The sequence below is a fragment of the Manacus vitellinus genome, unplaced genomic scaffold (assembly GCF_001715985.3).
Source record: "Manacus vitellinus isolate BGI_N305 unplaced genomic scaffold, ASM171598v3 scaffold_6_pilon, whole genome shotgun sequence".
NCBI classification, from domain to species: Eukaryota; Metazoa; Chordata; class Aves; order Passeriformes; family Pipridae; genus Manacus; species Manacus vitellinus.
Window position 1 is genome coordinate 35,496,499 of NW_021940750.1, and position 72,089 is coordinate 35,568,587.

Genomic DNA, 72,089 nt, shown 5'->3' on the forward strand with positions numbered 1-72,089 from the left:
AAAGCAACAAAAGAATTTTTTTTCATGCACATTGCAGAGAATCCAGAATGATTCAGCTGACTTCCATGGTGTGGAAGCAGGAAATGGGGGTTGGCACTTGGCCCTTGGCTAAAGCATGAAATATAGGGAAGGCCCAGGGGCATGGAGGAAGAAAATTATGTGTCCCAATCAGATAAATACGTTGGAACATTTCTGTCAGCACCCCAGTTCATGCTCATCGGAAAATCCATCTTGGTCTCTGAAAACTTCAATTTCATAAAAATTCAGTAGGTGGAAGGCAAAATATCAAAATGGACAGGACAGGTTTAGTTGAAAGAAATGACTGATGAAATCTAAAGCTATAGGTTTCAAATCTTGGGTGTGCTCCCTTTGAAGCTTGCTGGAGCAGTTCATCTGTATGGTGAGGAAGTTTGTCTTCTCATCCTGGGCTTACCCTGAGTTTCCGAAGTTTACACTGGAATTTGGCTCAGAAGCTCTCACATGTTTCATTCATGGAAAGGTGAAGTGAAAAAAGTGCACATAAACACAAGAAAATTTTTATAGTAAGAGTTTTGCAATCTCAACAAAACTTTCCTTGAAAGACTAAAGCCATCCTCCCATGGGTAAATCTGATCTGATTGATTTGATATTCTGAAAAACATATATGTAGACATCAGGTGATAAGTTTGCAATGAATTAACAAAATGAATGAAGAATAAACAGAATAGAAAGAAAATGACAGGAAAGTCGTAAAAACAATAACCTTGAGAAACAATTTAACAAATCCAATTTTTCTCCACTTAGCTGACCTGCAACAATTAAGGCTAAAAGGTCACATAAACCCCAGCAGGAGGGTGCAGTGGTTCTGTTTGGAACAGTCCCCTGAGGATGGAGGGACCTCAGGGAAGCATCCCATGGGCAGAGATCCTACTGTTGCCCCACTGCCTGGGGCACTTCCAGTGGCCATGACACTGGGATACAAAGTGACATCAGGACATGACCTTATCCCCTTCATACCGCTGGGGCTGTGCGTTGGAAAGCCTCATTGAGAGAGTGGCTCTGAAGAGATTCAGAGCTGCCAAAAATCCCAGACTGAAACTTTCTATTTTGATCAAATCCAGCATGACCACAAAGCTTTTTTTCCTGCCTGATCCCAAATGGATTTGCAGGCAGGAAAATTTATGAGAAGTAAACAGCTAGAGTAAAATAAACACTTGCAGGCCTTTGGCTATCCTGGCAGGGGAAAAAAAATAAAGTAGAAACTTGACAGCAAATATTAGCAACAGATTTTTAACAGGTGGAGGAATTATCGTATGTATCTAGGAAAGAAAACAAAACAGGCACTCCTAAATCACCAGTGCTGATTTAAACATGAGCTTTTAAATATAGTGTGTGAGCAGCAAATGAGTTCTAATTGAGGAAGGCTTGTAAACAAACAACAGCTTTCATCTGCAGCATCACGCGTGATACAGGCTCTGTGCTGGGGGTTGGACTGTGCCACCACAGCCTGGGCCTGCCAGGGGAGATGGGAACAGGTTCTGATCTCCTCAGTGAATTTCAAGGCATCCTGGAGCAAGGAGGAGCAACAAACCTGGACTCTCACTTCCCAAGGTCTGGATGGGCAAAGGGAACAGCGCCTGGATCGGTGAACCAGGGACACACCAGGATCATGAGTTTTCTCCTCATCCAGGTGCTGCAGAAAACCAGAGCAGTGTCTGGAGGCAGGCTCAGAGCAGTCAGACTGCAATGAGGGTCACCTTTTAAAACCACCTTTGAGAGATGTCATTTGCCTTGAAGTAAGAGAGGTGAGGACCCTTCCAGCACCCGTGTGGGCATCTGATCCGTGCCATGTTCACTCATCTGCCTCAGCATCCAAGGGCTAGTGAGCACCATAAAGTGTCTGAGGAGCAATCTGGGAGTCAGACAAAGAAGGGAACGTGGCTGGAAGCAAGCCTCTGAAAGATAGCTGGGGCTGTGGTCAGAAAGGAAAGGTCTGCTGCAGCAAAGCATGCACAGTTATTGCTCAGCCTGTGATGCAAGAGCAGGGGAGATACAGCACGTCAGGAAATGTCTATGCAGTGCAGATACAATCAGGCTGAAAACACGCAGAGCATGCCAAGGAAGTAACCTTGAATGTCTGCTGGTATTTTTCTCTGGAAAGCAACAACAGGATATTACAAAGGGACAGAAGCATGGACATGGTTGCCAGTGCTTACCAAGATACATAAATTACCTGCCCTGGAAATGAGTATGAAAGGGGAGAGTGTTTATGCCCAGTTCCAGACCAGGGCTCCTTAAAAGGCCAGTACTGGCTTTGCTTGTAGGAGTGCCCTGCTGAGCTGTCACAGTCAGCTGGATGTTTTGACAGCAGGGTGGTCATATTCAGCATTAGAGTTCAGCCTTTCCACTGGCTCTGCAGGGGACAGGCCATGGAAAACGCTCCGGTTGGAAGAGGGATGTCCCGCAGCGGCCACACTACATGTGCAGCAGGCATCTGCTGCTGGGAAGAAGCAGTCAGCCTATGTTCAGTTTTTATTTCTACAAGTTTTAATCTCTCTCTCCTCTGATAAATGATTAATCGCTCAGATGAGCCGAACCAGAAACTGGCAAATCAAAGCCACCCTTTGTTTTGAAAACACTTTGCCCACAAACCCCAGTTTAGCACCATACCCCACAGCAGGAGAAACACAAACCCCAGCAGAATATAGCACCCGCAGCTCCCAACCCAAGTACCCAAATTTAGGCATGGAGATAGAGCAGCTTAACCCCGAGGATTGCTGGGACCCATATAGACCACCAGAGTCAATGGAAGCAGCAGGTGCTTGGAAACACTGCGAATCAAAGCACTCATTTAGGGCACTAAATATAGAGCAAAATTTAAACACCCAGGCTGGAAAATGTCGGCCATGTACTCCCTCCACTGCCTGGCGCTGCGGGTCCTGCACACCCAGGCTGCTGCTGCACAATGCCCCTAGAAGGTGCTGGGTCTCTGCTCCCACCACCACTGCTCATTAACAGGCTTTTATCCATGGTGACACAGTGCAAAGAGGGTTCTCCTCCTCACTTTTCTAGAGGATATTGCTGCACTTGAGATAACCTCACTGGTTTATCTGTACTGAAAGCGATGTCAGCAGACTGTCAGAACACCTCCCTGCAGACCCGCCACGTCCGTGGAGCCTCAGGAACCTGCATGAGGGTTGTCCCTGTGCCACCATGTTGGGGACCCTCACCAGGCCCAGGTTTGCATCAGGCACCCCTGGCAGCCCACCAGGGTCCCAGAGCCAAAGTAGCTTCAAGAATATCTCAAGAGAGCAGAGCTCTCTGCTGCCAATTTTTTTCTTTTTTTCAGGGAGGGAGCTATAATTTTATTTTAAAAAGAAGAAAGAGGGGGAAGAGAAATAGAAAGAACAGCCTGCTGATCCACACTCACCTTTTAACTTGCCTAAAAAGTTCAACTCCAGCAATTTTCCTTCCCGTTGAGAAGCTGCTGCACTCACTATTCCTATTTTCTTCTCAGAAGCAGAGATAAGAAAATGCTGCAGCAGTTTGAGCCTTCGGCGCCCTGTGGAGATGCTAGCCCTGCCTGGGGGAATTTTAGCACCATGGAAGGCAGTCCATGTCAAGGATATCACCTTGGGCAGAGCAAGGGCTGGTTGGCACATCTCCTGTGTAGGCTGCCTTGGGGATTCTGCACTGAACAGCCCTTTCTCCCTCCCCTTTACACCTCCTTGTAAGTAACACATGGAGGATTTTGGAGTGTAGCCCAGTCATGTAGACATACATCAGTGAAGGGACCACCAAAGAGGGAAGCACTAGATAAGCCACGTAGCAAAAGGAGAAGCAGATACAAACTGTCCCTGAATTTCTAATCCATAGAGCAGTCAGGTCCTGGGACTACATCTAACAGGGGTACAAAAAGAGGGACAACCCTTTGTTCCCCGATAGCTACCATACACTATTTTGAAATGATACCACAAAGGTTTATATGAAACTATGACTCCTGGATATGCAAAATTAATTTTGAGCTATTTCTGAATGGAGTTATGTTGCTGCTTTTCCTGGCACTGGCAGGTACCAGGACCTAAAAAAACCCTGTCAGAGCATTTCCTTTGCTCCTAAAACAACAAACTGTCCGAAGCAGATCTTGGACACAGGTAAGCTTTTCATAAGTGGCATCCCCATGATGAACCAGAGCTGATGCTCTCTGATAGGTAATGGTGGGAAGAAGCCTCTTGGGCTGCTCCCCTCAAACTTGAGCAACTGCACGTCTGCCCAGGGCTGGGCACAGGACAACAGTCACCAGGCACCCACCCCTTCTGTCTTCTTCCTTTTGTGTCTCCAACAGCAAACCACAAATGCTGGTGCTGCAGCATGAATGTGGCCATTCTGGCCTCACCTTGGAGAGTGCAGGGCTGTGGATGCACCACTTTTGAGAAAGACTGTGCCAGCTGTGACTTGTTGCACAGCTCTTCAGCAGCAGGGAAATCTAGAAGGGATGAACAGATCCAACGTGGTACCTACCTAACCGTCACCTCAAGATCTTGCTGATGTAGTGCTCCCCAAAACACAGCCCTCTTCCACACTCACTGATGCCCACATCCTTTTCAGACTCCTCCCTGCTGGGAAGGCTGCAGGGTTAGTTCCTCTACTACCTTGTGTGCACAAGTCCTGGGCATTGGCATATCCCCCCCATTCCCACTCCGCCCCAAACAGAATCACAACACTCACCCACAGTGCGGACCCCCACACCTCAGCGCTGCTCCTTGCAGACAGTCAGGGCAGAGTGAGCTTCTCCAGGGACTCCAGCACTCAAACCAGCAAGGTTCAGACAGTTTTGCACCCTTGCTCTAACAAGAACCAGGCACACGCAGAGTCAAGGCTTGAAATAACCATCTTTGCTTCCTCACAAACCTTGTAGTCAGCACGGGCTAAAAAGCAACTACCCCACCAGAAAGGATCTGAAGAAAATATAGAACAGTGCTGGACTGTGGAACTCATTGTCACATGATGTTGTGAAGGCCTAAAGCATAAAAAGGATGATATGATGCCATGGAGGAGAGATACCTATCAAATATATCTGGCTCAGGAACCCCATAAACCACTGAGCAACAGAAGCTGGATGGGTGCGAGAAGGGCTTATGCTGCAATTTACTGCTCTCTTGCACTTTCTGTAAGCATCTTCCTCTGGCCACTGCAGGACAGAGGATACCAGACTGTGTGGACCTTTGATCTGCACCAGTACAGCTGTTGGCTGAACCAACTTCCACCCACAGGTAGGGCTTCGTTAATTAATAGGTGGGGTTATGCCCAGAGTTATGCCTCCAGGCAGATGGCCAAGCCTTCAAAGGGCCTTCTGTATGCTGCTGCCACAGCAGTTTCCAAACCTGCTCCACAGCTCCCTGCTCAACCTTCTTCCATCCATAGTCTATCAGCACAGCAAATCTGCCAAAGAAGTCCCCTCCAACCCAAGCCTCCTTCAGATGGGTGGGAGAGAAAATAGGATAGCAGCTGAGAAAGATCTACAAGTTAACAAGACTCTCCCTACCAAACAGAGCTGAAGGATTTGCATTTCATTGTTTTGGGTTTTTTGGTTTGTTTTTTTTTGGGTTTTTTTTTTTTTTTTTTTTTTTTTTTTTTTTTTTTTTGCAGAACACTGGAAAGTGTTCTTGGGAACCCAAGGGTCAGAAAACATCGTGCCTCCCTAGTCACATTTACACCTGGAAAGTGGTCCCTCTGTGTTATCCACCACTGGGAAAAAAAAAATAAATCTTAGTTTGGGTTTCAGAAAAGCACACGTTCCTTGTGTCTCTTAAGAGTAATACAGATGGAGTATATTACTCTGAGCAAAACCATAGCATCTCCTAAATGCTGCTTAAGGTTTCTGTGATTTTTTTTGTTTGTTTTTGCCCATCCAGAAAAAACTGAAGCAGCTTTGGTGCTAGGGAAAAAAATTAACTAAAGTTCCTCCCTTGAGCTTCTAAAGACTGGGTCATTTGTCCCTCAAGCTGGTTGATTTCCACACTCCTTTCATAAAGGTATTGCAAAGTACCCTTTGAGAAGGATGTCCCACACAGTTGTAGGAATGGGTTACAGGTATGAACTATGGGACTTGTTACTGGCTGCAAAAATCATGAAGATGACAGTATTCAGTCTGTGGAAAATTACGTGCCTGATGAATGGAGATCTTATAGCACCTTCCAGTTCCTAAAGGCATGTACTGGCAGGACAAAGGGGAAAGGCCTTAAACTGAAGATTTAGATTAGATATTAGGGAGAAATTCTTCACTTTGAGGGTGGTGAGGCATTGGAAGAGGTTGTCAGGAGAACTTATGGATGCCCAATCCCTAGAAGTGTTCAAGGCCAAGTTGGATGGGGGTTTGAGCAACCTTTTCTAGTGGAAGGTTTTCCTTCTCACGGTAGGGACGTTGGAACTAGATCATTCTTAAGGTCCCTTCCAAGGCAAACCATTCCATGACTCTATGAAATCATGCTGATTGTCTGCAAAAAACTGGATTGTTAACTTTGAAGCAGGACAGGTGGGTCTCTGTTCAGCTCATTTGTAATGTACACTGCCCTGTACAGTGTCTGTTTCTTCTTGCTCTAGAATTAGTACATACAATGTAAAAAGGAGATTCATATAAACAATCCAGAAACTTAATGATTCTTGTAGGAAAAGAAAAGACTTCCTTCTTCAGAATATTACATATGACATTCACTTATAAACATTTGATTGCAAGCACATGTTTACAATCAAATGGTCGAAGAAGAGATATTTTTGCACTTAGCATAAGTCCCCATCACACTAACAAAATATACAGAGCATAATGTATACAGAGCAAAAGCAAAAAGTTCCACATATTTGCACAGAAACACTTTCACAAGAATGGGTGCCGTAACAAGGATGATCTTGGGAAGGATTCAGTCATCTCTCATTCTCAAGAGGACCTTTTGTTCCTTTACTGTTTCATAAGCCCATTCTTTATTCCACCACCTTGGATGAAATAATGACACAAGGCTAGTTAGGGACTGCTTTGTAGCACTGAACACAGCAAGTCTGAGCATCGTTCAGTTTTTCCAAAGCAAGAGCAAGATTCCAACTGAAAGTGACTCAAACACTCACTTTACCCTTGAGGAAGAGTAAAGCCAACCTCTACCACCCCCCTTCACACAAAATAAACCCCCCAAAGTTCACAGCTAGACTGTCCAACAGAAGAGATGCAACCTCCCCAGGACAGCTCACAAGCTATTTGAGCTCTTCTTCAGGCTCATTCTTTCTCTGGTGTATCCAAAGGAGTAAAATAGCCCACCAACACACAAGAATAACAAGAGAGTTCAATTCTGTCACACATATCATAACTCTAATAGAAATTCCTCTGCAAGTTAATTTCATGTCCCCCCAATCCCTGTTGTCCAAGCTACCTCACAATTAGCTTGGCAACGAGTGTCCTCTGCAGCTTTCGAGGCAGTGACTGAAATGCCTTTCAACCCTTAGGTTATTCTGGAAAAGGTATGAGCAAGTTATTTTGCTGTATGAACTAACTTTATAGCTGAGCACAGTCTGATCTCAAGAGGAGTAATTACATGGCCTGCTGCAGAACAAACCAGACCACAGCAAATGGCCAGAAGAATCAGGCTCACCAGGTGATTCAGGGTAACATCAGATCTTGAAAATAGCATTGGAGAAGAAAAATTAGCACAAAACTACTCATTATGTAGAAAAATCTTGAGGAAGAGTCCATTTATTAGTTTTCCTCATTATATAGCTCTTGCAACATATGATTCTGGTAGTACCCTCATGCTTAGTCAAGATGTAAGGGTTCAGCACTTGTAAAAATCAAAAGGAAACAAAACTACTGAATAAGGTGATTTCGGGTATGTGGAGAAAACATACAAGTAATTTAAGAGCAGCATAAAAATAAAATCTGCATAAAGTAGATTAAGGTTAATTTGTGCAAGTTAAAAAGCTCACTTTTTGTTCAACCTCCTACTTTATTCACCTTGTTCCATGTATCTCAGCATACGTAACTTGCCCATCACATGAAGGAGGCACGAAATAATTCTTGGTTTTGGAAGGCAAAGAGCACTACAAAGCTAAACACTTATCTGTGGTGGTTTAGTGAATCCACAGTCCTGAACACAGTATCAGACACTTTGTTTAGAATAGCAGGTGATGACCATTCTTATGCCCCCATTACTTTATATGCTATTTCAGTACTGTGAAGAAGCAGAATCAGCACCTTTGGGAGCAGTGAGCCAGCTGACAGATGCACGACAGAACAGCAAGAGTCTTAACTCTGTATGTATATAAATCTATTTCTCCTTTTGAGAAAGGTAACAGAACTTGATTTTGAGAACTGACTTAGAAACAAACTCTCGCTTATCATGACAAAGACAAGCAAATACTTCAAGGAAAGCAGTAACAAAGTAGCTGTATGATGACAAGTAAAAGCTCTGCTAGGATCTACAATTCTTCTTTGTAGAAGAATTGTACAAGGTTGATAGCTATTAGGTTGATAGCTATTAGGAAAAAATCCAACTTTTATATTCCATATTACCTTACACAAGAATTCACCTTTTACTGCAAAAAATATTCCATACAAAGCCACTGTAAGAAACAGGCATAGACCTAGTGAACTGAAATTGGAGCATGACACTAACAGCTGCAGAATAGAGGAGGAAGGTATTACTTTAAAATACAACTCAATTTGGCAAGGATATCACCTCAGGCCCCTGCACGCTCTTCTCACCTGAGGAACCAAAACACTGCTGCTCAGACAAGCCTTCACTCAGCAGCCAGGAGAAGAACCACTGCAAAAGAGGCAGATCGTACACACAACCACAGAATATCCCGAGCTGGATGGGACCCACAAGGATCATCCAAGTCCAACTCCTGGCAGCTAAAACACAGCCCTTGTGCTTTGCAGAGGGGCAGCACAGGGAGAGCCTCAGTTTAGGAACTGGAGGCGTCCCTGTCTCTAAAGCACACATGGGACACCCCCTCCTCCACAGACTGTCAGCAGCGTGGGCACAGGACAAGGCTGCCAAGAGGGCTCAGGAAGTGTCGGCGCTCGGTGCAGGCTGAACGCTCGGGTTACGGGAAGTACCGGGAATTAAGTCAGGACTTTCACTCCTCCTCTGTTTAGCCTTGTCACATCCGAACTCCAAAGCACTTAGAAAGCAAACACAACCTGAAGTATCTTACACACAATGAGGGAATCATTTTATTAGATTATGGAAGACAGCAGCATTACAGTACAAAAAGTTACAAGAGTAGCAGAAAAAAAGTGTTTTTGGTTTAAATACTCAGGATTATACTGGGGAACACGAGAAGGATAGTACCCTTTTCTAAACTAACTCCTAACCAGGTTATCAAAATAAGTTTTGAATATTTAGCACAAGTAAAAAAGTTACAACAAACATCATTATAAAATGCTTTAATAAATAGTTTCTTTTCTGAAAGTTTTTTTTTTTCCAAGAACATGTCAAAAAAATGTACTAATACAGATGATCCTGCAAAGCAAATCCTGCATTCCTGTATAAAATAACTGGTTTCAAAACATTCACGTTTACATTGTTCATGGGCCAGAGTTTACACTCTCAGATGTCCGTTCCTCTCAGTGGCAGGGTAACTAGGTGTATGTAGTGTTATGCTTCTTCAGTAATTAAAAAAAAAAACAACTTATAGTTTGCCCAGTTAACAGCAATAATAAAAGCCTTAAAAAAAAAAAAAAGCATAAGCCTTCCATAAGATATAACCATTTCTAATGAGATACTCCCATCCTCTGAGCTTGCCAGCCTTTTTTTCCTTTAGAGCGAAAGATGAATAAAGCACAACAGAAACAAGATTGAGGAAAATATTGTTCCCTTCATTAGGCCTGTATTTAAACGCAAAAAAAAAAAGTAATACCACATGTAATTAACATATTCACAAAAGAAAAAACAATGCCTCGCTATGTTGGTACTGTACAGTAGATGCACCCGTTAGTGTTCTTGAGATGGGCTGAACATGGGGATAAACAAACATTTCTGGATCTATTTACACATAGAGTGGTTATGTTCCTATGTAAATACAAATGACCAACAGATTTCCTAACATTGATTGTATTAACATCATTTTCTAATCTGGACATTATACCAAAAAAAGTCTTATAAACTGCCATAGAACCTCCTTTTCTGCAACATAAATTAAAAGGAATGACATGTAAAAAAAAAAAAAAAGACCAAAATATTTAACTTATTAAATCAAATATACAGAGTGATTCATTTAATATGTACATATTTACAAAAAAGCACTTTCACTATTAGAAAATAAACTGTGTCAGTTGGGGAACCTAGAGTTCTCACAATTTTACTATATTGATATGGCAGTCTTTGACAGTTGCTATAGAAAAAGTTTAATCTCAAGGCACTTGTCACATGCTTCAATACTGCAATTCTAAAGTAATTAAACAGAAATAAAAAGGCCACTTTTAAACCACAGTTGAAAGATCTCTATAATTATTTTTTTTGTTCCTATTACAAAGTGTGTAAGGCAAATTTGGAAAAAATCTTACAGAAGCTACTAACGTAACAAGTGCAGTGAGCTGCCATTAATAGAGATTCAAAGTCAAGAAAGCAGTTTAAAGTTCACACAATTTCCTCAACCAGGAGGTTTTAAAGCCACCATTAAATTAGAGCAAGTAATAAAAAGAAATACATTCTGTAAACAGTGTACAGTCTTTTGTAATAAACTTTACACATATTGAAAATACAACCTCTCCTCTGCCACACAGCGAGTGTATTATAAGTAAACTTTACAAAAATAGCAACTATCAAAGATTACTCATTTTTTTTTCATCTGACAGTCATTGAATAATTTATACAAGGCTAAAGAAACAAAATAAATTTTATTTATTATTTTTATTTATTTTTTTTTACGCAAAATAAAGAAACTATGAACATTTGACTCCAGATACTTTTAGTCCTTGATGCAAAGTGGAGATGTCAATTTTTCCCCTCCCCAGCAAGCGCAGGCGCAGTCTGCCTACGTCCCAAATACAGGTTAGACTCTACTGCCTTCAAAGTTTGATGCATTCACATTTTTTACAGATCTGTTGTCCATTTTGCCTATTTGATGGGATTTCTTTACTGGACTGCTCTCTGATGTGTCAGATACCTTTGTCGGCAAAGGCTTTGTGAGTTTGTGAGAGAGGAATTTGTCCATTTCCTCATCTCTTTCCTCCTCTTCATCCTCCTCTTCCTCATACTCTACGTACTCCTCTACTGCATCACAAGTTCTTTTTTGAGGAGATATGAAGTTTTTGCATTCATAACGAATGTCTTTGTTACTATAAGATCTGTCTATAGGATTTCTGATGGGATTTAAAGGTGCCCACTGGTTATTGGCACCCTCTTCTCTGGGAGGACGGCTTCTCTCTCTCTCTTTTCTTCTCTTCCGAGTCCACCACACGCAGATGATTATACAAGTCAGCCACACAATGCTAAATACCGCACAAAGAATTGGAACCAAATAATCTAGAGGGCAAACGAAAAGAAATAGTCTTGAGTTAACAGAACGAGATACATAGCACCGGACATCTGCAAGAAAAGCATCCATACTTAGCTACAGGTTACTCACTGAAAGATATTTTTGGGGCAAAGGAAGTAAGATGTCTTTACAGCACAATCATAACTGCCTAAATGCACCAGTTCATCTGGAAGTGCTCTTTACTAGTTTAAAGTTAAGAGTCTCCTGTGATTAATGATGAGTGAGGAACGCTCCATTTGAGATGTTTTTTCCCCTCCAGAAGACAAACTGGTTATATAAGTAGCATCTTTCTCAAGCACCTACATGGAAGTTGGCCCAGAAAACCTCAGTAATGACTCCTAAGAGCCTGTCCCAGCAGGAGGCAGGCTATAGAGTAGTGCCTGTAAGTTGCTCTAGAAGTACTGACACTTGCCTCACAAATATGTCCTGCATTTACTATCAGTCCTTTAACATCAAATCTACAGACATTTATGTATCAACGATCTCCAGAAACATTCAGGTTAGAGCCATGTAATCAAATTGATCATGCACTCTCTAGGATGTTCCATTTTTCCTTCAGAATGAAACATAAGAATATTGTCACTAGAGACAAGAGTCTTCACTACTCAGTGAACAAACAAAAGGAGTTGAGGCAATTGCTTTCTCCACATTCCCAATCCAAAGCTCACTCTGGTGTTCTCCCAGCCACAGAACCTAGATTATTTCTATAGGAAAACATTCCTGAAAATGTATGTCTGTTTGGACTTTCCCCCCCCTTCCTCAAGGGCTTTACAGTTAGGACAGGATAACAACTTTTTCTATTCTTCTTAATAAGCAAAAATCCACATGTGCTAAGAGGTAACGAGACATGAGGTGCTTTGGTTTTTTGTAGAAAGCATGGGATCATTCAACAGCTCTGCAGGCAAATGCTGTCAACTCATCACTCTAATGTCTGATCCAAACAAATTCCCTCAGCAGTTTCAAGACATCTGCTTACAGAATAACCTGTAAAAGACTGTACAAAACCAAACAGTGTTTCGACACCACAGTCATTCACTCTAGCGTTCAAGTGTCTTCTGAGTATATTCCTATGTGGAATGTGAGACATCCTCAAACACTTCCTTTTGGTAAAGGGGGGTGAGTAAACTGCCAACATGGTTGGCCTCAAGGGATCTAAAAATTGTATTTTAACAGTCTGGGGAAGTATTGTACTTGAAGGAGTAACTGCTATTCTATCCTTATTTTTCGTAAGCAATTTAACACTAATTCACGAATGGAGGAAATACTTCAAGGAAAAAGGAGCTCTTCATAACAGCTTCTCCAATATGAGAGTACAAAGCTTGCATTCTTACTGCTATCACATCTGTTATTTTGTCACAGTACCAGGGATCCAAGTTTACTTAATAACAGGTTCTTATACAAAATTGCATGCCTACAGATTCCAAATTCTTTTTAAGACAGAGAAAAATCAATGAAGTGTCAAAATGATCATCTCCACCTAGACACTTGAGCATCCCATAAAAATGAGATTCTCAACACACATATAGGCTTGACACCACATTTTGTGATAGGTTCCCACCTACCTTACCCAATTAAGGGGTAACAATAAACCAAATCAAATCAAACAACATGAGTGTCCAGGTTACAGTTTACTTCAGAACAACTCCGCTTAAAGAACTAGGGGCCAATATAGCATCCATACTAAAATGTGGAGTCTGGAAATCATTCTGCAAGAGAATCAGAGTTCATCCACTAATTTTGGAGAATCTTTAAATCTTATTGGAGGTAGGAGGTGAAGTAATCCACATCCCTTTTTCCCTAGCATTTAACATGCAATCAGGAAAACAGAGGTTGAAGTACGTACATCAGAATCTCAGCTCAATTCTTTATCATCTACAAAACTGTTGTTCAAGACAAGAACAAAGAGGGTACACTCCTTGAGGAGAGCTAAGGAAATAATACATTTGCCAAGACTTTAACAGATGAAAGGCATTTCCTAGAAGGGAAATGCAAGGAAAGTAGAACCAGGCAATCTACTAATTGTTTGGACTATGGGTGGAAGATCTTCCAAAAGATTATGTTCGGGAGGTCTAAGAAAAGGTTGGGACAGTCTCCTACCATTGTAAGATTTTTCACTCTGGGGCTTAGTTGAACCTGAGCCTACCAGCGGTCTTGCACAAGACCATCTCCTGCCTCCCCCAGGCAGGAACACAGGCATGCAAAATCTTCAACCGCTTATTTTGGCACAGCTCTGGGAGAGCCAATATTCAGAGATAAAGGTCTCCAATCTCACCATATCCTCTGTAAGAGGAATGAACATTACATTTTAAGCCAGCTGTGCACTAGTCAGAAACACATGATGAAGAGGGGAGCAAAGTTTTACATTATCATGGCAAAGTACTGGAAAAAACTATACATCTTTAATTATTTAAGTAAATAATACATAAGCACTTCAGAAGATACTGGTACCACACTGTCTTCCCCCTCCCCATATTTTTAATTCCTCACAGCCTCAGTGCTGCAACATCAAGGGCTGACAGTGGCCTAAGGTTAATGTAGGAGATTTAAAAAGGACTGGAACCACACACAAGAGCAACTCCTGATCTTGTGAAAGGTATGCTTAGACTGGGGAACTGCAATGGAAGTTAGATCCAAAACCGCAGCAAGAGTATCTGGGGATATCACATTAGGGATGAGGTTAAGTTTAAACTAGCACACAAGCACAAAAATCTTGATTTTAAAGCCACTTTCTCTTCAGTTAGTAACACCAATTAAAGACACAACCTGACCTGTCATTTTCTCCAACATGTAAAGAACGACAAGAGAAGATTGACAGCAGGGGAACAGAAAACACACACACATATAGGAGGTATTCTCTGGGAGACTTACCTGATGATGAATTCCCAACAACGATGGTCTCTACTTTGACTTCAGTTACTGCCAACATAACAGTGCTGTTCTGTCGCTTAGTGATGGCATTCACTATTGTATTAGCAGCATTCTGTATGAGGCTATTATCTTGTTCATCTCGGTGCGGGACAAAGGACTAAAGGGAGTGAAGGGGAAAACCAAGAAGTTATTGCAATCACCTAACCATGGAAATGTATTACAGCTAGACCTTAATTGAGTTCACTAGGTTGAATTTGCCTGACAGTAGCTACAAATAGTACTCTAGAAGTTTACCATAGCAATAGTATGGCTGGCTCTGCCCAAACTGCAGATGCAGTGTCAGACTTGGTGGGTAACGTGCCTACTTGCTAATCTAGCATACTTCAAAGGAAAGGCAGTGACTTCCATGTTACTTAAACTGATGAGCTAAACTTAGTCATAGTTTGGAGCAGTTCAATATGTGGATTATCTAGATAGAAGCTTGGACTAATAACAGTCTGCTCTATTTATGCCATACACTTTGCTCCCTGCATCATGGCTCAGCATGTTCTTTACAGTACTAGAAGAGACAGACAGTCCAGCTTCTGCCTGGATAAACATTTACTATGAAAATTAACCCTTTCTTGAAATCAAAGCTAGACACTGGCATCAAGTGATTGAGCTGTAAGTGCCTCTAAAGCAAGTCTTGAGCTCATTAGGGCAACAGTTACTTTCATCTACTCATCTTGCACCTTCTTCCACTTCTCACTTAGTACCTTGTGTTTAATGAACACCCTGAAGCAGCCATGCTCTAAATGCACAGCAGAAACCCCTTCACAAGATCCAATCCAGCCACCTGCAACCATATCTCCTTACTGAGAAGGTCAATAGCCCAAGATTTCTGACAGAACAAGTAGGCACCTGTTCTCTAATTTGGGCTGAATTACTCTAAAGACTAATTTATCAGAAGGTTGTAGTAGCCTTCTGTCATTAATGAGACCTGCAATTTCAGCTATCTGCCACTACAGGAAATTGTGAGATCACAAAATTGCTTTGCAGTCAAGACTAAGCCACAGATTTCACCACCTGCATTCAAGTGGAACAAGCTTAAATGACCTCTTCCCCAGCAAAAACTAATAAGAAAACATTTTTGTATATACACTAATACCAGTCTCATACTTACAATAGCGACTTCCACTGCATTCTCTGTAGAGTAAGACAGATCACATAATATTATCAGAGTCCTGTCCCTAGAAACAGTCCTAGTAGCTGGTAAATACCGGATTTCAGAACAGATATTTTCTGTTGTAGTGCCCTGTTAGAAGCAAGGGAGATGGTATGTTTTTAGTTCAAGTGAAAAATGGCATGGAAAAATAAACACCTTGAGTTCTTGCAGTTACTAAAAGCCAATGAAGGTAGCAAACACAGCAGCAAGAAAGGGCAGAAAAGTGAAGAACAGGGTTTTGGAATGAAGGGTGAAAAACTGAGCTTGCATCAATCTCCTAGTACAGCCTGAGCCCATCTTGAAATGTAAATAGTTCAAGACTAAAGAAAGAAAATAAAATATTCTGTACAAACCCTAATTTTGCCTCACCCTTTAGACAAGGCACAATTCACAGCAACAGAGGAGTCTAGTAATGGATTTTGCAAGTTTATAATAGAAAGAGGTCATACTAGAAACCTTAATCTTCCATGCTGTGACATAGAATAGATCTCTACATATATTACCATACTTCATTATGAATTCTAGTCTTACCTGGGGGACTTTGTCTCCATTAAAAATTAAAGTAATTCTAGCACAGTCATTGTCCAAGTACCCAGAATTAGGCAGACACTTGATATTGATAGGCAGAGGTTCAGAGGCACTGCATTCTCCCCAGTCTGTGCATGGTGGCTGAAAGCATTTCATGTACTTCTCCTGGCATTCTTGACCCATGGGACACTGGTTATTTGAACTATCCCAGTATTTGTGTAACAGACAAGGTTTTTTTCCACACCACACCTAGAGATTAAAAAGAACAAAGTACTGTTACAGGTAATTAGCTCAAATCAAAATAAGGAATTCATGTAAGATGGTCATAATCTACTGCTGACTGCAAAATATCTGTATTTTGATACTGCTGTAGTCTAGTAGCAGATGGAACTGCTCTTCCACAAAATGAGGACATTTTGTACGGACAGAAGAGTAAAAAACTGGGCAAAAATAACCCGAGAAACCACTGACTGGGCATATCTCTTTGGAAGTTTATGGATTTGTCCCACATAACTGAGCTATACAGAAATTTAAGTATTTATTTTAATCTAGTCATCTAGGCTTCTATAATCTAGAAAGAGAAATATCTCCACAAAGATTAATTTCTTCAATATTTGTGCTGAGACCCTTGACAGAAAATGCTGAATATGTTAAGAGCTGATGTACACTGGTGATAAGCACTGCCACTTCAACCACACTCCCAAAAGAAAACAGTATGCTGGTACCCACAAATTACTGAGGTGCAGGGAGTTTCCAAACAAAGATCCTTTCCAGGAGTTGGACTCCAAGGATCCTTGTGGGTCCCTTCCAACTCAGGATATTCTGTGATTCCATGTAACCTTTAAGATTCTACATAATACTCTACAGCTATTAGTGTAGAAACTTAGAGATTCTTAAAGCACAACTGTCAGCGAGAAAGTGAATTTGTTCTGCTATGCAGGAAAGAACCAAATACCACACACTGATAAGTTGCATTTACAGCACCCACCATTTGAGATTCTAGTTACCTTCACATACTGTTATCTTCTGAAGACATCTCAAACTCACAATCACACCACCATAAAGGGTCTAAAAGAGCATTTCTAAATTACTAAGTGCAAGATTTAGCTACTTCTTTGCCTACAGTGTGCACTTAGCTAAAAATAAAAAAAGATGCTGGATAGATAAAACCTGGAGGTTTTTTAACTGGTGCTCCCAGTGAAAGATGGGAGACTGCCATGTTAGGCAATGTTCTAAGTGCTATTAGTGCTCAGCTGGAGCCACCCACTTAGCCCTACAACTTGTCAAGCAGCACCAACCTTCCTTCTCTCTCTCCAGCTGTGATATGAAGTTGCACAGGAACCACAAATCCACTGAGAAATGCTATCTCGGGAGGGCAGAAAGGCTTGGAGCACATATACTAACACACATGTCCAATCTGCATTTAGGTTAGTTTTACTTTTTCTAAGTCACAACCACCAGGATATAGTCCATAATAAATAAAAGTTGAAATCTGTCAATTCATAAAGCCACTAAAGGACAATACAAAAAGGCAATTAATACCCACTGAAAAAACTTCTTCCAACATGTCCTTCACCTTGGAACTAATGTTACACAAAATTAAGAGCTCTAAAATTGTGTTTGGAAAGTTTTAGCAGAGTAATTTATTTATCCTTTCAAGGATCATTATTCCAGTTAATATTTCATCTTCTGTAACAAGAGCTCTAGAGAGCCTGTTCTAGCAGGTAGAGAGCAGGACAGTACTTAGGATTATAAAGACAATCCATAAGTACTTTTACAGGAAGTAACTTTTTTTTTAAACAAAGGAAATCTAGGAGAGACAAATACAAACTTGTGCATGAAGAACAGCAAATTTCAGCCAGAAGAATTTAAAAAAATAGCTCAAAATGCCTACCTTGGTGCAGTCAATACGGCCATCCAAACAGTGGCAGCTGTTGCACTCCTGTTCCCACCGGCTCCCATGGGGAAAAGTCATTCCTTTAAGCCAGCAAGGCTTTCCAATTCCAATCACTAAAGAAAAAAAAAAAATCAACAAAACCACACTCAGACACTTCATCTCTTCAATGTTAAAAATATACAAATTTAAAGAAAAAAATACTAGCTACTGTTCCTTACACATCAGACTACTGTATATAAACTCTATACTGGCTACATTGTGCCCTACTGATTTTTGGGTAGAGGTTGATAGCAGATATAGGAATACCTTCTTGGCATCTTGGACCAATTCTTCCAGGGGGACAAGTGCATCGGTATCCATTTATCTCATCTATACAGGTGGCACCATATCCACAAGGGGAAGACTGGCATTCATCAATATCTAGAGAGAAAATAGGTAAAACTCAGTGACGAAGACACAGAACATTGTAATTAATAATTTACTGAGATGTAATTTGACAATACCTCCTTTTCTAAACGCAAAGGACGGTTTCTCCTCAGAATTCATCTCCTAATTAAACAGTTCTATCATTTCAGCAGTAACCTGTAACAGATTTCTCATAATTGCACCCTAATTGAAGTTCTGGTAATTAAAACAGCAGTCATATGCTGACTCATCTCACAGAGCAGAGGTGTTGGAGAGCTGAAGGTGCTAATGCCTTCTCCACATTCAGCTATAGAACAAGTCCCACATCCTGTTCTAGTGCTAAACTCAGACATTTAGGCTTCCTAGAAAAGCACATGCTTTCATGAAGTTATCACAGTGCAAGAGCTGAACAATTAATTTGCTCAACAATGCTCAAAAAAGTGACTTAGTGCAATACGAGTCACCATGAGGCAGAAGAATAAGTTTGGTTTGTAACACATTTGATGAACATCAATAACCTTGAAATAAGTGAGCAGATTAATTTAGTGCATACATACTTAGCACGAAAGCCTCTTAAAAAAACCCCCACCTTCCAAGATTCAGAGGCTTAGCTGTAGTAATCTATGGAAAAAGGCAGGGAAGCATAGTGCATTCAGATGCATGGCAAGGTGTCATTTGTTGTCCTGGGGAATTGACCAATACTAACTTGTGCAACAGTCTACAAAAGGCAACAGAGTCCAAATTCAGAAGCTGCAGGCACCAACTTCTTCATTTTCAACTTTAATCTTTCTCTTCCAAAGCATCTTTTGAAAGGTTTCCATCCACTGAATACAAATGGCATTCATATTCAATCCCAACCCCTCAAAAAACCTGTTTAAATACCAGTTCTTGTCCAACACACAGTATCAGCTCATTTTCTGTCTTTAAAGGACTGAACTTTGAAAGTGAACACAATAAATGGCAGTAGTGAGACTGCTACATATGTAAGCAATAGAAAATAATCAAATGGATATGGAAGGGCTTTTGGTTCTATTGTAGCTTCCTTCAAAAGTGCACTAAGATGAAGTTTTACATAAACACACGAGTATCTAAACGTCAGTGGGGTTTAACTACTCTTTCCTTCTCTCTTCAAGCTATGTAGGTTTAAGATTCTCCAGTCTCTGTATGCTGAAAAAAGTGACTTAACTCTGTTTCTGTATCATCCATAAGAGGCATTTTTGTCAGAGCTACTCCTTCTGTCTATACCAGTCTAAACAAGTAAAAAAATGTCTGCAGTTCCATTAAAGCACAGTATTTGTATTTGTGACATCCTACTCTTAAGGGGAAAAAGCACCCAAGCAGAATTTGATACCCCTTTCTGGGTGTCTGGACCCAGATACAGGATGATCTGCCATCCCTGGTTCTGTATCCAGAGATGACTGAGCAGATGCTTCTACAAGTGCTGCAGCTGCCCTCCAACTAGAGGTGGTGGTTTATTTTCTATGAGCCAGAATGAGGATGAAGTCTTAACTTGAAGGCACATTCACCATACTGATGGAGTGGAAGGACCAAGCCCAAAAGCCTCAAGGCTACAGAAGACTCAAAGTCTGATCTTCCAAAGTAGAAATAAGGTAAAAATAAGGTATCTATCCATGCAAGTCAAAATGGTAACATTCCATCAAAAAACCCCCCCAGAACAACGCCCAAACCCAACCAAACAATAAAACCCCACCACCAGATTCTTCCGCAACACTTCAACACATTTTTAGGGTCTGTTGCTCTCCCTTCTTTTCAGCCTCTATCCTTAGAATAATTGCAGTGCAACAGGTTTGTTTTCTAGCTTTGAAAGACCTTTATCATACTTTTGTTATTCATGTGCCAGCACTGCACTCCTGATGTTTTTGTTTTCATTTGTGGAGTCTCAGGGGATTTTCGTTTCTTATGTTAAGTGGAACACCTATTGATACACATCATCTTTACCAACAAGTTGTTTGTCAAGAAAAATATTTAAAACTTAAGCTTCTAAGAAACCAGCACCCCAGAACCTTCAGAATTGTCCAGTGAAACCCAGAAACCAAATTTTTCAGTGTAATTTAGGTCAAGTCATTTCAGCTCCATTTCATGAAATTAATAAAGGCATATAACTTGGCAATATTCACAAGGTATCAGTACCTGGCTTAACAGGTGGTTTCTGCTTCATTATTTGGAATTCAGCTAACCTAACACAAAAAGGGTCACCAGGAGTTTGTGCATTGGAATGGTTCAGCCATTCAGGCCTTTACCCACACAGGTACTTACTAATTCTGCAGTCAGGACCAGCAAACCCAGGTGCACATTCACATCGAAACCAATTCACCCCATCAACGCAGATGCCTCCATTGTAACTGTAAAAATAATAAACCTGTCATTACACTAAGCATTCTCAGGGTAGACTCACTAGTCTACAGATGAGTCTTAGGCAGCATGTTCAAATGCAAATTTCCATTGTCCCTATTCTATTTTTTCCTCACTATTCAACAATGCAGAATTAAAAGCTCCCTATTAATTCATAATACAAGTCTACTTAAAAAAGCCATCTGCATTATTCCATTGGTCTCCAGTTAAAAAACTCTGTTAATTAAAGCATCTGCTGCTGTTTAAGGGGACAATTTATTGCTATCAACAGAGAAAGTATAGTGCTAGACAAACAATATTGCTTAGTAAGTCACCTGTTAAAACAGCAACATCCTGCAAATGCATGAGTAAGTATATCCACAGAACTCAAGGAGATGGAACAACAATTCCAAGTGAACATAAAGAAAGCCCAAACTTTTGCAAGTTTGTTTCTTTTTCAATACATGAAACACAGAGAAAGATAAGGCAGATTGTTGGCTTCATCCACACACTGTTTTTCACCTTCGACCATAAATATCAACTTCTATATTCAAAATATTCCCATTGTATCTTCCAAAAATTTAATTTTGTTTTTAAAACACATTTGGACACAGTAATTCATTTAACAGCACATTTAAATTTATTTATTGCAAATGAACAGGTTTCAATTTTTCTTTTTTATTCTGCTCAGTTGCAAAGGCTTCAAATGTTATCAAGTCTGATTCACTTCATATCACTGCAATTTACTATTCAGCTCTAGCACGAAGAGTACACTAAAATACTTTTATCTGTTCATACAGAATTGACTCAGGATTGTTTTGTGGTCTTTGTTGCTGTCAAGGAATAGATATGGCATGGCAAAAAAAATGGCTTTAAGATATTTTAGAGAGACTGGTTTCAATTATCTTAGAGTAGAATTAGTTCTAATCTGAAATGGAAATCTATATTACTGTGCTCACTTTTGTTTTCACAATAGGTACAGAACTGGAGTTCACATACTTACCACGGATGAGGGTTGCAGTCATTGGTGTCTATAAAAAAGAACAATACAGACTAGTATAACTAGTGGCAGAATTTATTTTCTAATACATAATACTACAGTTTAGAAAACAACATATCTGAAAGTAAAGAAAAATAATACAGAATTGAATGTTTTCTTCCACACTTGTAAAGAAAGTTCAATTATCATATCACTAGTAGACTTAAAGTAAAAACAGAGCTGAAATTTAGATTTTTCCCTCCCCCAGTGTTATGCCTTGGGGGAAAAAAATAAACAAACCAAAGTTGCAGGCTTTACTCCACCTAAGCAATTCATTGTATTGGTATGTCAAAGTAGTTACTGCTATCCTCAGAGAAAATGGCTTATACGCTACTGCTCACCTCTCTGTATAGTTTTCATTATTAAAATTAGTAGTTCTGTGAGGATTTTTCTGCTCTGCACATGTTTGCAAAAGCTATATTTTTACAGAAGGCTGAGAGTCTTATTTTGGCAGAGACTAGATACAAAAAGAAGCATGACAAACTCTTCATTCATTACTCGAGCATCGTCTTCTTTACCTACCTCCCACTCTGAATGATTCAGATATTTTGGCACACAAACCCTATAAACTTGCTTTGTTTCAGTTAACAGCTCTCTGCCAGACACTCCCAATATCCCAGGGGAATGCAGGGGAAGAAAGGAGAAAAGCCTTACTCTGTGTGCATGTACGTCCTTCCCATCCTTCTTTGCAGATGCATGAAAAGGAATCTCCACTGCCAACACATGTTCCACCATTCATGCAAGGGTTTAGAATACAGCTGCTGTTTTTAGCTTTGAAAACAGAAAAGGTCTGTATTTAGCACAGGAAGCAAAGAGCATGTATCATCTGGGTATGCCAACATCACAATCCTAAACAATATTTAAATCAACAGTTCAAGACTCATAAGATCAAAGGGCTCCAAAAATAGTCACATTGCATGATAATCTCTCACCTACCTTCACCATCCTCCCAATTCAATTGTTTAATTGAACCATGAAATTTTATTTAAGAAGAATTACTTATTTTCTTCCCCATCTGTGTAAGCATTCTTCATATACTGCTAAATTATTGCTTTGGTAGCAAGTTACCCAGATCATGAGGTGTTCTTCATGACAAAGTACTAGTATTTAAAGTTCAGGTTTTGATAAAAAGCTGCAAATGTTTCTAAAAAGTAGAAAAACTGTACTGAATGACCTTCATTCAGCTTCCTGGTCCTAATGGAAGTTTCATTCTCAGAAAGATGCACCACAGATACTACATTGAATTTCCAAAAAAACAAGAGTAGTTCCCTACAGCAGGCAGTAACCCTGCAAATCCCCCAGGAAGAAGCACTTCATTCCATTCTCCCTGAGTATGCCTGCTCAGACACCTCTCGATCACAAACTTATTCACATTATGACTCCACAAGCCAAGTAGGGAACTAAGTTCCCAGGAAAACCCTTACACAGGGCCTCTGAAGACTAATAGACAAATTAAGACAAGCCCAAGTGTTCTAAAACTGTTTAGGAGAAGCTATTGAAGAGACCAGAAATGCAGTCAGAGGAAAACAGCTTCCTAAAAATCAGTATCATGTCAGGTGAGCAGAAAAAGTTACTTTAAACTTCAGTCACCACCCAACTGGAACAGCTCTGAACTAGCCAGAAGAGTTTGCCTATTCACTAAACAATTTTTTTTATTATTTAAACACTCTCTACTTCTTCTGGGTTCACCTGTAGATAATTCAGAAAGCTTACCAGTGTTGCAAGTGCTTCCTATCCATTCTGGAGGGCATGAGCAGCGGAATGTATCTCCATCATCATAGCACGTTCCACCATTGCTGCAAGTGTTTGCATCACACTGGTATTCACCTAAACATCACAACAAAGCAACTTTAGTTTCCATTCCTCTTGCTGATTTTAAAGAAGATATACTTCTTAATCACCAAAGTACTTTAAAAGAGACTTAATATTTAAATGCAACAGCACCAGAAACACGTAGTTCCACTTGTTGTATTACGGTAAGCAACCCAAAGAATGGAATCTAAGGACATCTCTTACAAAACTGTTTCACTACATGAAGGAATACGTTTTTTTAAGTGTTCCATTTTGTGACTGGGAAAATGGAAGAGGTAATGAAAACGTGCCTATTTTTTCACTGCAATTGTTTTATTTTAAATTTCAGGAACTCTAGTCCCTTGAGAAGAAAGAAAACAAATCTTTGGGTAATCTAAAGATCAAAGCAAAGAACACTTACGTGAATGACAAGTTTTGCCTTTCCAGTCATTCTTACACTCACAATAGAAGTCATTTACCAAATCAATGCATCGGCCACCGTTGTGACATGGGTTAGGAGAACAGTCATTGAAATCTAGAAAAACAGTTATTCAACTTAGATGATCTAGCCCAGCCAAGGCCATGAGAAAATACAAAATGCTTCTCTATAAAGAAAATAAATTTTGTACTATTTAGGAAGATGGTGGTCCTAATTATTACAAGGTTATCTATATAAGCAAGGAAAAAACTCTGATATAATACAGAACAATATGAATCATGAAAGATTTTCTGACAGCTTAGAAGGACCATTGGGTATGGTTTCTAAGTAGAGCACCAAAGTAACTCAATTTTTACAAACAGCTGTATTCTGAACTTCAGAAAAAGCTTTCTAGTAGGGACCACAGTGTCCTGAAAAGGAGCCCCAACACAGGACATCCACATGAGGCAGTTAAGGCCCCCTTCTTCTGCTTTATGTTTCAAAACAGACTTAAAGCCATTAGGTGGCTTAACCATATATACACATGTATGTGTAAGTATACACACATTAAACATATATACACAAACATAAACTTTAGAGAAAATTCTTTTCACTTGAGACAAACGTTTTAATAGGTGGAACATAATTATTCCAGAACAAACTTCATTTAGACCACACAAAAGGCTCTTTCGACAGCAATAGTTGCCAAAAGCTTCTCAGTCTCTATTTCACATCTGAATTCATGCATGCCCTGTAATAAGTCTCAGCAAGTCCTTGCCATCATGTTTTAGAAGGGGCTTCATTCAGAGCAGAAAAAGAAACAACCAGAGTTTTCTCTGAGGTGACTTAACCATGAACTGGACTAGTACACTTCTTGGACAATATTTTTGCCTATTCCCAGGAGAAAGTTCTCTCCTCCTATACCAAAGAATCAGATTCTGCTCCTATTAAAGGAACAGACTTCTAGAGCAGCTACCCAGAATATCTTCCTGAAAACACTTCTGCAAACAAGCCTGTAATTACAGAACAGAGAAACTACCCCATTATTAACTACATACCACCTCTAACTGTTACAACAAAGCTGTAATATTTGACCCCGCAACACTTAGCGGTACTCACTTGTGTCACACAATTCTCCTTCCCAGCCACTTGAACAGAAACATCTAAATGAATCAACTTCATCGATGCATGTCCCACCATTCTTGCAAGGTTTCCCAAGACAATCATTGATATCTACAACAAAAAGTCAACAATTATGGCACAAGGCTCTTCTCCCCTACTTAGAGGGGTGATGTAGACTTGTGCCTCTAGGAAAAGCAGCACAAAGTTATTACTTCATTCATACATGCAAAAGAAAGGCTCAAACACCTCTTCTCAAGCCTGGTAAGGTTCCTAGCTGTATTGTCCCTCATGCAGCAATTAAACCAGAGCATTAAGTTTACCTGGCAAAAATATCCAGGTGTTTAAAAAACACCTAGACCAGAATACATGTGCTACTAAGCTGTGCTGTCAATTTGTCAGTCCCTTCTTTATCACTCTCATGCTGGAGAAACCCATGGCTTCTATGACTGTACATAAAGGTAGTGGGCACTAACACATTCACACTGAAGTTGGACTAAAGCCAGTTTTCTTTCACAGAGGAAGTGTGAACCACTACAAAGACAACTGCTACCGGAAGAAACCGAATTTCAGGCAGTACATGCAAAACAATGCTCTGTGTGCAATTTTATTAAAATCCAGATGTTCTGTTCTATGTTGTAAGGCTTCATAACAAAAACTAAAGTTTTTAGAGAAAAATAATTTACAGACAACTCCTACTTACTTTCATGACAGTATGTTCCAGTAAAACCTCTGTCACATGCACAGGTAAAGTTCCCTCCTGGCTGACTAATACACCGTCCATGAGGCCCACAAACATTAGATGAAATGAAACGGATTCCTTCTTGGGTAGCATTAGTGAAGACTTCTATTGTACAGCTGTCTATTACTAAGAATGAGAAGTGTATCATCAGAGTAATGATCTGCATCATCAGTTTTTAATTTTACAAACATTATACAAAAATTAAAACTAAATCACAGTATTATGTGATAAGTTACCATCTACCTCTATAGGTAGATGGTCTATAAGGAGCACTTCTCACTGCCTCACTATTTTACAAAGTTTAAGTGAGTACAATAATATTTCTGCATTATTCTATTCCCAACAATACTACTTTTTTTACAATGTACCACCACTATATCACGACAGATTTCTGGACAACAGCAGGTACCTTTACAAGAATTGTTCTTGCAGTGGTCCTTGAGATGAGAGCAATTTTTTCCATCATAGTCATCAGGGCAGGCACAGTAATAATCTCCTCCCAGATCATAACATTTAGCCCCATTCTGGCAAGGGTTAGGTTCACAGAAATCAATATCCATCTGTAAGAGAGACCACAGTTAGCAGCAGCTGCTTCATTTCCCAGGAGCAGGCAGCATTATCTGCTTTGCCAAAGACACAGATGAAGCTAATGTACAAGGAACCTCCAGGTTTAAGAAGGTTTATGAATCATACATATTGCATTCCATCCTGCAAGACACAGAAACTTCAGCTTACTTTAGTCCATCCTAACGCAAAGCATTTGTGCCACTGTTAAGAAGATACTCCTTTGCAGGAAGCTGAATCAGCACATTTGCAACAACTTATTCAAGAGTTACTTAAGCCATTCAGAGACATCTCATTGTGACTGTTGTGGATCACTTTAAGTCACTTCTCTGTCCTTCACATTCATGGACTAAGTGCTGTAATGCAAGTTAATAACAGCACACTTGTCGGCTTTGTGTGTGCAAGAGATTTAAAATACACAGAACCTGAACAAAATCCCATCCTCTAGAGCAACATCTCTTCCCACCTCAATTAACACAGAGAATTTATTACAAAACCACACAGCTTGGAACGGACCTCTAGAGGTCAGCTACTCCCCACCTCCAGCTCAAAGTAGGTCTGGTTAGACCCAGCTGCTCAGGGCCTTATTCTTACGGATACTGTCACCGTGCCAATTTACACACAGATACATGAGGTACATTTTGAACTCTTACCATCTGATTCAGAGAGCAAATTTAAACCCAGCTTTCACAATATAACCTTTAACATAGACATTGCTGTGGCAAAACAATTCTGCTGCTTTCTGCTTTAGACTGACACACAGGATCAGTGATTTGTGATGCCCTAAATTGGTCTCAAAATCCACAAAGCAGCCTCAAAAGGGATATTTTTACATCACAGTATCTTTCCTCCAAATTGTTATTCTTAAGGACTGCTTTTCTCCCCCCAAGTCAGTTTTTCGTTCTCCACATCTCTCTTGGGAGAAAGACAGCTTTCAACTTTACAGACATAAAATTAAGCCCAATAGTGTTTTTTCATCCCTATTTTTAGCAGTTCAGTAGTTAAATAGGAGAAAAATGCAAAACTAGCCAAAGCAGAAGGAACACAAATGGTGTTAAGTATTTAATTCAGAGGAGCACATACAATTCCAGCAAGCCATTTCGTGCTTTCATATGGAACATTCAAAGCAAACTATAAAAAAAATAGCTAAGGGCTGAGAAAGATTCTCAGATCTCCTCTATCAGATGTCTCCATTTGTTTCCTTCCATTAGTGTAAATTTCCCCTTCCCAATGCAAGTTCAGTAGCTGGTACTTTAGCATCTGGAATCAATGGTAGATATTTCCTGCAACACACAAGGCAAGCAGCCAACTCTCCCCTATTATTCAAGCACATTTGCTAAAACTTTAGTTACACAGTGCTGTATGAATCAGCCCAGAGTAGGGCACTCGGGTTATGATCCTTATGCAGAAATGGTTCATGAGCTATTAGGTGCTGCACCAGTTTTATTAAACTGGTTGGTACCTGCAGCCCTTTTTAATTTTGAATAAAAGGAGGGCACTGCTTCTTTAACGATGCAAATAATAGAATAAAGTTGCTTCACTCATTCACATCATTAAGACAGATCACTCCAATGTCCTCCACAAAAAAGTCTGGAGCAAATCCAACAAAACTCTAACATAATGCCTCCAGCTGATGTTGTCTTGCTAAGCATAACACTCACATGGATTTGACCATCAGCAAGACCCAGGGAGTGCATACTTAATGCAAAATAATTTTACATTGAGAAGTCTAACATTCTCCCTAGAAAGAAGAATATCTTCATTATCATGAAGTACTTCAGGAATTATCATTAGGACTTCAATATTTTATATCTGAATCCTTAAGCACTAGAACTACATGTTCCTAAAATGATCTCAAACAAAGTTCTGAGAACTAATACTTGCATATCTGCCTGCCGTTAGTAATTATATTAATTATCTACATTATATGTAATATAGATAATTGATAAATAATTAATATACTCCCAGCAACAGCAGTAGGATTACTTCAGAGTTATCAGGATGAGAACTTAAAGCATTCTAGTGTAACAAAAGGATGAAGGTCCTGACAATTGCAAAGGAAAATGTTTCAAGTTTAAGGAATACTTGCAGCCTTAAAACACTTAGGAAGGCCAACACCTATATGCAACAACTTGTAGTTTATCAGGCTGCAAATTCAAGTGTTAGAGCTACTATGACAGCACTGCACAACAAATTTGCTTATTCAGAGTATCAGGTAACAGCTACGACAGGCAGTAATGCTTCAGCCTTTGGTCACTCCCATTTAAACCCAGAGATATATTTCTTTCAAGAATTCAATCCATGAGAAGTATTGCAGTAATGTCTCCACTGCCCTCACCTCGCAAAAGACTCCCGAGAATCCCTGTGAACACAGGCAACTGAATCCATTCACCAGGTCTTTGCACCGGCCTCCATTTTGGCAGGGATTGCTCTCACACTCATTTGTTTCAATCTCACAGTTTTTTCCTGTGAAACCACGAGGGCACAAGCAGTGGTAACCGTTCACTTCATCCTTCAGAGGCAGGAAGAAAAGAAGCAAAAGTAGAAAGATTTGCTTATTGATAAAACTTGCACACAAAAATTTAAGTTATTTCTATATTGTGTATTTGGGAACAGTGGTAGTACCACATAAAGTTATTTTGTGAAATGAGTGCAAGAGTCTGCAAGTGTAATACTACGCTTTTAATATTTAAACTCACTTAAACAACCTGTAAATCCAAACTACAGAATTCATAAGTAGGCAGAAAAAGATTAATTTTCAATATGGAATGTAATAAGTAAGAGTTACCTTACAAGTCCCTCCATGCTGACATTGTCCATGACAGTCATTAATATCTAGAGATAAAATATGCAAAGTGTTAGAATTTATACTGGAAGACTAAGCCATAAAGTATAGGTTTGGTACAAGAAGGGAGAACAAATGATTTTCAGAAAGGACTTTTCTATACGTTTTAACAGAAAGCAAGGATGCCTGATATCTCGAGAGATTCTCATTTTTAGAAATATCTAATAAAAACTTATATTCTATATTTCTATTACAACATACTAAAAATGAGTCAAATATCAAACTTTGTATCTAACATTTTAGCATAAAAATATTTTAAATTGAATCAGTACATGATATCATTCAGAAATAGGAATGAAGAGTGTATATTTGAGCTTATTTTAATACCTATTAACTTTTAAAGTAAGTTTTCAAACAGTATTTTCAATTTTCATGCTAAAAATTCAAAAAATCCTGACAACAGATATTTTTTCTTGTACAAGTATGTGCACTATCACTTATCAGAAAATCTTTTTTAAAGAACAAAACATCCTACTGTCATCATACATACTAAAGAAATACTAACTGATATGACAATTTACTCCTGTCCATCCTGGAATGCAGTCACAGTAATATCCACCAATGAGATTTTTGCAAGAGTAAGCATTAACACAGGGTTTCCCCTCACACTCATTAGCATCTGTGAAAGAAGAGAAAATAAAGAATAGAATAAAGAACAAACCCAGAAACAGATTACCACAGCACCAAGCAAAGTGTCCATGCAGTCAAAGCATCAGCAGCTCATATTATACATTGGTAGGGCACTAAAACCACTTATATATCACAGGTTTTTAATGCACACTTGCCTACAGTAGCACATGCATGTTATCTTACTCTTCCCTTTCCCAAAACTCAAAAAGATGTTAGTCAGGGCAAATCCTTTCTTGCCCCCATAAGCTTAAGTCACTCTTCTGCCACCATGAAGAACCATCACCAATGCTGCATTTTACAACAGAAAAGTTATGGGGCATTATAAGTAAGCTTAAGTTGGTGCTCAAATAGTTAGATTCACCTGAAACTTCTGGCTTTAAGACATACTAAAGAGGAGCTAAGATAACAATAACAGAACACGTTCCACGTTTTCTTCAATAAACATCATGCCAGAAACACACACTGTTAATTCATCACTTAGGAACAATCTCCAGTGGCCATCAAAACTTTGGAAGGCAATTACTTACCAAGCTGACAAGTTGCTCCAATCCACTGTTGTGGACATATGCACTCAAATGCATTAACACCATCAATGCAGGTCCCTCCTTGAGCACAGGGGTTAGAGGCGCATTCATCAATATCTGCAAAGTCAGAGTGCACCTTCCATTACACGGCTCAAGGATGGGCTTAACAGGTTTTGGTTTAAAGTTATTTTGAGATGAAGGGGGAGAATGTACGAACAAACAAGCTTAGGAACAAACCAACATTTCAAACCTAACTTTTACTTAGGCTTTTCTCACATCTAAGATAGGGGAGAGGGAAATTCTGAAAATTTCTATTTGCAAACAGCAAGAAGACTCAGTTAATCTGCCAGCAATTTGCAGATTGAAAGTCATGTTCCTAGATCATGACATAAGTTTAGCCAGTTTTGGTTTCGTGGTTGGTTGGGGCTTTTTTGGTTTTTTTTTGGGGACAGTTGCCATTTAAAAATGGATAAGCCACCTGTATTCCAAATCACAGGAAAACCAATTACAGAGATCCACAATACATTTCAACCACTTCCCTGTCTTCCAATCCAGACATTAAGTATTTAAGTGCACAAATCTACTCTTCAACCATTTAAGAAAGGGGAGAACCCTTCATCCTCACATTTATATTTCTTAAGATGAAACCATTCTGTATTTTCCTTTAGACTGTTTAAGGAGTCAGGAATTGTCAAACAAGCTTTGCCAACAGGGCATTTCTTTGGATATGGTCCAACTATGCTTTTGATAACCTTTAGAACTCAGCTGCATCAAATCAGTGCTGCTGGCTGCATAGTACCACTCCTCTTTTCAGTCCACCAATGCTTAGCTGTTAAAAAGTCAGGTAAAGTAAAAGACTACCACCAAATTCCATACCCACAGAGCATGATGTTACCAAGTTAGCTGCATCAGCCCTTCCATCCTAACAGGTTAGTCACCAGTAAATGCATACCCACCAATAGCACATGTTGGTCCACTCCAGCCCGATGGGCAGTGACACTTGAAGCCTGACGAAATTTCGTGACAAATTCCACCATTAGCACAGGGATTAGATACACAAGCATGCTCCGCTGGGAAGAGAGAGAGAGAAAGACATTCTTGCTAAATACTCTTCCAGTATCCAACAGAAGGAGAACTTGTGGTTAAAAATTGCATCGATTAAAAGTGACCAAGAACAGGGGCAGTGGAGAGGTGTCAGTACATGAGATTGGAGCCTCCCTCTCCCAGCTGCAGAGAGTTAAGACTCCCAGCAGAAAACTAAAGCAGGATTTTGCTGAAGGTGCATCATCCTTCCTATCTAATGACTACAAAGCCTAAACAGAGACAGGTCACTCTATTTCAATATCCCACAAACTAGAAAAGTTTCCCATTAACATTTTGCTTCCAGCCATACACTTCCACCTACCAGAGTGCTGCAGCACTTCTTTTAAATTCAGTGAGACAAAACAGATATGCTGTGTTCAGAGGTCTGAACAGCAGCAGTAGTTTAAGTATCAAAGTTCTGTTTAGCTTCATTCTAATACTGTTCCTTGGAAACAGCAAAGAACAGAGGTGCTGGCAGTTCTGGGCAGTGCTGCTCGTTGTCACTCCATGTAGGGTGTAACACTGGCAGAAGCTGCACTAAGCAAGAATCAGGTTGAGGAGGGACAAGCTCTATGCCATCACTCTTGGTGTCTTCCCTTCTCAGTTGGAATCTTTCTTTCAGGGATGTTATCCATTTTGAAAACTGAATTTACATCGTCTATGACCCTTCGTACTAGTACCTCCTAAAGCAGCTCATACACCAACCTACTGTTAATAATCACAATAGCTCTGAACAATTGTATGGCTCCTTTTTCACTGCCTCCTCACCTGAAGAGCCAAGGTGCTTCCCCACAGCTTTCAGGGCAAGCTAAGACAAGATTTCATCCACTTTAGCCTCAACTTTGCATCATATTCTACCAGTAGAAGCAAAATTCAAGTTTTGATAGTATCGTTAATACAACAACACTTCATGGAAGTTCAAAGATCTACATCCTGATTAACTCTGAAAACTTTCTGTAATACTTTAGTCAACTTAAGGCCAAGCAGTTAAGTGAGAGAAAAAAATGGATACTTCCTATCTGAACTTTTAACTATCAAGGAATAGCAAAATTCATAGTGAGAAGACTGGGAATATCACATGTAAAAAAAAGGATTTAACAATCCATCATGACAGAACATCCAACTAAATACTATATGTGAGAAACTTAAATCAAAAGCTCTAATTTTTCTTCAAACATCAAAACTTTAAAGCAAAATAGGAAAAAACTAGAAAACTGCACACTTGTCCATTTACCTCCAAAGTGAGAATAATCATGAAAAGTCTGCAAATACCAAAATTGTCCCCAGAATATGAACATTGTGGTCTTTGTGTAACACACACAAACAAACAGAAAAAAGCAACATGCTATCTTCATACTGTGGTTGAGATAGGAAGCAGTTTTTCATGTTGGAAAGACACAGATCTGTTAGACTCAAGTCACAAAGCCATACTTCATCACAAATGTGGTTTAAATGCTTTCCTCCATTTTGGTAATGGGAACAGGGAAGACACTTTTTGTTCAGACTGCTCAAGGTGACTCTGTAAGACAGTTTGAGCACATTTCCATAGTACTCAACATCTGCATTATTAATCCAAAAGTATTAGAAGTCCCATATTAAAAGATTTAAGTTTCAGTTGATTAAAAAGGATAGCTAACACATTCAGCCAACTAAAAATTGGGCCAAAACCCCACATCACAGTTAAAACTACAGTGTCCATCACCGCCACCTTCCTTAGACCCCAGTTTGCATAAAATGCATGTTTGTCAGCAAGGCAGAAGACAAGAAAACAGGTAGTGGGGAGAAAGGTAACAGGAAAAGGTGCATATGTAACCTATTTCCATGAGACTACAGCCCAGTTGCATGTGAGGATTAAGGAAGTGAAGAACTCCAAGGGAAGAAATATTCCCAGTCTCATCTAAATCCAAAGGAAATTGCTGCAGCATTTCTGTTGCCCTCAATGATTTTTTTGAAGAGCCAGCATAAGGCACTAGATAGGAGAGACAGAGCTGGCATATCCCCACTGAGCCTATAAGAATGCCTAAGACAGTTTCAGATTTCCAAAGATAGATGAGATATCCACAAGTACCAATTTCGCAGTTCTTTCCAGAGTAGCCGTCTGGGCAGGCACAGCGATATTCATCCGGCTCAGTGTTCATACAGGTTCCGCCGTTCAGGCAGGGATGGTGATTTCCACAGTAATTCAGATCTGGACAGAGAAAAGTGTCAATCAACAGGGAACACAAATCTCACCATTTCAATCCCTGGTCAGATACACAGATGCCTTTCTGGCTTGAACACCATTCACCCACATCATCCCCGTATTCCGTGAGCTAGCCTGTCATCTGGTAACTATCCACAGAACAAGGAAGAATGAACAAGAGACAACTGCATGAGTTAGAAGAGTCAGGACCATTCAAGCCTTTTTTCTTAAACTTCTTATACTTATGATGCTTAGGCACCATCTGCCATAAAAGAATTAAGGCACAGAAACACTCAGGTAGTTGCACACTAGCAGAAAAAAAAGGGGTTAATGAGTTATCAGTTAATCATGCAACTTAAACTTATTTTTCCTGTACATTAATGTTAAGTACCTTTGTTACAGAGCAGGCCACCCCAGTTGGTTTCACAATTACACTGCCATGGTTCATTACAGCTCCCATGAGCACAGCCTGGGTAGCGGACACACTCATCACAGAACTGTCCTTGCCAACCATAATGACACCTAAGATGTAAGTTCACATGTTAAAAGTTAGCAACATGATGCTTAATTATCAGCAGTACATGTATTTAGAACACCACACTTACCATTCTCAAGAACAAGGTCAACTGCTCAATGTGCAACAGATAACAAAACTTTATTTATCCTGTTTAGAAGGGACACACTAGTCTTGTTGAACATCCTTACTGGAACTCATCCTGCTCAAACATATTACATACCCTGGCAACAAACGCCACCAAGCACTATGTGTTATGAGAACTGTACATTGAATTAGCTGTTCTTTCACAAGAAGTCCCATCTTCACATAATCAGCTCACACTAGGATAAAAATTGTGATTGATATAAAAAAAAAAGTTGAAATTGCTTTTCAAAAGGAGGCTGCTGGCTTACTGCACTGAGCACCACAGGGTTTTTCTATGAAGAGAAATTTCAAGATAATAGCTACTTTGCTCTAGAGTGCTACAGCCTTAAAGGACCAGGGCAGCCAGAGAGGCAGCAGTCTTGCCAGTTTTCTCAAGGCCTAATTTCTCAAGAGAACCCTTCTTATAGATTTACTCTGTTATAGCCTCAGTGTTCTCTACTGACACTATGGAAAAAGTACTCTTTGGAGAAAGGAGGAGCAAGAACAGAAACAAAAGCTATTAATAATTCATTTAGCTTAGAGTTGAATTTTTTCCCCCCCAAGATTTCTTCAGAGACCAGTATCTTTATGTTAATCTGTAACAGAAGCAACTGTTTAGGCTATAGAAAAGTGTTAAAGTCTGAACTTACAAGAAAAAAAAAAAAAAGAAAAGGGTATAAGCTAATGTTTTTTCTTAACGTATATTTCACACATTTTAAGTAACAAGAAATAGTAAGCTTGCTCTTTTGAGCCAACAAAAGAAGTGTTCAGCCTGTTAAAGAGTATTTCTTAGACAGAATTTAAGAGACATACTAGCAACAAAGAGATGCATAAAAACACTGAATGGGAGTTGGGCACATGCATGCCACTGCTGCCCTAATGCCTAGGGGAAGAAAAGTATTAGAAATGCAACTGTACATTCTTTAGATTTAACACTACCATTCTATTATCCACTTTTTGAACAGTATAAAAGAACAGAAAATAAATTAGGTCTTTGGGGTGCAGTGACAAAAGATAAGAAGGAGATATATAAATGAGAAGTCCTGGTTCCTTGTGATTCAATCCCCTTCCACTGTTTCAGTGAGCTGGATCAATCCCCAGAGCAACAGAACAAGTTGTGCTGGCAGCATAGTATTTAGATTTCTACTATTTACATCAGCAGAAAGAATCTAGGTACAGATCTTTGCAAGACCATTTTTTTCCATATAAAGTTCTAGAACTACTTTGAGCTCTTAGTCCCAGTACCTGCTCCTCATTGAGAACCTCACAGTTGTGGGATCCCTAAGGAGAACCTCAGCTGTGTTCCCAGCCCAGAGGCCTCAGTTGCTCATCTGAGCAAGGCTGTCAGAAGTCTGGAGAACACACATATTTTAGATGCAGTTTTCTTTCGCTGTATTAGCAGTAAGAGGAAACAAATACTGCTCCTGCTAAATTTGATCTCTTCCTTCCTCCTCAAGGACAGAAAAATCTTTTCGGAGGCTGGTAATAAACAATAAAAAAAGCACTTTACTGGCCCCAACCCAAATCTTCATCTATGCCAAACCTGGCACTACTGCCAGTGATTCACCATGACTATCCTAGCCAGAGCCAACTCCCCACCCACATACAACAAGAATTTTCAAGAGCTGAAAGTCTGCATCACAAAGCAAATAATCACAATATCTCAATTTGTTCTCCATAGCCAATGGATAACAAGATTCTTTGTTAAACATTGCACTGGTACTTAAGAGTACAAGGAAAAATACTGACACCTTCTAGAATTTGAAGGCGTCTTAAGCACCCACTTGAGTTTGTAGGTGTGCTTGATGGCATTAAAATGAATTTAGAAACAAAAAAAAGTTGCTGCTTTTTCATGATATTCAACACAGTCAAAGTTTACTGTTAAAGTTGCCACCAAGCCTGAGGGAAATAATTTCTAGAGGCTAAAAGCAGTCCAAAGGAACACACTGTTTACAAGTCAAAAGGTTACTATGTGGTAAGCTGATCAGCCCTCAGTTTACAAGGAAGAGTAAATTAGGATTTCCTCTTGAACAGGAAGTCTGGTCGCATCCTATATTAGCAGGTGCTAGAGCAGCATTAATTCCACTTCCTTCTAAAAAGATAATGTTTGCATGGATTTTGGCTCACCCTGAGAGCAAGATGTGTTCAATAAAGAGAAACCAATTCAGAAACGGGCATGTTGTCATTTATGAGAAAAATATCAAGCCAAAACACAAGGATGAAAAAGGTTAATCAGCCACTATAAGAAGTCCAAAAGGTACAGACACAAAAGCAACATCATCAAGAAAAAAACAAACCAGAGCTCCTTTTCGAGTACCAGCCACTTGTGTAAAAGCCAAAGGGAAACTGCTAGTGCAGCAAACAGTGGGCTAAAGTTACTTCTTCCCTGCACCCCCCACCAGTAAAGAATCAACTAAATTGCAGTTCTAAATTTTTCACATCTGACTAAATAAGAAAGCCAAATATAGAGAATCCATAAGGATTCTCATTGTTCAACGGACAAAGAAAATTCTTATTGGAATCAAGATTCTACTTCCTTTGTCCTTCCCCTCTGCTGACTTCATCAGCTCTAACGTGTCTTTACAACCCAGCACATGCAAAACAAAAATCAGGCCTGGTTTAATCTTAGCCATTTGCTGGGTTATTAGCAGTACAAAGAAGCTACCATAAATAGATTGTTACAGTTTAGTAACTTCCTGACTGGAGGTTGAAGTACAGGCATCTGCTCCCAGACCAAAGCATCCCTTTGGGTCAGAATTAACACAGTGTAATAGGGAGAGAAGAACAATTGCTAGTTATCTTGAAACCAAGAACTTGCAGAAGAGACCTGGTAATTCTACAGGCACACTTCATGGCTTCCATTTTTCTTAGATGAGAGTCTGGTGGTAAAAGAAAATGAGAATTCAAATAAAAGTCTGGAGGAAGGGGAGGTGGCAGGAGTTAACATTAGCAAAAATTCTAGATAACATTTCAGTCTTCAGATTAAAAAAAAAAAAACCTGCAACTGTGCAGAAAATATCTACTTGTCAATGACAACAGTATAAAGTCACAGTAATTCAGCTCAGTGTATACTTGGCTAAATATGACAATGGGGCTTCAAACAGCTAAATTCCAGGATAAGAAAAAGACTTTCTACAGTAAAACTCAGTGTGTTTAAAGTAGTAAATTTAGCATCAGGGAAACCTACAGAAGCACTCATCACTACACACAGTTCAGAGCTACATATGTCCTCAGAGGCAGGAGCAGGAGGAAGTGGGGAAAGGAAAAAGAAACAGAAGATTTGCATTTTTTGTGTTTTTTTTTTCCACAGGGCCATTAAAGAGCTAAACTCATCAAGTCCAAAAGAACAGATTTTTCTACAGAACTATGTTTTCCCTACATTCTTTTGAAACAGTTATAATTAAGGAAAAAGTTGACAGTGGTCTTTGCTTTCCTCTGAGGATGTTTGTGTTATAATTATTTAGTGAAATCTAGGTTGAAATTGAGTATTTCCAAATCAGATGGAACAAGACCCAATGCTGCTGTATGTAAAAAGATACATTACTGGGAGGAAAAGGCCCTGAGCAACCTGGTCTAACTAGACCTCCTCAGGCAAGGAGGTGGGACTTGATGACCCTGGAAGTTTTGTTCAGATTCTTATTTTATGATAAATTCTACAATGGCAGTTATGGAAGTGATGTGGAACAGTAAAGAGATCCTGATGGTCTGTAAACCATGGTCTCTCAGCACCTTGCATGATTAACTCCTCCTTATCCCAAAGGAGGATGCCTATCTGCTAACACAACAAAAAAGTTAAAGTTGACCATTGAGAGCACCCTAACTCAGATGTTTTGTACTATCTTCATACATGGTTTATTCTCCTGGTTTAATCACTTCTGGTTATTTGAGAGTCCTGAACCTTCTGTGCAGAAAGGTCAGCTGAGAAACTTCGTCTCACACATCTCATCCAATCACGGATCTACTCTGGTTAACCTTAAAAAAAAAAGCTTTGTAATAGAAAAGAACGAGAGGATACCTAAATAAATTCTGTTCCACACCTATCTGCAGATCTGTGTCAGCACTTCATGCATAAATACACCTAAACCACTAACATGAAGAAAGTCAAGACTATTTCTGCAATCTAGGTCAGAATATGGGACCTAAAAATAAATTTAAAAAATCTCAGGGAGGTTGTAGGCAATGTGGTATAAGCCTTTAAATGCCACAGGTTATACTTTACTGGTATATTGCTCTTTCTACAAAGGTTGAAGAGAAGATAATTATGACATACTTACACATATTTTTTAAGCATATTCTTTTGGAGAGTGCTTCTCCCAATCATGTTTCAAGTGGAAGCTGGGGCCAAAACACTCAACACAGGAAAATGAAGCAGAACAGTGACATTAAGAGCAGAAGCAAAATGCATCATTCAGGGGTGGGGGAGAAATAACCCTCTTAAATAGAAAACCACTAAATTTTCTAATGACGTGAACAGGATGGTGTTGCATAGGCCAGAACAATAGCTTTATATTAGTTATTTACTTAAAATAACTATAAGAAAGTCTGTTTAAACTTTTAAGAGATTACTTGTTGCATAGCAGGCAACAATATTGTCTAGCTGTTAGATCCTTCTATGCTAATAGGTAGTACAGTACTCATTCACTAAGATTTGTCACAGAAACACTTTGTCTACTTCGAAACAGGCAAGACAATCTTGTGAATAGAAAAGGAAAATATGCTTGTTAATGAACTCAAATAATTTAATTACCTGAAAGCTTGTTATCTTTTCCTCTCACCCCCAGCATTCTTATCACACCAAAAGATACAAACCCTTCCCTACAAGCTTTTTTCTCCTCTAATAAAGGAAGTTATTGAAAGCTAACAGTCTCTCCCCAGTACTATTTAGAGTTTTGACAATGAGTTGATAGGGGGATGGTTCAACATTTTTTAGCCAGAACACTGCTCAGTTAACTCACAGTAAGTGGCTCTAAGGGTGTGCCTGTATTTGCACTAGTTCACACCTGGAACATGCTGTTTAAGTGAACTGCCTGATCATTCCTGTTGCTGGTGCATTGGTTCACCTCACAGAGCTGTTTTGGAACAAAGGCATTGGATTCCTTTTAGGTTAAGCTAAGGTAACATATGACAAGGTATGCCAGGAGCACATCTAATGTGTTCCACCTGCAAACAGGCACTCAGTCCACAAGAACAGACTAGAGCTAGTCTAAAATTTAAAAACCTGAAGTGTTTTGAGCATAGATGGTGGGTTCTCAAGGCTGCTTTGATCTACTGTTCTAGTTCAGCTGCACTGCCTACACTATTATAGACACAAGTTAAAGCATTACATGTTTTTATTTCCTGTACACCTGCTCACGTTCTCCTGGAAGCAGCACCCACCTTTAGAATACATTCTATGCCTTCCTACCCACTAACCATCCAAGCAAGTGAAAGCAGAGTGTGCCTCAGTTCATTGACCAATAAAGAAACAAAACATGGGACTCTTTGTGTAACTTAATGTGTCTACTTGTGAAATACTTGCCAGCATTCCCAAAGGGCTTACCACTAGGCCATAAAAAACAATAATAAAAGCATACTGGTTGTAACAACAGGGAAGAATACTGAATACGATGAAAGGCATAGTAATTGTAGTAATTTTACAAGATCTTTGAAACCCAAAGCTGTGATACAATATCTTACACCAAAGAGGTGACAGGAGATGATGAACAGGTACCAAGTGCATTCCTGCAGGGCCAAAACAACAGTCTTAAGCTCTTTAGGGACCATAGGCAGTCAAACGTTGCAGGAATTGAAGCGGTCAGATGCCAAAGCAGCTAGCACGCTGCTCAAACAAGACTGTTTCTAGTTTACTGCTCAGAGCAGTTTATGAGATTTCTCAAAATTCTGCTCTGGAACAACTGTGGAAGCTCCCCACCTCTTACTTCCCCCCCAAACACTTTTAGAAGCAGGAATAGCATTTCCTTTTTTTCAGCTCTTTGTGACCTTTTGTTAGTCCTCTACAGTCTTTCAATAACAACCTGTTTTGAGAAGCCTCAGTGGATCACCTTGAACATAAGGATGAGTTTACAAGACTCCAGGTGCCCTTTTTTATTGTTTTGTTTGTTTGTTTGCTTTGTTGGGGTTTTTTTTTTTGAAGTTTAGGCAGAGTTCCCCAGTGCTGATGTTAACCATGTTATCTACCCAACTGCCATAAAAACACAAATGAGATATCAGTGTTATTGTAGGCCTCCTACTGAAAAAGACAGGAAGACTATGCAAGTCTAAGATTTAACAAAGAATCTCTAGAACACTATTACACTCTCAGTATTCCAGGTAGTTAGGAGCTCATTTTGCAACTCAAGCTTTTGAGCCTGCATCTCTGCAAAGAAAGTACTCAGTACTTGCTCAACATGAATAATAGCTGAGCAAGTTTGGGCCCTTAAAGTTCTCCCATCACTAGGGAGATGGCTAGAGCCCTTGCAGACTCTGCTGGACACACGAAATCAGCTTTGTGAGCAGGGAAGTTCCAGAAGAGGAACACAAGGACTACAGAAGGCACAGCACCGAACAGAAAGTTTGAGAAATCTGTTTCAATGGGACAAAAAAAAGTATATGATTAAACAAAAACACACCAACACTGTAAAACAAATCTTTTGTCACACATATTTCAAAATTAATTCTAGAATAAAGTCAGTTGAAAGCACATCAACCTCAATTTACAAGTTTTTGTTGCAAGTACACTTGCTTTGTTCACCTTGCATAAAATTCACATTACAGCTCTATTAACGATCCCATTTCTAATTCATTTCAGTCAGTCTACACACTCTAAAGAAATTTTGTATCAGAGTTGTGTGAAGTGAGAGTGGCATTTCCCAGGTCCTACCATAGCTCCAGAAGCTGAACACAACCTGAGTAGTGTTAAGGATTTGACTCCTTTTATTTTGCTTTAGATGAGAAATTTAAACATTCGAATGCAACAGGAAATGTCAAAAGACTTCTGAAAATACCATCATCCTGGCAGGAATATGACAATGTAGGCCAGATATGAGGCATATCTGGACCTCAACCAAAGCCATACCAGTCTGGATAACAAGGAAGTGAAAGATTAAGCTGTTAAGCCTAGTGACAGTTTATGAGTGGTACCAAACATAGTCAGGTCAGCAGTTTTAATCGAGGAAGGAGACTGTCACTTGTGGTTTCTCTATATTCAACTTTGCTAATTGCATAAGGCGGTTGAACCTAAGCCAGATATGAGCCATTAGATGAAACTTCATTCTCCTCTAGACAGCTTAATGGAATTTAACAAAGTACTTTGAGTGATGTAAAAACATACAAAAAGCACCAACATCATGGCTCAGCAATGTTGCTTCTTTGATAATCCTTCCTACTACTTTGGCCTGGTGAAGTCAATAAACAAGAGCATCTGGTCTGCCGCTGCAGACCAATGTTTATTGACTTTCTCTATCCACTATGGATAAAGATTGGTTTGTTTTCTTTTTATTTTAAGAAGCCAGCAATTTCCCATTCTTGCAAGACTAAGCTAAGTTGCTTTTGCTTTCCTCAAGGATGTATTTTTTTCTCTTATTATGCAGAAAATTTTTATTTTTTCTGAATTGCCTCCACAATGACAAAAAACTATTACCTAGACCCAGCCATACCGTAAAATCATTTCCTACATCAGGGCATCCCTATTTTTTTTTCCACTTTGATGAAAACTCAACAAAAGAAATGGAAAAATATTTCAACACTAACTTACTCAAAACAATGGGTATATGAACTTGCCTGACAGATGATGTACGACTAGAACTAATGGCACATCCTTTATTAACAGCCTGAGGTCATTCAGTTATTTCTAAGATCTGGTTTCATTATAACTTTTAATCCAAGAACAGCTCCATATTACATTGGAACATCATGAATGGAGGGTAGATCCTTTCTATGAGAGCTAAGCTGAAGCCTGAGAGACACAGTGCCTAATTTACCTGCATGCTCATGCAAGTTGAAGGAGACTGTTTTCCAACTTTTCTATTTAAAAACACCACTGCAAATTCTGGCAATCAAGTAGCTATTGGCAGCAGTAGATTTCCATGCATCTCACACCCATATTTTTCTCACATTTTTATTTTCTTTCTGAATTAAAAAAGGACATTGTTTTCACCTGTTAAAATGACAGTGGCAACTGTCCAAAAAGCAGGATGAAGCAATCTAGATTAAAATTCAATAGCACCAAACATAGCAGTTTCTTTTAAATAACAGCTTCCTTCGTACTGCTGAAGATAAAGGTCATATCTGTAAGCCTTGTTTATTTTTAGTTCAGCATCATTTTTCTACAGAAAGTATTATCCATTTCTGTTAAAAGCAACGTTTCTAATATAGTCTAGTAACTATTACAGAATAAAAGTTAAAGACAGCTGTGTGAACACGCTCAGGCTACCAAATCATTATTCAAGACATAGTTGAGAACCTTCTGCAGTTTTACAGAGCGGCCACTGTTCTCAAACTTGCTGATCACAGATCTATCACTTCAGCAGACAGGCACTAAAAAACAAGGCATACAATCCATTTTTCCTTCTCTCAGTACTTTCAGATGACAGAATCCACCTAACAAATAGTGAGATACCTGGACAGGGGTCTTAAATAGACGCAGCGTTATTTTTGTGAGCTTAGTTTAGCAAGGGAACACCTGGAGTTCAATACTAGATGCTTCTTCACATCAGCAACAGGCTGCAAGGAAAGGCTTTGCTTGTATAAGACTACATATGACAGGCACCTTAAAAAAAGGAAACATAGCCACTCAGCCCCCCATCTTCAAAGGTTTTGTATTCCCTTCTTTAAACCCTCCTCCTCCTCTCCAGCTTCTGCCTTCAGAATCATTTCTCTGTGAGATCAGCTGTAAGTTAAAAAGGAAACTGCACCAATCCCTCTCACTCCCCTACCCCCCATAAAAAGAACACAACAAAAAAAGGTACTGCTTTCTGTTTGCTTAAACCTGTTTCTTTTACACCTTTAGTCAAAAGACTTCTTGCATTCAAACAGCAAATATTCACAGGCTCCTAGGATGTTCCTTTGAAACCTACAGGACTCCAGAAACCCTTACATGAATCAAAATTCATTAAAGTAGGTTCTCAAGGGGAAAAATGTGTTCCTGGAAGGCTCAGAGGAAGGAGTGCTTCTTCCTCAGGCAGAAGTGACACTGGTCCAGCTCTCAACCATAATCTTTACTTGTAACCTAAAAAAAATCACCAACAGTAGTAGGGGCACACAATACTTGAAATCACAAGGAAAATATTTAGTGATATGGAAAGATTAAAAAGCCATTGCTTAAATATCTGCCTTGAGAAAAAATCCTTTAAGGGATATTTTATAGCTCTTGAGAAGTGAAACTACACACACACCCCCCGAAGCACTGCAAATTTCAAATTTGCAGTTTTCAGTCAGATCCGAGAGCTACGGCACACCAAACCTTCAACAAGTCAGCTGCATCTGATGGAAGTTTCAGGGCAGTAAGAAACCACTCTGTGGTGCAGTGATTTAAGGCTTACTTTGTTATCTGCCATGCCCCACTGACAGAAGCTTCAGGCTCTGCAGCAGGACTGGACTTGTCCACGTGTCACCTACCACAGCTCACAAACTGGCACCTCAACCCCAGCTTAGCTCTAAGCCCAGCTAAACTAAATTCTCTGCATCCTATTTCTGCCACTTCTGTGACGGTTGCAGTAATTAGTAGTAGAAGGATGAAGCAAAATTGCCTTAAACTGTCACAGCTTGCCACAAGTGGTATTTGTCAGCTCTCAGGGGTTCTGGCAGCCAGTGCAGTTTCACATCATTCCAATCAAGCAACTTCAACGCAGCTTACTAAGGAACCACTGCATAAATCTACTCTTGGTGATGCATTCCACTCTGACCACAAATAAAACTGAAGAACTTACACAGAATCCCAAACTTGCAAGCAGACCTGTCCCATTTCTTCAACAGCCAGTGTAAAAATAACACCCATTTCCCCTTGACCTACTATGTCGAATGCCTGAACCCTTACAGGAAAACAATGAACTGCCCTTGCTATCAAAGTCTACTTAAGTTGCATCATGAAGTTAAAGGGAACATTTCAGACTCTGTTCTCTCGTATTCAGGGACCAAAAAAGTTTACCTGGGGTAGAAAGTTTAGGCTGGGCTTGCTACTGTATCTCCATTACTAGCAAAACTCTTTTTTTCTTGGAACAAAGTCTGGTGACCAAAATATATATTGAGTTTCCTAGGACTGTGAGCATTCCCTGATCCTAACAGTCCAAAGAACAAGCTGCCCTTTTTATTAGAGAAGAACATTATTGAAAATAATAAACCAAAATATTTTTCTCATTTGAAAGAGGCATAGTTCTGAATTACATGAAGCAAATCTGTGTATATGTGCGAAAAATAGAACAGCATCACAAAACAGTATAAAGTATACGCAATTCTTACACACGAGACATCTACTTCAGATCTCTTTCCATCCATGTTCTTACACAGAATTTTTCCATTTTAATGTAGACTTTTTAAAAGCAGCACCATACACAGAAAACACCAGAGATCAGTACTCCTAAACAGAAGATACTCAAGCATGCAGACTTACTTGCATTCCCCAGGTACACTGCAACCCCCATGGAGCAAATTACATCCTTGTTTACACACAGCTGTAAATACAAAAAGATTTAGGCATCAGTGCGGGCAGCCAGGTGTCCATTAGTGCAGCAGCAATCTGGAGCTGTTCAGCTATGGTTTCTGTCATTTAGCCTGTCTGTTGTTTGTGCAAAGCAGACTGTCTTTTGCCATGTTCCAATAGTTGTTGCTCTTCCAGCTAGCTATTTCACAAAACACAACTCCATTTCCAACAAAAAGGTTTGCAGCAAGAGTGTCAGCACTGAAACATTTCTCAAATAAAGTTATTTTTAAAACCTGGTGTTACGCTGGAACCTCCAAACTTCAAATGCTACACATGACCTTGAGTAAGTCCTAAAAATGGCCCTCCCCATCATTAACAAGCTTTTTACTGAAAAGGAACAGAAAACAAAACAAAGAAACCCTCAGCAGAAGAGTATATCAAATAATTTTAGTGCTAATTACTTACTGAAGACAAAAGGCAAAGAGATTTGATTGAGTGGTACATTAAAAGAGATGACTACACCTGAATTTCTGTTCACATTAAGAGCTATCAAAAAGCTTTCAGCCTTGCATACTATACACTTAAAATTTTTCATTTGCAAAACCAGGGCATTTCTCCAGGATTAAAGTCTATGGTATTACTGATGATATCACTTCAATAAAATCTTACATTAGGGGATGTAATACATCATTTTGCTTTGAAGGAACACTACCACTGAATGAATGTAATATGTAAAAGGATGTTTCACTGCTTTGAATCCTAAATTTAAGTGTCCACAGAACACATCAGAAGCAACACTGTGCTCCACTTTTCACAGAGGAGGTTTTATTTCACAGATTTGTACTTAAAAGACGAAGTCTGTATGCACTAAAATTAATATGCTATAGGACTGACACCACAGAAGTACCTACTGCAGTTTATTATATAAACACCAGGGCTAATCTAAACCAAAGGAAACATACTACCTTGTTTACATTCTTCGCCCATCCAACCTTCCATGCAAGCTTTGTTTCCATTTTGATCGCAGGTGTAGTGACCAACAAAGTCATCTCGGGGGCCGCAGAATTTATTGCACAGGGCACTGTAGTAATTTTCATCACACTTCACCCTTATTTGTACTTCAAAATGGGCAACAGGACCATTGATTTGTAGTGTCTTCCATCGATCTTCTGGGTTGATCATGCCAGCATGTGCCACTCGCTCTATTAACAAGTCTTCACCTTTTTTTTTTTTTTGGAAAAACAAACAAAAAAAAAAAGGTAAATTCAACAGGTGGTAAGTTCAACAGCACACAAGAACATATGGAATCCAATTGAAAGTATTCAACTGGTTAAGATAAAACCTAGTGAAGAAAATGTTAAGATGATAAAGATCTACTGTGTAACTGAATTTTCCTTTGCCTTGCAAAGTTCATTACAGGAAGGCCAATTTAAAAAAGTGTCCCAAAGGAAATATTAAAAAACCCTGGAACATAATCCATAGGAAATAGCTTATTTTTCAAGGCAGCCAAACATACCACACCCACACGCTGACAACTAGCAGCTTTATCTTGATTTGAGGCTCTTTTTGCCTCCTTTTTGTTCTTATAAAATTGCAAAATCTGCATAATCTAGTAGCTGAGACATTAAAGTTCTCTGGTGTGAGTTTAATTTTAAATATAAAGCAAAACACAATATATTCAATATGCTATGAAGTTACTGAGCAAAAGTAAATGCTCTGGTGGGCTTGCATTATTGTACATAAACTGGTTTGGTGCATTTTATCATTCTCTCTACAATAAAAGCAAAACACCTTTAAGAAGCACTTCAGAGAACACTGTGCAGCTAATATTTCACATTTTGAGAAGATATAAAGAAGTGAACCCAGGATTGTCAAGGGCCATTCTCAACTCTGCATCCAGCTTATCCTTATCCCTCGTGAAACTACTGATAACTGTCATCTCTGTTGCAATACACTTTGTAAGCATCCTGCCTTGTCCCCGTGGAAAGCAGCAGCACTCCTACTGCCAGGTTCCATTAAATGAGACCAAATGTGCACAAAGTATTATCTGTCACAGGGGACAAGAGGATTCTAGGATATAAGGTTGTGGAAACTGCCAACACAAAGTATTTTCACTTTTATGAATATCCATTTTGTACTTTTATTTATGTAATTCTTGGTATAGAAGCTTCAATACCAGGAGGAGAGACACAATTATAGTCAGTACAATGAAATTATACAATGTCTCCAGCAAACATCGAGAATGAGCAAAGCACAATAAGGGATAAGGGCAGACAGTGAGTAATTCCAGTGACAGGAGTTTTCTAATGGTTTCACTGTTCAAATCTGGTACCATTCTACTGCAAGTTGCAACTGCAACACCAAACACTAGTTAAGGACAAGAAGAAGGTACAGAAGCTTCACTGGTACACATTAATTTCACACCCATCTATGAAATCACTATAATAATGCCAGCTAAGAGCTTCAGCATCCATTTTGTTTAAATAAAGTTTATTTAAAATGCCTGTTAAGAGAAATGAAGAACCAAAAACTTGCACACAGCAAGAGGCTGAAATGGTAGTAATAGAAAGCCTAAAGTTCAAATTAATAATAGAAAACATACCAAGCTGGTAGCAAGCAATATTACCCTACTACTTTCAGCAAATGTATTTTACTTCCTAGAACTCATTAACCTAATCTGTTTAGAAAACAAAACCAAAGGAGTGACTTTTTCTCAACTAGAAAGTTATTGACAGCATAGAAGTATCCTGTCTTCTCTTACCAAAGCAGCATTTTCCCCTCAGCATGTAAAATGACTCAAATGACAATTTTCAGTCACTCCAACATTAAAGAAAAAGGAAAGCTACAGAAGTAGCCAGGTCTGCAAAGCATTTTGTTCTCCTGATATCTTTTTTCAAGCTTGTTTCTATAAAAATGTTTCCTCTTAACACTAAACAGTACTGAACTTAAAAAAACCCAACCTTTTTAAGAAAGTACTGAAAGTACTTCAATTATTAAGAAATTATAGTATCTCTCTAATATTAAAAGTGGTATTGCCATGTATAGGCTACAAGTCATGCTTGTCTGGACTAGTCTGCATAAAACATTTCTTGGCTAGCTGAGACACACTGATGTCTACCCCTGTTCTTTAACTCTCTCATTCCTATACACTAACTCCTCTGACATCCAGCAGTACATGGATGACAGAAGTATCAGAGTGGACAAGAAATATGCAAGAGTGAAAAGGCTGCCTGCATTTTATTTTTGACTTAACAGAATATTTATGGTACCAGTCACCACTAAAAGATTCACGATTAGATAGAATCATAGAACTGTTTAGGTTGGAAAAGACCTTTAAGGTCATTGAGTCCAACCATTAACCCAGCACTGCCAAGGTCACCACTAAACCATGTCTACAAGAGTCACATCTACACATCTTTTAAATCCCTCCAGGGGTGATGGCTCCACCACTTCCCCAGGCAGATTTCAACATCATTTTGTATAATCTTATTCTTCTCCAATGACTACTGATCTGAAAAACTATAAAGGAAAACATGCTAAACCACTGGATGGTCAAGGAAACTTGAACAAATAGCAGATATGCACTACAGAGCTATTTTTCAGCTAAAAGCAACAGTGGCTCCTTAAAAACAGCTGCAGCAGCCACTGCTATAAAAGTGTTTCCTCAAAGTGCATCAGATGGACTTAAGAACAAGTCCTGAGATTAAAGCAGTGGCTTATATAATAAAAACCTTATCAGGCATCTTCAGGCTAATGGAGATTCATCAGACCCAGTTAAACAACTGGAACAAGCATTACAGCTACTGCAAATATACCTATGCAGAACAGACCTCTTGATACTGGGGGTCGAGAACAGGGGAAATAACCCAAGAGTGCCTTTTTTTTTTTGAACACTCAAACTTTATCTTCATGAGCTCCTCTGAAAAAGAATGTATTCAGAGTCTTAAGAGTTTTTCCTCAAGTTTATATCAGCACAAGTAGGGCTTAACAGCCTAAATAAGCAAGCCAAATAATTTACCCTGAACCACAGAAGGCATCGGAAAAATCAGCTCCAAGCCATTTAGTTTCTAACACTTAATTCTCAAGTACCAGAGTATTAGAATTCTGCTTTACTTCTAATTTAAAACTGATCCCAACTAGAAGGTGTATCTTCCAAAGAGATCTGTAATCACAGGGAGGAACGTGTTTGTCAGGGTTCCTCCTTCCTCCCCCACAATATCAAAGTGCTTCTGAAGCTATTCCAGTTTCTCTCACCTAACTGTTTTGATGAGACAAGTTTGCTCCCTGCATCTGCCTTTGCCATGGAAGTTTACCTTAGAGACTCAGACTCATTTCTTTTAGCTCTCAGTAAAGGCAATGGGTTGTATGACTGAATTTGTCTGGTTATTGGTCAAAAAAGTAGCATTCATTACTCAAACTTTCACACCCCCCATGAGCAATTAGGCTTCTTTTCCTTGATTAATAAGAAGCTTTTTACAAGCCTGTCTAGAAAAGCAGATAGTAGTACAGATGTTTGCACAAAAGGAGATGATGGACAAAAGGTAGTTCTTTAATTAATGTTTCCAGAGCATCTGATTTTTGGAAGAGAAAGTCTTATCTGGAGAGTATTTAACTGTGCAATTGGGAGACACAATACACAAATAAGAACACTGTTCATCAACACCCTAACTTTTAGCAGAGGTCAGACATTCCCAACCAGCCACTCACAGGGCCATGCAAAAGGTGATGCTGGTGCCTGTTTGCAAGGGAACACACACACGGTACCATGTGACATTCACTTCCAAAGGAACAGGAGGTGCCCTTTTCAGGAAGCACATTCTCTTCAGCTGTTTTCAAGCATGCATTTCAAAATGCCATAAAGGACAGATTAGTCTCCTACAGATTTCATGGGAAAGAGGAAGGCAACCACTGCATCCCTGCAGCGGACTTGTAGTCAAATGGAAAGTTACTTCCCATGTGAGGATGCCAGCTTGCTTTGTAATGGCAGGGCTGGGGCAGATCTCTGCTACACAGCTTGAAGTTTGCCAAGTCAAATGACTTACCTGGAAAGCAGCAGGGGTTGCTGTGACAGATGACAGTGAGCAGGCCCTTTACAGTGACTTAGTATCTAAGCCAGTTTCCTCTCCCCCTCTTCCAAAGCAAACAAGTGGTAACAACTACACTGCCACAAGCTTACCTCTGGGCCAACCCTGGGGCACAGAGGAGGAGGAAAACACAGGAATAGGTCAGGAATCCGGGTCTGAAAGACACTCTTAAGAGTTCATAGTTTGAGGTAAGTACAGGGGAAACATTTGCCCTGGCAGACTTGTTCTTGAGATGGTACTTCTACAGATCTGCTCTGAGCCCCCTTGCCTTGCTTTCGATGAGTGCAAGGAAGAACACAGGATACAAGGGCACAGAGGGAGGGAAGAATGGCAAGTGTTCTAGAACCTTCAAGTTGTTCACTAGAAACCCCACTTTCTAGGTTTTAGGGTTTCTTTTGTTTGCTTGTTGTTTGGTTTGGGTTTTGTTGTTTGTTTTTGTTGTTGTTTCATTTTTATTTTGTAGGGGAGTTGTTTTGTTTTGGATGGGGTTTTGGGGCTGTTTTGTTTTGTTTGTTACCCACTTGAGAGTCCAAGCTGAAACACAGAATCTACATTTAACTTTCAGCCTTACTCATCCTCATTAAAGGAAAGCAAAACCTGACTCTGGAACTAATTAATCAGCTTATAAACAGACTCTGGCAATTACTTTGATTAATCTTTCTTACAGTAGCAACAGAAGATACATGTAACCTGATCCACAGACCAGCTCAGTGTTCAGGATTGATAGGGAGCTAAGCTTTCCACAGATACTCACTTCACCCCTCCAGGATGCAGATACAGTTTGTCTTTTTTCTGGAGAAATTGCCATATTCCTTTTCCTATTCCCTTACACGTGACTTTTTACTGATCTGGCCCTGTGTGGCATTTCAGCACTTGTAAAAATACAAGCAAAGCACCTTTGCATGTTGACAGATTCACAAGGCAAAACCTACTGGAGGACTCACTGCAAAGATCAAACTCCCCCCCCCCAAAAAAAACCCTTCAGCAACAAGGAATTCTTCATAGGAATCTTACATGCAAGTGTAAATTGCAGCATGGCAAAGTAACAGCTCTGTCACGAAATTGGTAAACAGATTACAGAAACATTTAACCAAAACAAGCACTTTGATAGCATTCTGCAAAACTACAGGCCAAGAAAGTCTTCCCAAACTGACATGACAAGCCTTCTAGTTTCAGATGCAGTATGACTTAGCAGTACCTCTTCAGCAGCCTAAATTAAAGGGAAGTTCACTTCCCATTAGCAGTTTCTCATGAGAGCTAAACCGTAATCTGACACTTATATAGACTCCTGCAGTTCACAGAAACTTAAATTAAGGAGATGGCACACTGGGCCTCCAGAAGGCACTCTATATCCTGTTGGCCTCAAGTTCACAAAAAGAAGTGTGACATGAATGCAAGTAAAGAGATTTGTTAGAGCATGTTAAACTAAAAAGCACAACAAAGACTTAACACAGGCCTGAAGCGATCGTCCTCTTATCAAATGTATTTAAAAGAAATACTGGGGGTTTAAAGCTACAGGTTTGTAAGAGGATTCTGCAAATCCTAAGAAATATGCAAACTTATGAGACCATTACTTATCAAGAAGCTTTCTAATAAACAAAATACAACACTTAAATGCATACAAGATGACTTACAGGGTAGGCTCTTCATGTTCACCCACTCCTACAACACCATCTCATGAGTTGACCTGCCACCTAGAACTAGGGAATTTCACTCCAATATTTGCTGTATTAGTTGTCCCTAGGTAAATTATTCCCAAGATGGAAAGTATTTAAAGAAATTAGCTTAATGTAGTACTTTTTGAGCAAAGCATTCAATAGGATTCCTCCAATCTGTTGCTTTGTAGGATATCTAAACTTTTTCATGATTCAAGCTTACTCTGCTCAGCACACAAGATCTCATTTTGAATACCACATCCAGCTTTGGGAAGTGTCATTCAAGAAGGATGTGGACAAACTCAGCTGAAGAGTTGCAGCAGCATAAATATCAGAAATTTAAAGAAAACATGGCTAATAAAGTTTGAAGAAGTTGTTAAACACAACAAAAGTTTAATTCTAACAGAAGAAGGGTTCAGGAACAAATTACAAACTCATCATTACTTTGTCTACCATTGGAGATACAGTATGCTAAAAAAATCTCTCAGTTAGGAAAATTCAAGTGAGACTGATCCCCATCTTCAAGAAAAAGGACCTTGAAACTCTGACATGGCATTAATATTAAATCAGCTCTGCCAAGTTTTTATGCTTGATGCATTTTGATAAGAATGGTCAGTGAAGTAGGGGAAGATGCAACTGATAATTTGAAACTGATGATGATTTGGGACATAATCCCTTTGCTATCTTAATGTCTTCCTCTACATTGATCCCAAACAAAACGAAATAGTCCACCAATAACCACAATGCAAGTCTGAGGTTCACTTAACACTTGTAGCCAGAAGCATTGATTATTTTAAGACAGATTTGTAAACCATTGCCAAAGAGTAGGTTCAAGTTGGAGTCCCACTTTAGCAACAATATAGCAATCAGCACCCTTTGATTTTCAAGTTTTTATACCATAATCTTGCTTTTCTTTCAGATTAATAGCTCTAGTGATACTGAACATTAACATTTACAGACTGAAAATACAAGGTACTTGGACTTGAGGAGAAACAGAGAAGCAATCATACCATGATTTAGAACACAAAAACAAAGCCTGGTTTCTTTATGGGAAGCAAGAATGCTTAGTTGTTTACTTGATCATGAGAAATACTGCACAGCATGGTTAAAGGCAAACTGAGGAGAATTTACAGTGCAACTCTACAGCACAGATTATTGTCCTTCCTTTAAACAATAAAACCAAAAAAAGCTACAATGGTTTTCTAACATTTTTTAAAGCTAGTTATCAGGAGCTGTGTTACAACCTTCAGTTACTATTGTCCATTATTTTTCCTATGCAGCAATAATTTTTCATGGTTCCTAACCCAATAGTCACTGTTTGGGCATGTACAAGCCCTTTACTTAGACAGCAGGTTTGCATTCAGGCTGATTGGGAGGGATGGCTAGTTGCAGCAGCATACCATTCCCCTCTACCCAATTTGCATACAAACAGCACAGAAGTTAGTAAAAACTCCAAGTTTTACACAAATACTCACCAGCTTTTGTATCGTTATCCCAATCCCATGCTTCTAATATTAATGTGAACGATCTCTGAAAAGAAACAAGACACCAATTAGACAGTAATAAAAAGCTACTGGTTACACACCAGACAAACTGTGATTTGAAATAAGCAGATATTCTTGCTACAAGAAAGCCAAATGAAAGCAGTTAAAAATTTCACTTCTCTGTTGTCATGTGAAAGCCCTTGAAGGCATCTTCTCAAAAGCATGAAATATAACAGCATTAAAAATTGTGGGGTAAACCATGCTAACAGCAAAACAAAAACATCCCCCCCACACACATAGAGAGGACTGAATTATTATTATTATTCTCCTCCCACTGCATCTAATTCTCAGCTCTGCCTAGCCACAGAAATCCTTTTTAGACACAGCCCTAAAAGGTTTAAATGAAATGAAGTTCTCAACCTTGGGAAACAGCTAGGATATTTAAGACTTAAACAACTGAACCGTTCCCCTGAAAAAGGAATAAAATGAGGTAAGTCTATACCAGATCTGTTTTACAGAAAAACATATCTAAAGAAGAAACACAGAATTCACCCTGCATCTATCAAAAATTTAGACTTCTTTCTCATGGAAGGGACAGTGTGAAAAACACACCTGCAAAAGACACAGTAGAAACGTAATTATTACAGCAAGCACATCTGGCGTTGTATTTTCCCCAGAGGAAAGAGAAAAACCATGATTTCAGACAGTTTTAAAATTATTTGGAAAAAACATGAAGGCTTTACTTCACACTAAAGCAAGGCTTCAGGCATCTTTCTTGTGTTTATGATCAAATATGTAGGACACGTGTTGATATTCAAATACTAAGCTTATTTAGAAAAAAGTTACCTTATGCATATAGGTAATGTTTACCTGTTTTGTGTTTAACAACAATAGCTGTTAAACCCTTCAGCTTTGACAGTCTCCAGTGGTTCCAAGTAACATTGAGATCCTCACATACATTCAAAACCAAGGAAAAAAACCCCACTAAGAACAGAAGGAGTTATTGCATCACTGTCCTAAAACCCCGCTGTACACATCTTTGTGCTCAGAGGTAAGCCACACCAAAACCTGGGGCTCATTAAGTACAGCAGAGCCAAGCCCTGATGTGTGCAGAATTCACAGGCTAATGATCTATGAATTCATAGGGATATGGGGACATTCGGCCAAGAAATTTCCAGCACTCTTAGGAAGAGGATTATGTAAGAATTCAGCCATCTTTCATAGCATGGCTAAAACTATTGTACTGTTATATCAAGAGATATTGTACTGTTTTCACTTTGAGATAGCTCATAAGTGCTTTTTATGCCCCTTGACTTCCCACCAAGTGATCATAACACTGAAATCTCCCCATTTTAAAACAGCAGCGACAAGAACAGAGATCAGTGCAGCACCCTAAGCAGAAAGGCTCTTTGCCTGGAGGTCTTTCACTACTACAGCAGAGTCTACTCAGAAGCACACTTAACTGAGTGCATATTTTTCTTCTGTACTTTCAGCTTCAGACATATACTGGGGAAGATGATTTTCCATCATTGAAACAGAAAAAGTAAATATTTAGATTACACAAGGAAGGAGGGGGAAAGGGAGCTCAGGAGTGGCTACACTGGACAGAGGCATACTGGAGCTTGGACTGCCTTTGAATAAGGACATCTGATCGAGATCAGCTGAGAAAGTAAAGGTCTCTACTTCTGAGGTATGATATCATAGCACAACTCACAGCTCCACCCAGTTTTTTTGAAGAGAAGTGTTAGTGAAGCATTTTAGTAGATTCATCCTCCAACTCCCCGCTCTCCCATGCCCCCAACCACCAATATCTCAGTATTTAGGGATTCTACTGTACTCTGAAAACACTGCCTGCCACCCTTCTTTCTAACTGCAACCGGAAAAAAACCCAAACATACCATGAATAGTTGAGAAAATAAGTACTATGTAGCACTGCCCTAACATTATCTTCTTCTGGCAATGGGGAGTTATCCTTATTTTGAAAAATTATGAACTAATCCAGGCAGAATTCTGCAAATTGGTACAAGATCCCAAGATGTTATCCACCTCTTCTACTTTTAACTACTTGTCTTCTAACATATCCCCAGTTTTCCTGTGTTCCACTGATCTGTATTGGAAGTATAAACTAGAGCCCAAGTGCTTCCAGATGTCCACTTGCTTATCTTATGTAAGTGCTGGTCTTTCCTACTGCAAATTGACTTCTGCATCTGACTTCCCACACAAGCCAAGGCAGAAAAAAACCTCAAGCTGGACTTGCTGCCTTAGGAAACAGATCAGTCAACTATGCTTTCCCATCATACCATTTGAAAGCAGATTTGTATCTTTGCTCAGGATGCTAAGGAATTTTTGTGGGTTAAGAGAACTCCACACAATACACTGCTCCAGCATGCTCATGCTGGATAGTGTGAATGGGGATAAAGAGGCCTTCTACCAATTTTAAGATGCTTAAAACAAGGAATCCAATAGCTCTGGCAGCAAATCTCACAATCTAAGTTGTCATAGTCTCTGGAGTTCAAAATATTCCTCTAGTGTCTTATAGAGACTCAATAGTACATTAGAAGCAACTATGACTCTGGTTCTCAACAGCTCTTTCAAAATGTGGAAGAACTGAAATTCTGTCCCAAACCCTGACCTTTGCTGCCCACACAGCTCGTGCTGCCTCCTCGTGGCTTTGCAAGCCCCAGGTTCCACAAGCCTGGTCTCCAGCATTTGCTTTTACCATTGTCCCACTAATGACCACCAAGCACCATAAGCCCATCTATAAAAAGCTTAAAACCCCTACAAAAGAAAGACAAGACCCAGACTATTAAATTCTTTCACTTACTGGCATCCCATAGCCTCAGTTTCCCTGTGTTTACTTATGGGCTAATGGGCTATCCCTTGGCTGTTCATATGTAAGCAACATATGGAGTGTAACATTTTAGGAAGGCTTGTAGTCACACTTGCAGGAGATTAGAGATGTTGATCAGATGGCATTAAACAGTATTGATAGACAAATACATATTTACTGGAAGATCAGTTTCAGCTGGGACAGCTCTCAGTTGTGCCACTTCCTGCTTTCTACTGAATTACACCTTCAAAACCCTTACACACAGCAAGAATGCAACAATAAAACTGATTTTTATGGCTATTTTACCACTAGAGAAGACAGCTAAGGCTACCAGCCCAATTTGTCTTCCCTTCCTCACTTTCAGCTAGTCACTAACTTGAAAGAGGAATTCCCCTCTGTGGTAGTGCAATGGATTGTCATATTACAATTACTACACCTCAAAAGAGAAAGCTGGTCCTTAACATACTGGTTCAAAAAAAAAAAACCAGTCTTGCCCACTATCACATGTAGGAAGTCTTGCACTAGATCTGCTTAAGCTCATCTGAATTTTGCACTTTAATTTAAAAGAACAGTTGAAAACTTAAAAAAAAAAAGCATCTGTGTTACCAAGTATGTCTATAGTATGCTGCACCGAGAGCTTCCCAGTTATGGCTCAATTATCAGAAACATGTTTGCCTATCAAAATGATTTACTAGTGGAATTTTTAATATTCATACACCCACCCACACTGTAACCCTGCCCAATAACCAGAGTAGGAGCTATAAAGCTGAATAATACTAATGGATATAAACTTTGAAGGATATCTTTAGCTCACATAATGGCCACACTCATTTTATGCATTAGTCACACCTGTACTCTTCAACAGAAAGTCTAAGACAGATTACCCAGCACACCATCTACTAACACCAGCTGCAAGTAACCCTTCTATTGCACAGACATTGACACCAGACATTTTTCTCAAATGGTGCTTGCAGCAAACAGTTTCAAAATTTGTACTGATTTAGCTCTTGTCCAGAATCTAAGGTCTACTCATACTGCAAATCTTTAACCCCCTCACATCATCCAGCAGTGTCTTGGCTCTTTGATGTACCTTTGATATGAACAGGCCAGCATAAAAGTTATTGAAGACAGAATGTTCTCCATAGACTGTTGATATGAATGTGTGTTCAAGTTCAGGCATAAATCTACCAGAAATCTCTATAAAAGTATCCTAAAAATGCCCCAAAATCATGAGTCTTATGCATAATACACACACACCACCTCACCTGCTTCTTCTTTGACTTGCACAGAACTCTTGCTGTAGGTTGATACAACCATAACAGCAGGACATGCACACTCCAGTCTGTTCTTACATATAAGAAAAGCTTTGTGAAGTAGTACCTGTTGTTCATTTCAACTAGTACTAGCAAAACACTGAGAAAATATTTTTAAAGTGACCATGGCACAGATTGGAGGGTGAGGGGATAGGGGCTAATATACTGAAAATACACTTCATTCTGCTGACTTTAGTGTCTGGGTTTATTTTCTGGAAAGAAATAAAACACACAACAGCATTTGTGCTCATCAAATGAAAAACTGGAAGATGTTAAAGGCTACGAATCAGGAGAGCATCAGAGCACTTCTGCAGAAGAGCACAGCTTATGCAAGAACTACTTTGTAGGAGTTAACTGAACAGATATGCCAAGCAGCTTGGAAAGATACAAATTAAGTCTGTTTATCATGGTGATGCTGCTTCAGTTGTGTTTTTTTCTCAGGATTCATGTTGACATAAGCAACTTCAAAGCATTATTCCACTGTTTGCACTAAACAAAACACTCCCCATACTATCCCAGCGACCTCCTTTATGAGGAGAGGGGAAACAAGACCTGTAAGATTGGTTTTGTTCACTTTCATGAACTATTACTATTACCTTAATACCTGCAAATCAACATTCAAAAGGTATGGGTTTTCTGGCAAATCAGACATGTCAGATTTTTCATCCCAAGAAAGATGATCAATCTGCTGACAGCACTTTGTCAGGCATAGAACTCATATATAGCCATAGAACTCATAGTCAGTCATAGAACTCATATTCTCCAACTCATAGTCTGAAAAATGCAAAAGGTGAAGGTTGAGTTGAAATCAATACTTGAAGTTTTCTGCATCAATTACATGCTATTGTGTATTAAAACTTCTAACAGACACAAAATTATCAATTTCACATTAAAAGGACTGACTGGAGTTTCTACGAGGAAAAACCTCATAAGAATGAGCTATGAAGTAGAAAAAAAAAGTTTGGCTCCTAAACAAACCCTGAGCCCACCTTATCTTCCTGTTCCACAGCCACACAGTAAATGTAGGGTCTCATCCCCAGTAAATACCACTTTTCAAACCTCAATCAAGCATAGGCAGCATTTGTAGTCAAACATTTCAACTGTCAAAACAGGCTGAACAACAACAGCATAGTACTCTTCTTACTGCTAGTCTAATTTTTGTAATTTCTGGAATAAACCATCACCAATATGTCTTGCAAGTCCATTATGTCTTGATCAGCACAGTCAACTCTCCTGCTTGCTTTCCTAAGGAGTTCTGAGACAACTGAGGCAAACGCAGGTCTGGGGGCTTGCCCCCCCTTTTTTTTGTTTCAGCACCTTTCCCCCTCCCTCAAGCAGCCTGCTTGCCATGGAAAAAGCTGACTTCAAGGCAAGCATATTCTATTTCCTTCCCCAGGAACCCTGCAGCGAGTTCTTACAACTTCCTCATGAATAACCCAGAGGTGCAAAGGGAATAAGGAAGAAATAAAGAAAGATTCTGAGAAGATCCAGGACTCATCTTCAATACAGGTTTACGGGCAGACAAATGAAACAGGTCTGCAGGTTTATCTTTTAGAAAGAGACATTATAGAGTCACAATGGAGACCTTTGCTGAAGGAGTAAATGATCCCCATTGGGGGCAGGGGGTTGGGAGTTGTTTTTTTGGGTTTTTTTTGAAACTTGAACGATATTTCAGCCACTTGCATGCAAGAACTTGTCTGCTGGTCTCAGAGGCCAGTCACCACACAAAATCATAAAGATACCTATCCTCTAAACCCTCATTTTTCATTTAAGCAGCAAGAATAGTGCTTCCCTTTGGAAATCAGGGCCAAACAGCCCCATTTTGTTAGGAGTGGAAGGTCGGGTTAGAGTACTGCAAACATCAGCAGCAGATAGCAGAAAGCAGTTGAACAAGTTGAAGCTTTCTATTTGAGAGCAATTACTGCAGTTATACTCCTCTTGGCCCAGTCACAAAAGCAGAACCATGTTTACAAACTCTGGAGCCCTAATGCTGTTTGAGGGGAACCCTTTATGAATTAGCCCCACCTGACAATCTTTAGGAAGTCTGTAACACCAGGGAGTGGGGAGAGGGGCTATTTTTTGCCATGATTAACAGTCAACAGGCTGATATCTCCATCTACATGAGTCTGAACACTCATTCCACTCCTCCCCCAAACTAAGCAAAATCTAAACTGGAGGGGTGTGTGTGTGTACGTATATGGGGGTGGCAGAGGGAAATCTAGATGTCTAGACTACTAAGAGTCATTTCATTGCAAAAAGAGCACAAATAAAAACAACAGGTGAACAGGAGTCAGTCTTGGAGTTAATATACCAAATTTAACACCCAGGTAGAGACTCATTCCAGTAAAATTACCCAGCAACTAGGTGGAAGAATCCTACCAACAACCAGCTGCATGTATCTGAAAGATAAAACAACTTCAAGGAGGGACTCAAAGGGGTATTACAACACCTATTTGGCAGTGCCTAGTGTTTTGTGAAACAGGAGCATAGTGTGCTTCTCTCCAGGGTGATCAAACTACTAGGATCATGGCACACCTTACCAGATGATATACCTGTAGGAAGATCTTCAAGCGAAGGTTGAAGACACTCTGATCCTGCTGCAATGGCAGAATGCAGCAGGAGTTTCTCCACGTGAAAGGGTTTTGATATATCACAAGACAGGAAGCATTTTAGCTGAGGAGTTCTCAAAATCATCTGAAGTCACATATAAGCTTTAGCTAATGCCTGTAAAACAGTGACCCATTTTCACAAAAGGCCAAAATGCCATGACTGACTAGAGATCCTCAAGGCAGAACATTAATACGGTCACCTCAGGCCACATAAAAGCAAAGAGAAAGACCTCTGGAGATCCAACTATATATGAGAAGCTAAACTGTTGGAAGGACTCCACAAGCTTCTTGTAACTAGACAGAAACTCAAAGCAAATCTCAGCCAAGTCAACCTTGTGACAGATGACAAGTCTTAGACATGTATTTGCTCCCGATACCTCAGTGATACTTTGACAGCACTCTCTGTCAGACAACTGCTGCAGCCAGGGCAGCAGCACCCCGGAGAAAAAACGAAGCATGCACATCACCAATAGTTTTCACAAGGCCAGAAACAAGTCATTAGTTTCTTATTTAGAAAACCTGAAGGATATCTGACCAGGCAGTAGTCATGTGAGGATTTCATCTGAAGAAAAGTTCATCGGCTGTCTACTCTCAGCTCACGGGACACTAAAGGTTCTAGAAGAGCCCATCCCTATTTTAAAGCAGTGCCTTTCACCATTACACACATAGCAGTAATGCTAGTCCAGTGGAACAGAAGTAATACTTGCCTCTGCTTTTTATAGCTGTCTGCTATTCATCCCCACCCTACTCCATCCCCCCTCCCCTGATTCCAGCATGTACACATCTCTGTACTCAGGGAGATTAAGTTCCAACTATGAAGTCCAAGCTGCCAACTGTGGCCACTTAAATTTGAACAAACACTGAAGGATTGACTTCCAAGTCATTTGTTTTCCTTATACTTTCAGAACTAAAAAAAAAAAGCATCAGTGAAAATTCTGCTATTCAGGTACAAGGACTCCCACAATCACTTGCCTTTGTCAAGATTTTTCAGCAAGAAACAAGAATATCAATGTTTAATACCAGTTCATGTTATCAAATCTGTCAGTTTTTTTGAAACGCTTTTATTTTACTGCAAATGCCTCCTGCCTATGTCATCTCTAGGCACCTCCTCTGAGACAAGTCTCAGCAAAAGTACTGGTTTATAAAACTAATCAATACATCAAGGGAGACATAGAAAAATCTTTTCCCCAACTGGATAAGCAAGCTTAATATTCATGAAAAAAGCAAGCAATTTCATCTTAGATGAATGACCAGTAACTACAATTTTATTCTAGTTACTAGAATAGTGACATTCTAGGCAGTCTTTAAACTACTACTTAATCTTATCATTTCTCTTTCCACAGTACCTTTCAGAATTCTCTGTACCAACTGTCATAATGGGAGTATAGTGTTGCATATCTCATTATTTTAACTTCCAGCCTTGTTGAATGTAAACTAATTTTCAGAGAGCCTCACATAACCCTGAGTTAATGACACCTGTGACCTTGTTCTTCTGTGCAAATCTGTATTGATAAGGTTTCCCAAAATACATCTTGCAACTTGCTGGTTCCACAACCAGTTACTCCTTCAACCCACCAAAGCCATCTTGCTCCTAGCTAAGCGAGTTCCCTTCACAAACTCAACACAAGTTCTTTGATCAGATTACATTAAGAGATCTGCCTCCCACTCTCACCCATGTCTTGACTATTTAATATTCAGATGTCTGTTGGAAAGAGCATCTTGGAGAGAAAGGGAGGCTAGAGAACAGGGCAAACAACAAGGAAAAAAGATACCCAGTGCTATGACACTGTGTGATTCTGTAAGTGAAGGTGGAGGGAAGCAGTGTGGTTCCCCTGTTCTCCCTCTCCCATGAAATGGGATGAACAGCAATCCCCAAGAGGAAGATGTCAGAAATTAAAGGTCCAGAGAAACTTAAGAAGGAACAAAGAGTCAAATTATTTCCATGAGAGAAATGCAAGAGTTGGTCAAACCTCCATAGCCTAGAAGAGACACAAGGGGAATATGCAACAGAAGCCTACAATGCTTCAGAAAGTTAGGAGTAGATCATCTATTTTCATGTTCTTGACACAAAAGGCATGAAAGTAAGCTAATAGGATCCATGGCCAAAAGAAATGAAGAAAAGATGGCACTTTAGGCAGAAATTTGCAAAACAATAGATAGGTTGCCTAAGTGCAAAGTGGTTTTAAGAGTTTTGTGGGTCCAAGGACAGTGTGGCAGAAATACTTCAGAGAGACCAATCACAGTTAGCTCAGGAAGGTCCCAGGTTGAAAACAAAGCTTGAGAGAACACAGAACAGTTTTCTATATTCTTGCCCTTAGCCTCTCATCGACATTTGCTTACATTCCCTGAACTCTGACTTCAGTATAGGTGCAGTTCTGAAGCAAGTATTTTGCTTTTTCTAATGGCTGACATTAAAACAAGAGAGTACTAAAATAAATAAAACAATTACACTGTAGAATCTTGCATGCCTGCCTGAGCCATTACCACTTATCCCAGGGTAATCAAAATTGTGCCCAAGGAGTGTTTGAGGAAAAAAAAAAAAAGGACCCAGGATAAACAAAGCACAGTTCTAAATCAGATTTATAATTATATCTCAGAACTCCTCTTTGAAAACCATGACAGAAGAAGCCATAACTGAAAAATCTAATTAGATTCTCCTTTCTGCAATACTGAAATGTCACATGAAATAAAACAAATGCAAAAATCACCAACCCTTGTATGAAATTCAGTCAGGTACCTGTTGCAGCAAACACAACATATGCTATTCAGAAAAAAAAAAAAAAAAAAGGACAAGCTGAGTTAAAGCTACTAATTGGAGACCTTACTATTTGGAATAAAGGAGGACTGCAGGCTTCTAAAACTTCCCCTGAGGAAAAGGTAATCCAGACAGTCTTTTAATAGTGATTAAGTCAGGTGACACAAAGCAGAACATTCTGTCATCCAAGGCAAGGTAACAGAAATGCTTGAATACACCAAGCATTTATCCTTTAACTAGAGGAAGACTGACAAGTGTCAAGTGAAATACTAAGCTTACCAAATTTTCACATAAAAATTCATCAGCGCATTTGTGACAAAAAAAACGGTTTAAGTATAAGAAAACTGGTACTTGTCTTGGAGAGACTAAACCAAGGTTTACACAAAAAGGTAACTGAAATAATTCGGCAATTCATCTCCAAACTTCAGCTATTCTATTTACATTAGTCCAAATCAATCCCTATTGGGTTCTATACAGCATAGATGAAGGCTGGTGCTATTCCTAATTAAGCCTCCTCCACTAATAAAGTGATTGTGCACTGTCTGTGTGTGTCACTGAGCCAAGTTCACACTAGCCAGACATGTTCTTCCACACTAGCTGAAAAGCAAGCAAGAAATACCTCCCCCATTAAAAGCTGGGACTTTCAGTAACTCAGGACACCATCTAAGAAGGAACAAAACAGCTTTCAAAACATCACTCATATACTCTTAGGAGAATTAGGGCAAGAATAGAATAGAAAGGGTGAAAATTAAGTTAGCATGACTGGCACAAAAACTGTGAAGGCAACAGCATCTGTGACAGTCTGGAAATACCAGCTAAAAAAAGTGATAGAACTTTAGAGCTGAAAGGGATTAAAAAGCAAAAAACAGTCATAGACTTGCTGCAGAACTTCCTCTCACTTGACTGAACTATCCTCAATGCAACACTGCTATCTGTAAAACCTATTTTCAAATACTGAAAGGGAATATTGCCATTACTCAAGGTCCCAGACAAACTACAGGAAGAAGCAGACTCTTCGGAGCAAACCAGATTAATTGTCTGGATTTCGAAAGATGCTTCTAGATACACTGCATGGATACCTAGAGTGCTCCTGATAAAGGGAAATGTAGATGTATCTGCTTAGCCCTTCAGATACCTCAGTACCTGTGTACTTGACACTTGCTACAGTTTCAGTCCAGGGCTCAGGCAACACAGCTTCAGAATTTGAGCAGAGATCAGAATCCTCACTGACCTCAGGAAACACAGTTTAGACCAGAATAAACAGGGGTAAGGAAGGAGGAATTAAGACACAATAAGCCTTCTGGATCCATACCTATAGAGGTAAACCCATTTCAGGTAGCCTTGTTCATTTGAACTTTTGCACACTGTCCAGCAGGGAAAAAAACACCTTAAAAGTTTTGGTCAGTAAGCACAGAAGACCTTGTCCTTCAGGTCTCTAACAAGTCATATGAAAAGACTTGCAGAAACTCAATACCATTCAACACCTCAGTGAAACTGCTTTTGTTCCACATAAAGGAATCCCACCTCACCCTGCCTATTCCAATCTGCAACAAAGAACATGGCAGATGCATCTTGGAGGTGATACTTAGATTTACTGGCCAGAGGCCTAGCATCCCATAAAAAGCTTTAGGCGTGTGGAAAACAGGCCTCAAAAAGGACAGGTCCTCCCAGCTGCCAGAGCTCTGTTCACACATGACCACTGTGAAAGAACAATTGACACTATAAAGAAAGATGATATGTGCACGAAGTCAAATGCACCTGAAAGCAGTCTTAAAAGCCACCCTGATCATCACTTTACTTTGTTACAAAATGAGATGAGAGCTAATGATGACCACAGAATACAGAAGAGTTAGTGTGACCAGCAAATACCAGTGCTCAGAAGAACCATCAGTCATCCTTCCTACTGCCACAGCTCCCCTCTGCTGGTTAATTTACCCAGCACATCTCTGTGCACTAAACCTTTATGTAGTCTGATTAAAAGGTAACAAATGTTTAGCTAGCCTTTGATACGGGTGTTCATGTGCCTGTTCCAATGAGGTTCTGGAATGCATATTGGGATACAAAATAGTATCAGCAAGCTTTCCTTCTACACCTTAGAAGAAATTAGTAGAGAAGCCAGTCAACCACCAAAACTATTTTAAATATAACAGCTACCAACCAAAGCAATGGAATTTGGTATGGTACACTACAACCATACAAGAGGAAGAGACAGCATCCTACTATCTTACCTGGGAGCAGTCAAACAAGTATCACTCTGTATTGTAACTCTTTCAAACAGCAGAGTCTAGTGTAACACCTCCAGGTTACATTTCTGGAGTTTCTAGAGCAGAAGCAGCAGGAAGGAAAATGAAATTATCCCTACATGCATCAATCCTGAAAACACGCTAGAACCTTAAATAACAGCCTTCTCTTCCATCCTGAACAGGAAGAACCCCAGGTATTGATTTTTAATTGAGATTAAATCATAAATTATACACAAGAGAGCAGAGTAGCAATTCCAGTAGATGGGTTTTTTTTGCTAGTATCCAGTTTTACTGGACGACAACAACAAAAAACTAACTAACCAAACAAAAAAAACAAAACCAAACAAGCAAAAAAAACCAAAACACACTGATTTAGATGGAGAGTCATAGGATTAAGTGTAAACAGACACTTTGCCTGATCATTACATAAAAGGAAATAAACAAGCTACATCTTCAGATACTTTCATGACTTCCCAGCTAATATAACACAGTCCTCTCCCGCACAGCTGGAGCTAGCACTAGCATTTTCCAGAAATCCACTGAGCTAATCCAATAGCAAAGAACAGAAGAAAGTATTGATGAAATTAGAGAACAGAGAAAAAAGCCTTTTATAAAGAGACATGTACAACACCAGGTAGACAGTTGGGTACCATCTCAGCATCCTTCTATTAGATTTCAGCAGAAGCTTTCAGCCCTGCTACCACCTTTGAACTGCTTCAGACAAACTTGATATTAACCAAGTATCCACATCCTACTCTTTTCCTAAAGTTTTGGAAGAAGTCCAAGATAAATTGAGCCCACTATACATACACTTTCTTGTTGCATTAATGAAAGTGTAGCTAGATTGTCTCTTTTGAAGTGTGTGTAACAACCATGAAGACCCATTAACGGTTAGTGCAAGACTTGTTTTATGCTAATATTTAGAATTCAAAGATGAACTAGTAATTAATACTGCTCTTCCCCTCCCCTCTGCTCTCCATGTGGCATGGGTATTAGTGTCCTCTGGGCACTTCAAGCCATGCATCATTATAATTTCAACTTGAAGTCAAGAGGGAATTAAGCTAACTATGTAATAACATACTTTAATTATTGTTCTAAACACAGAACACCTGCATGCACTCTTTTGTATTGGAAATATGCATACTAAGAAGGTAAGCAAATACATTAAAAAAAAAAGATATGCCCCCAAGTTCTGTGTATGCAAAGTTCCCAGGAACAGAGAGTAGTGTTTTAATCTTACCCCTTTTAAATATTGTTAGCTGCTGATAGCACTGCAATCTTTCCTTTTGTTTTTGAAAAAGTAAATGCCCACAAAACCAATTCCAGCTAATGAGCCTAGATGTCTTGCCTTAGGAAGAGGAGAGGCCCACACTCAACCTCTGCTCCTAAGGGAGTGGGGATTACAGCATCGTTTTTCTAAGTCCTCTTCATCTCTCTCATCAGTCCTACCCAACTGAGTCACCTCTAGAGCTACTTGGGCAGCAGCAGTCACAGCTGAAAGAGGACAAATGAGATAAAGACTCCACTGCCCCACACTAACAGCAACCCCTGACCGATTAAATATTCATACAGATCCAAACAAGACACATCCCAATGCTGGGCTCTGAGCACAGCTATCATTACAGATCTTCTCATCATAAAGCAACACAAGTGTCTCAGTTTTATTGCTACTTGAGTCACACGACAGCTTCAGTCAATTTGAACTTCACATTTTCACAAGAGACTTATCAAACAGATTGTAGATCTGCTCGTGGCTAGTAACAGAAGTGTCATTAATCCAGAGAAAAGGAATAACACACCTAATCTGTCCTTCATTTCAGCCCCAAGTGAAACACCAGCTCAGTTTTCAAATTCTGCAAATGGTAAAGAGGCTGGCAGAGAAGTCAACAGATAGAAAGCACCTTATTTTAGTTCTCTGTACATTTGCAGGAAGAAGTTGAGCAGAAAAGTAAGAGTCACCACTCTAAGAGTGGGTGCAAGATCTTTCATGCAGATCCAACTCATGCAAGGAACTTGAATAAAGGATTAAACAGGGACTATGCACACATTTAAATACACATGGTAGAGGCAAAGTTTAGTTGGGAAAAAATAAGTCTATAAATATGTTCCTGAAAAAAAATCTTGTATCATATTCCAGCAGCAAGACTGAATCTTCTGAACAATACTTTATGGCTACAGTAAATCTTTATCACATGCTTGCAGCACCAACCACCACATTGTATTTAATTACTCTTAAAAATTAGTTGCTTACAGCAATAGCATAGGTAGCCCACAATTCCACGGTATCTATTTGAATATATGACAACAGCCATGATCAATCCCACCATAACAAAGCAGCATCTGAACTTTAATAACCAATCATATCTTTCATATTCACATAAGCTGGAGGGGAATCTGATACAGTTTTTTACTACTACAACTCAGACAAACCTCACAAATGGGCACACCTTAGGAAGGAAAGTGTAACAAGTGTAGCAAAGCACATGAAACAGCCTTTGAAAGTAAGCACTTGCCCTGTAAATTTACTCTAAGCATGTAAATTCAGAATGCTTCTCTATTTTTTTTCCACCCTTCTCCTCCCATTGACATGGATTTGGAAGCTATGAAAGGCATATTATCTCAGCAAGTCTTCAAATTCATTTCATTGTTGACCCCTAGTTACTCCTCTGGTGGGTAACAAGGTTGCACTCTTTCCTCATAAGGATGAGTATCAATGGAGAACAGAACGAAGCCATCTAAAGTAAGCTAATATTAGCAAAACCTGGAGACTAGTTTTGCTAGTCCAAAGCTGGACTTGTATCTCAAAAGTAGGTACTAGTGACTATTTTACAGTTTCAGTACTTCATGACCACTCACTCTGCTGTTCTGACTTCCCCAGACTCCTTGTCAAGCTGAAGTTTCACAGGCTACCAAATCTTGAAAATCCATCCTAAAGGCTCAGGGACAAACAAATTATTGCTGATAGCAAGCTACCACAAGTCAAGACTATTGCTTCATGCCAGCTAAAGTTTATTTTGTTTACCTTATGTTTCCAGTGATCTAGGAGTAAATATGAACAGCTTGAGATCAGTTAATATGCAAGTTTGTACTTCTGTCTAAACCCTGTGACAATCAAGGGGCAACCACCTTACCCCTCACCTCTTATAGAGCAAGAGGGATATGAAGAGACTACAAGATATAAACCATACAGCCCTGAAGTTATCAGGGTTACTTAACAGCAAACATCAGAAGGCACTGCAGGAGCACTAAATATTTGACAACCAACACCTTAGGTGTGCGTCCAAGTCTAAACATTTCAGTTTCCCTCCTTCCTTCCCTTCTTCACTTTCTGGTAGGAGAAAGCACCAATATGTGGGGATGAATCACAGAAACAACACTCTGTTCTGCAAAGGTCTCCAACAGCCAAATACAATACTAAAATATTTGGGGCCTATATATAAACATATGATTTAAACAACAGTTTATAACCAACAGAAGGATGCTATCAGGTCATTGTTGTGTACAAAATCTAGTCATTACTGAGGGGCAACAGACAGCTATACTTGCTCTTAACAGTTCAAGTAAGCATGGTCAGACTTCTAGACTTTGCTGATTGCATGTAGCCAGTTACAGTAAAAATTCCATGTTGTGATACAAGGAAAATCATCTTACTGTAACATAAGGGAATCAAAACCATAAAAAGCACCATTTTTTTTTTTGGTTTTTGTTTGTGGGTTTTTGTTTGGTTGGTTTGGGGGTTTTGGGGGTTTTTTTGGTTGTTGGTTTTTTTTTTTTCTACATGGTGTAAGAGAAAGAAACTGCCACTAAAACCTATTAAGCAGTAGCATAGGTAACCAAACCAGTGCTGTTAAAATTGTCCTCAATCAATAGTAAGAACAGTAAGTGGTACCAAAAATTGAACACCCCAGAAAACTTATACTTCAGTCTTGACTGGAGTAGATCAATAATTAAGCTATTTAAGTATTTCTCAACTTACTGCTCAAAGCACATGTTAATCAAGTCTTCCAAGGATGAAGAAGTTCCCTAATTAGAACTTAAGTTTTTCAGCTGCAATCCAGGACCTTTTACATTAAAAACGTAGATTGGGTTTTAAGGTAGACATTTCAATTTTATGACGCTATAACCAGAATCATATATATTGGGGGGGGGGGAAGACTGAAAGAATCCTGTTTGATGTTTTAGGTTAACTGCTACCTTGTACAATAGTTCACTGCAATTTGCATGAACAGAACTGCTTTGGAAGGGGTAAGAAAAGCTAGCTCTACAGCATCAATATTACTATTGCCTACTCACTGAGTTTTAAAAATGTAAAAACTATCCAATCTGAACTTTAGATGCCTAGAGTTACTTAAGCTGGTGTGTTCACAGTACTAGAAAAGTACTGGAGAGACTAAAGACCTAGTGGACTATCTGGAACTAGATGAGGCATTGCAGGAACAATTTAAGCATAATAATAATAATCAATTAGTAACATACTAAACAAAACCCACCAGAACACATCCGGCTGGGAACAACAAATATATAAAATCAGGACTTTCAAGCCCGAAGCAGGATGTAAACAGATTGCAGTTTATCTCAGATTAAAAGAAAAAACAAAAACAAAAAAAAAAACCCAACTTCAGAGAATGAGCACCTGTGCATCTGTCCAAGGGGCATATAATTGCTTACTCAAGGACTATTAGGCTGTTTCTTAGCAACCTCAGCAAGCTCTAATCAAGTAAGACTAAGATTGTCATTTAGCCTTGAAATGCCTTGCCCCTTCCATCTAATACAGCATTCTAACTGCTCTTGAGAAGCAAACAGTCATTTCAACCATAGATAAAAATCAAGGCTTGCTATGTGTTTCAGCTCAGAGTTCTTGTTATCAGATCTTCATGTTAAATATGCTTTTTACATTTTATTTAGCATCTGAAACAGCAACTAATAAAATAAACATTTAACTTTTCTCCCTTATATACAAATTAAAGGCTAACTATGACTCTAAAGAAAACCCTTGGAAATAAAGTTTAATAAATGAGCATAAGGTATAGCTCAACTCTTGAAAAACAAGATTTTATAACTGTAAAACATTCCACAAATATGATTACAAAAAAAATGTTTAATATCAAAAGCAGCAGTAGAGACATTTCAGGTAAATAGCAAGCATTTCTCTCAGAGCTGGATGGTATTTAAATCTTTGGTGATGGTGAAGTGTATCTACTATGTTGCACACATCAGATTTCTAAATTTAAACACCTTTAAGCAAAATCTGGTCATCAGACCAGAAAAAAAAGCCCAAGGCACTGGAGTAATTAAAAAAAATAAACTCATCTGTTTAGTCCTAGTCTACATCACTGGTTGTCTGTAGTATCAATGGACAGAGTCTCCGCTTAAGATAGCACCTTTAACCATTAAGTTTTATATACAGTATTTTTTCTTGTACAGTAAGCAAAGACACCACAAGTCTGTGGTTAAATCAAGGATGGTCACCCCTCCCTGACACAAGGTGGTTCTACACAAGAGCCATCACAGCACTCTCTTCAGCTCTCTCCATCCCAACAGGTCTCCCTGGGTGTACCGAGGGGAAGGAGCAGCTCTCAGAGCCCCCTCACCCCACGGGAGGCAGAAGTTCAGTCCTGCCCAACATGAACTAGCAGAGACGCTCTTAGGTACCCACACTGGTTCACTCCCCACCCCCTGGGGCAGTGGTGGGGTGGGGGTGTTCAGGCCCCACCTGATGTGGGTGTTCAGCTCTCACATGAGACCTGAATGTGCAGCTCAAAAACACTGAATGAACTTGGCAGACACCACTGCCAGCAGTCACCTCTGACCAAAGACTGACCTGTTTTAGACACTCACTAATCAGAAGCCAGACCAGAGGATGACCATCAAAGGTTTATCACAGTGCAGAAGAGGAAGGGAGGGCTGGAGTTACTGCCAGGGAACAGTAGCAACTATCCTTCAAGTAAGCAAATGGCTAAGTACTAAGGAGCCAGAAGCAATGCCATTATACCCTTATTCCTCACTCCTTGAGGCAGCACCTCTCCTTCCAAATTGATGCTCTCAAGCTCCTTCCAGATCAGAGGATTATTAGTAACTAGAACTGGAAAGGAACGAGGGAAAGTAAATGTGTGTGCTGGCAGAAAAGGGAGGGTCACTTTCTAGTCTCCTCAGCAGGCTAAGCAGCTCTGAACTAGAGCAGGCAATGCAAACAGGACCCACACAGAGTTGACAAAACATTGGGCTTGTTTTCAGAAGAGAGGGGAGGGAAGCTTTCTGGCACACAATAACGTAAAGTGTCTGCAGATGACTAAGAATACGGTGTGATCATAGCTGCTTTATGAACTTAGAGTAGTTTTTAAAGTATGTTCATAGCATGTACTCCAGAGCCAACACTCACACAAATCAACACCTAGAGGAAAAACAAGAGGAGTCAGACTACACAAAAAGGATGAATTCCACTCATCTCACCTACACGCAGTGACTCAATGGCATCGCTCAACAGAGGGGCCAGACAGCCACTGGCCCACAGGGACAGCACAAAAGTAATTTTAAAGGTTAAAAAACAAAATCACAATTTACCCTACATACCTGTCTCAAATACAATCCTTCTCATGCAAGAAAAATTTTGTGGCAACAGTACAGATTAACAACAAATAGATTAAAAACTCACTCACTACGCTCTTTTGGTATTTTTTACATCCAGAAAACGTACTTGTTTCCCATAATTTATTGTTTGGCAGAAGCTTAATTTTTGCAGCTTTTGTGCCGACATCCAATGAACTCCAGTAGTAATTCAAAGTGAGCTGGACTTTTACCAGGAATACAAGCAATAGCATCAAACACAGAACGTAGCTTTGGCCACACAAAGTTCCCCAACATCTACACTAACACTTGAACTTCACAGGATCACTCAGGCTGCCTACAACACAGTGGGAATCCAGCCCAATTAGGCCAAATATCACAAGTCTGATATAACACAACCAATTACGGTCTTACCCCAAACAACTATGCTCTAGATAAACCTGATAGTTTAAGATTAAAGCTACAAGTAGTCATGTCTTCAGCAAACCTTTCATATGCAAACTTTTTTTTGAGAAAACAGGATTTGAAACATCTTCAAACAGTCCAGAGAAAGTGCTATAAAGCCTCCGCTGCCCTGCAGTGACTCAAACATGCTCTGCTT

The 72,089-nt window shown here is 39.5% G+C and overlaps 1 protein-coding gene across 1 annotated transcript; it reads right to left on the reverse strand.

Moving 5' to 3' along the window:
• Positions 1-9,172: 9,172 nt before the first annotated feature.
• JAG2 (jagged canonical Notch ligand 2) lies at positions 9,173-53,261 on the reverse strand. Its single transcript, XM_029964199.1, has 24 exons — positions 53,166-53,261; positions 45,917-46,171; positions 44,922-44,982; positions 34,088-34,218; positions 33,583-33,702; positions 31,388-31,501; positions 30,435-30,548; positions 29,783-29,896; positions 29,221-29,267; positions 28,771-28,944; positions 26,278-26,428; positions 25,830-25,994; positions 25,127-25,240; positions 24,011-24,124; positions 23,512-23,625; positions 22,453-22,569; positions 21,763-21,790; positions 20,685-20,770; positions 18,309-18,422; positions 18,000-18,115; positions 16,109-16,354; positions 15,536-15,667; positions 14,374-14,530; positions 9,173-11,492 (listed from the first exon to the last, which is right to left on the reverse strand). Exons 2-24 carry the CDS (start codon positions 46,131-46,133, stop codon positions 11,020-11,022), a joined length of 3,219 nt encoding a protein of 1,072 aa, XP_029820059.1. The 5' UTR covers positions 46,134-46,171; positions 53,166-53,261; the 3' UTR covers positions 9,173-11,019.
• Between the last annotated feature and the right edge of the window lie 18,828 nt (positions 53,262-72,089).

What these genes read in the sequence shown, in the direction of transcription:
- JAG2 (XM_029964199.1), bottom strand. Translation starts at nt 46,133, where the DNA reads ATGATCAACCCAGAAGATCGATGGAAGACACTACAAATCAATGGTCCT. An exon ending in AGCATGGAGGGACTTGTAAG is followed by an intron (nt 28,945 to 29,220) that starts GTAACTCTTACT and finishes CTGCCTCTGAAG; the next exon opens with GATGAAGTGAACGGTTACCA. An exon ending in AGGAAGCACTTGCAACACTG is followed by an intron (nt 22,570 to 23,511) that starts GTAAGCTTTCTG and finishes CTGTTTTCAAAG; the next exon opens with CTAAAAACAGCAGCTGTATT.